At 50.3% G+C, this 70,617-nt stretch overlaps 1 protein-coding gene across 3 annotated transcripts; it reads left to right on the top strand.

Annotated features, from left to right (window-relative positions):
- The first annotated feature begins 14,954 nt into the window (after positions 1–14,954).
- On the top strand, positions 14,955–68,253 carry NR6A1 (nuclear receptor subfamily 6 group A member 1). Of its 3 annotated transcripts, none has more exons than XM_082208923.1 (13): positions 15,117–15,384; positions 23,055–23,096; positions 23,252–23,308; positions 29,566–29,796; positions 34,096–34,151; positions 37,008–37,165; positions 47,390–47,620; positions 48,048–48,302; positions 55,032–55,153; positions 56,539–56,691; positions 57,174–57,258; positions 63,980–64,033; positions 65,324–68,253. In XM_082208923.1, exons 1-12 carry the CDS (start codon positions 15,252–15,254, stop codon positions 64,002–64,004), a joined length of 1,548 nt encoding a protein of 515 aa, XP_082065049.1. In that variant the 5' UTR covers positions 15,117–15,251; the 3' UTR covers positions 64,005–64,033; positions 65,324–68,253. The 3 variants fall into 3 exon arrangements, with proteins under 3 accessions (XP_082065048.1, XP_082065049.1, XP_082065050.1); XM_082208924.1 differs by lacking the exon at positions 15,117–15,384 and adding an exon at positions 16,213–16,415; XM_082208922.1 differs by lacking the exons at positions 63,980–64,033; positions 65,324–68,253 and having other exon boundaries at positions 14,955–15,384; positions 57,174–57,314.
- The last annotated feature ends 2,364 nt before the right edge of the window (positions 68,254–70,617 follow it).

The following is a 70,617-nucleotide window of genomic DNA, read 5'->3' as shown; positions in this document are numbered from 1 at the left end:
CATACTTTTCTCCATGAGAGCTATATTCCGGAGCGAGTGTCACAAAGCGTCCAGATTCAGTGGCGTAGCGTGGGTTGTCAGCACCCGTGGATTTTAGCACTCGAGTCTCTTCCACTAGATTAGCGCGCGCCCCCCTCAGATGTTGTGCCCGGCCCCCCCTGCACTCCCCACGCTACGCCACTGTCCAGATTTATAGTTCCAGATCTCTGGGCTTGTGACAGTAGTTGAACTTGTTGCAAAACTCCCCCCCACACACACACCAAAAAAATACCAATTTCTCCATAAATTAATTTGGCTGTTTTGTACGTCTTATTTGGTAATAATTGTACCAAATTTTTCTCAATGCACTCTGGTGTAGCAGGAGCAGTGCTTTTTTTCTGGGGGGACGCAGGGGGACGCAGACCCCTAAACATTTTGTGAATCTTCGTACTTTTGTCCATTTACTGTATTTATTTTCCCCGATCTGAACTATAAAATGGTGGTTTTCTTGAGTTAAAATGAGAGTAGTCCTAAACATTTTTTTAGGGGGAGGAAAACACCGAGTTCTAGGACATATGCCTCCACCCTCCATTATTTCCTGTTATTATCTCAGAAGCAGTTATAAGGTTGAACACTATTTCTTTTCTTTTTTTCTTGGAAATTTTATTTACAACATAACATAAACCCCCCACTCCCCCAATACAGAAATCCACCCTCATTAAACGTAAACATAACATTCAATAAGCATAACATGCAACAATACAAACAATACAAATAAAATACTTTATCCTGTATCAGGCCTCCTTCTTTACTTCTTATAAGCTGTTTCCTTTATGAATAACTATTAAGATGTTTCTAATTATAACTTAAATATCCACAAAGTCTCCTGCTGACATTAATCGAAATGAGTCCAGGTATGTATTTTAGGGCACGGTTTTGTGAAGTATTCTCTGCATTTTCCCCATGCTTTTTGAAACTCTTGTCTAATGTGATCTCTAATTCCCTCTGTTAACCTAGCAGTTCAATATACAGTGGTACCTCAGGTTAAGTACTTAATTCGTTCCGGAGGTCTGTTCTTAACCTGAAATTGTTCTTAACCTGAAGCACCACTTTAGCTAATGGGGCCTCCCACTGCTGCACAATTTCTGTTCTCATCCTGAAGCAAAGTTCTTAACCTGAAGCACTATTTCTGGGTTAGCAGAGTCTGTAACCTGAAGCGTCTGTAACCTGAAGAGTCTGTAACCCAAGGTACAACTGTACTCTAACAGTTCGTCTTGCCATTCCTTTTTTGTTATCACAATTTCTTTTTTCCAGCTTTTAGCAATTAGGATCCTTGCCGCTCCTGTTTCTCGATCATTTTCTGTAATAGCATATTTTGGATCTAAACGTTTTCGATTCCAAGAGTATGTCGTATCCTAACATGGCAGTTGCTCTCTCCCCTTGGCTTTCAGATGGCCTTGAAAGAGGATAAGACAAGGCTTATCAGTGGCTACCAGACCTGATGTCTCTGCTGTGCTTCTGTGGTGCTTGCAAGACAGCAAGGCTTCTGAATACCATAGCTGTCAAGCGTCCCTTATTTGGCGGCACAGTCCCTTATCCCAGCGCCATGTCCCCTCACACGCAGGAGGAAAGAGGAGGACCCCAAACAAAGGTGCGTCCGTCCATATATTGACATTTCACCCCAGCATAGCTGTCAAGCGTCCCTTATTTGGCGGGACAGTCCCTTATCCCAGCGCCATGTCCCCTCACACGCAGGAGGAAAGAGGAGGACCCCAAACAAAGGTGTGTCCGTCCATATATTGACATTTCCCCCCAGCATAGCTGTCAAGCGTCCCTTATTTAGCGGGACAGTCCCTTATCCCAGCGCCATGTCCCGCTGCTGTCCCTTATTGATGGATGTCCCTTCAATTTCCCGGGTTTCAAAGGAAGCAGCTCCTCTCCCTCCCGGCCAGGGAGGAGGGAGGCTCCAACTGGGTTGCTTGGCTGCCCGGTCTGCCCCCCTCCAGCCTCCTCTCACCAGCCTCAGCCCCTGGGAGCCCACTGGGACTGGCGGTAGCCTTGGGCCCTTCCGCCGCCATCCTCCTTGCAACCGCCGAACTGGGCATCTCTGCCTGGGGCCTCCCCTCTGACCGTCACCGCCGCTCCTGCTCCCGCTATGCCATACTGCGGCTGTGCCGCCGAAGGACCCGAATGAGATGGGCGGCCTGGCATGGCCTGTGAATTGATGAGGAGCCTTGAGAGGAGAGCGAGGGCAACCATAGAGAAAGCAGTTCAGAGAGAGGAGGAGGAGGCGGAGGAGGAGGTGTGGGCAGGTGTTCCAGGGGCTACAAGGGAAGGACCGCAAGCGCTTCTCCCATAGATTTTGTAGTGGTGGACTAGCATAGATGGTCTGATCTGCAGGTTTACTTCAGGCGCTATTTACCCCCCCCTCCTCCTGCCCCGTCTGATGGAACTGAGAGCTGCAGATGGAGCACGAGAGAAAAGAGACTGAACTGCAGCAGCATCTTCGTAGCTCGGACTTTGTTTTGCGCGAAAAGCGGTTGCCGCTTGTAGCTACCGTATTTTTCGCTCTATAACACGCACCCGACCATAACACGCCCGTAGTTTTCAGAGGAGGAAAATCCGTAGGCATGCCACCCGTAGGCATTCCCTCCATAACACGCACAGACATTTCCCCTTACTTTCTAGGAAGGAAAAAGTGAGTGTTATGGTGCACAAAATACGGTGTTTAATTGCAGTGTTTCATCGGCTGGTGTCTTGAGCAGCAACCTCTGGAAACGAAGGGCTCAAAACCGGCGCTGCTCTCCCAAATTATCTGCTCCCTTTTAACTGGTTGAGTAAAATCCCTTATTTTGGCCGCTGCTCCCTTATTTTCAAGGCTGCTGGCCCCTTATTTTCAAATCTGTAAGTTGACAGCTATGCTGAATACCAGTTGCCGGAAGGAGTCACAGGAGGGGAGAGTCCTGTCTGTCGGTTTCCCACAAGCACCTCACTGGCCTCTGTGAGAACAGGACGCTGGGCTAGATGGGCCTTTGGCCTGATCCAGCAAACCCTTATGGGTCTTAAATGCAAGGCCAGGTAACGTCCATGCAAAGATCTTTAAGTAAGAAACTAGAAATAAAACTGCCAATATCATAATCCAGAGCCCCATTCGCAAACTGAGCAGAATGCAACCAGCGTGTGCGCATGTCGCGATTTACCGCTTCTGCACATGCGTGTGACGCGATTCACCACTTCTGTGTGTGACGTCATTTTGAGCGTCTGCACATGCGCAAGGGGCGAAACCTGGAAGAAACCCTTTCCGGTACTCCCGGGTCGCAACCTGGAAAGATTTAACCTGAAGCAGACGTAACAAGAGGTATGACTGTGCGATGTTCAGTTATGTTCAGTCTTCCATCGAAAAGGAAGGGTTTTGCAAAGGTTCAGAAAAAGAGTGAGAAGAAAAAGAAAGAAAGAAAGAAAAAGAAAAAGAAAAGAAAAGAAAAGAAAGAAGAAAAAGAGTGAGTAAAAATTGTCAACAGGATGGAGGAAGTCCCATAGGCGCCGACTCCATGGGGCCTGAGGGGGCCCGAGCCCCCTCAAAAATTCGTTTGGGGGGGCTCTGCCCCCCAATAATCTCGGGCGCCCCTCCAGCAGAGCGCCGCCGATGCTGATCGCGCGGCTCTGCTCCTCGGCTCAGCCTCCCTCTCGCCCTGACGTCACGGCGCCCATCTACGGTCTGTCCGCCCCCCTCCACCGACACCACCCCCAAACACACACACACACACACACACACACACACAACCTGCCCAGCGTGCTCCTAACGAGCGCCCACCTGCCAGCCTCAGTGTGGCTTCTCTGGTTCCTATTATGAATGTGATTTCTGCCTCTCTGTGTATAGAAGGCATCGACAAGGGTGTGTGCCCCCCTTTCTTTCTTTCTCTCTCCCTCTCCCCCCTTTCTCTCTCTCTCTCTCACACACACCACAGGGAAAGGCGAGTGCTGGGAGGTGGGCAGGGGGGGGAAGCGGGGGGTGAGGGGAGAGGTGGCAGCAGCAGCGGGGAGTAAGGGAGAATAGCGATATAAAATCAATTGCGGCTGGAGGGTGAGCGAGAGTTTCAGCTGGGCTGTAGGGCTGGCGGTGAGGGGGGGAGAGTGTGAATCTGTGGGGAAGGCGAGAAGGAAGGAGGGAGGGATAGGGGTGAGATTGAGAGAGGGGGAGGGGGGAGGGGTGGGGGAAGGAAGGAAGGAAGGAAGGAAGGAAGGAAGGAAGGGTTGGAGGAAAGGAAAGGAATGAATGAAACAGGAAGCAACGAGAAGAAGGAAGGATGGAAAGGGTTGGAGGAGAGGAAGGAAGGAAAAAGGAAGGGAGGGAGGGTGAGATTGAGGGAGGGGGTGGAAAAGGAAGGAAGGAAGGAAGGAAGGAAGGAAGGAAGGAAGGAAAGAGAGGGGGAAAGGAAGGAAATAAGAAGCAATGAGACGAAGGAAGGAAGGAAGGAAGGAAGGAAGGAAGGAAAATGAATGAAATAAGAAGCAATTAGACGAAGGAAGGAAGGAAAGAAAAAGCAGGGAAGGGTTGCAGGAAAGGAAAGAAAGGAATGAAATAGGAAGGGAGGAAGGAAGGAGCATCGAAGGGTTGGAGGAAAGGAAGAAAATGAATGAAATAAGAAGGAATGAGACGAAGGAAAGAAAGAAAGAAAGAAAGAAAGAAAGAAAGAGGGGAGCAGTGGAAAGAGGGAGGAAAAAAAAACAGGAAGGAAGGAAGGAAGGAAGGAAGGAGTACTTAGGCTATGTCTCTTGGGACAGGTTAGCTGAGCTCCTGAGCAAGCGCCCCGTGCCCTGCCTGCCCTCTTCGCCCCTCGGCCCCGTCTGCCTCCGCCCCCGACTGTATCAGGACCCCCGCCTCCTCCCCACCTGCTCCCTCGCCAGCCAGCCAGCCAGCCAGCTGCGCGCCCTAGCCGGAGAGCCCCGGCCGTCCCCGTCGTGCAATCGGCTGGATCTCCCTTCAGCAGGCCGTGCTCACAACTCGGCCCAGGGACCCCCCCAGCAGCGGATCTCCGGCCCAGCTGAAGAATCCGGCAACAAGCCCCCTCCTCCCCAATCGCTCCGCCGAAATACGCTCCAAAACCCCCCAGATAGGCTGCCGGCCGCCAAGTCTCGTGGCGCCCTGAGCGAGGGTCTCTCCCCAACACCGCCACCTCGAACTGCGTTCTCCCGGCTACCCGAGCGAACCAGCGGCAGGACCCCGGTATGGCCCCCCCCCCAATATTTTTTATAAGTCGGCGCCCCTGGGAACTCCCCTCTGTGGAAAGGTGTGGGGTGTTTTAATGTACAGTACAGTGGTACCTCAGGTTACATGCGCTTCAGGTTACAGACGCTTCAGGTTACAGACTCCGCTGACCCAGAAATAGTACCTCGGGTTAAGAACTTTGCTTCAGGATGAGAACAGAAATCGTGTGGCAGCGCAGCGGTCCCATTAGCTAAAGTGGAGCTTCAGGTTAAGAACAGTTTCAGGTTAACTACGGACCTCCGGAACGAATTAACTACTTGACCCGAGGTACCACTGTAAAGACAAATAAGAGGCTTTGTTTTCTTTTTAAAAAAAATGTTTAGGGGTACTCTCATTTTGACACAAGAAAACTAGCATTTTATAGTTCAAATCGGGTAAAATAAACACAGTAAATGGACAAAAGGGCAAAGATACACAAAAGGTTTAGGGGTATGCGTACCGTTGCGTCCCCCCGGAAAAAAAGCACAGATAAAAGGAAGGGAGGGACACAACAGCTGACGAAGGCTTTGGGTCTCAGAATAGCACCTGGTTGGCCACTAGGGGTCAGAGGACACTGTCCTGTATCACGCGGTTCTTCCGATGTTGGCTTCTGTGTTAAGTCATCCGCCTTCAGGTAGTAAGTTGCATAGGAGCCAAGTCCAGGGGCCATGGGTGCTTAAAGGTAAAGGGACCCCTGACCATCAGGTCCAGTCGTGGCCGACTCTGGGGTTGCGGCGCTCATCTCGCTTTATTGGCCTAGGGAGCCGGCGTACAGCTCCCGGGTCATTTGGCCAGCATGACTAAGCCACTTCTGGCAAACCAGAGCAGCGCACGGAAACGGCGTTTACCTTCTCTCTTTTTTTATTTATTAATGATATTTATTAAGGTTTCAAAGAAAAGAATTACCATACATGAATTAAAAGAAGAAAAAGATAGAGAAAAGTAAAAATAAAATAAAAAAATACAAATACAAAAAAAGATAAAAAACACTTGAAAAAAATACACCAGTTTTTCCATACCTTACATTCATTTCCTTGTTTCCCTGACCTCCTCACGCCTCCCTTTTTTGTATTCCAATTCAGTTAGTTACTTCAGCAATTTCTTTCCCTCTTTGTTTTTATCTTAGTCCTTTAACATAATATATTATAACTTTGGATTCTCACCTGTTAACAATCCATTTTTACATACGCCTTTATAACATTGCTGCTTAAACCACTTAACTTCATTCTGACATCATTCTAACATTCATTCATTTTGCAATATTTCTGTAAATAGTCTTTAATTTTTTTCCAGTCTTCTTCCACCGCCTCTTCTCCCTGGTCTCGGATTCTGCCAGTCATTTCCGCCAATTCCATGTAGTCCATCACTGCCATTTACCTTCTCCAATCCTCCCTGCCACCCCCCTTGCCCCTCTGCTGCCACGAGTCTCTTCCCCAGACGAAAGGGGGGCGGAGAGCCTTTCTGGGCTCTCTCAGCTCCGCTTGGCGTGAAGCATCTAAATCAGGAGGTTGTTGCAGGGGACTTCCCCGCTCAGGTGCTTGTGGTACAGGTACTCCTCCGCTTGCATGCTCAGGGAGCGGATGTCTGACAGCTGCATCAGAAGCTGGCGGAACTTGTCCGTGGCGTGCGGGTAGTTGCAGACGGTGTACTGCATCAGGGCTGCGTGAGCCTTCTCCTGGGCTTCCTTCACCACGCTGGAATTCTCCAAGTATTTCACATCTGCAGCGGGGGGGGGGGAATAAGGGGGGACATGCGTTGAGTGGGGGAACCTCTCTTGAAGGGAGGGACTTCCTCCTGGGCGCACAGGCATGGAAGGTGTCCCTTGCAGAGCTCGCACAAGCCACTGGCTGATATCTGCAAAACGGCTGAGGTTGATGGAGAGGCTCACAGGGGAAAAGAGAAAAGGGGACTTGATGTGACCTGAAGGAAGCATATACAATTGCATGTGGTGTGGAGAAAGCAGAGTTTCCCCCCCTCCCTCTCGCCTGATGACGCCAGAACTCGTAGACATCCAACCAAGCTAAATGTTGGGAGATTCAGGGCAGAGAAAAGGAAGTAGTTCTTCATGTAGCACAACATTAAACTATGGAACTCCCTCCCACAGGAGGCGGTAAAGGTAAAGGGAGCCCTGACCGTTAGGTCCAGTCGTGACCGACTCTGGGGTTGTGGCGCTCATCTCGCTTTATTGGCCAAGGGTGCTGGCGTACAGCTTCTGGGTCATGTGGCCAGCAGGACTAAGCCGTTTCTGGCGAACCAGAGCAGTGCACGGAAATGCCATTTACCTTCCCGCCGGAGTGGTACCTATTTATCTACTTGCACTTTGACGTGCTTTCAAACTGCTAGGTTGGCAGGAGCAGGGACTGAGCAACGGGAGCTCACCCCGTCATTGCGGGGATTTGAACCGCCGACCTTCTGATCGGCAAGTCCTAGGCTCTGTGGTTTAGACCACAGCTCCACCCACGTACCACTGTAGTGCTGTTGCTGCTGCTATGTAAAGCTAAGGCAGACAGAGTGGCTCCAGGACTCTAGTAAATTACTAGCTAAGACTGTGCCTCTGCGAAGAGTCAGCTAGCTGCTATGAGCACTCTGTGTATGCTCTTTGACTATGCTGTTTCTGAACAAGTCTATTTTCTTCAGTAAAGTTTTGTTATGTTTATGAAGAAGACTCTGTGCAGTTAATTTACCATTTAGCCCTGCTCTCTCCCCTTGCTTCTGTGGCTTCTGGAGAAAGCTACACCAGGGAAACTGAAAAGCAGAGCAGCCCTGGAGAGGGATCAAAGGTGACAGACAACTTGAAGAGAAAACACTAACAAAGTAAAACGGGAACAGAAGAGAAAACTGAAGCTGGTGGGGATTTTGTGTGTGTGTGTGTGTGTGTGTGTGTGGTTTTTTTAAGATGAGAAATGTTTCAACCTAGGAATGTTGTTTTCAAAGGATAAATACAGTCATACCTCAGGTTGAATACGCTTCAAGTTGAGTGTGTTCGAGTTGCGCTCTGCGGCAACCCAGAAGTAACAGAGCGCGTTACTTCTGGGTTTGGTCGCTTGCGCATGTGCATGCGCTCAAAATGATGTCGCGCGCATGCGCAGAAGCGACGAAAAGCGACACACACGCACGCAGACATGCCGTCGCTAGTTACGTTTGCTTCTAGATGCGAACAGGGCTCCGGAACGGATACCGTTCGTATCTAGAGGTACCACTGTAAGAAGAGGAGTTTGGATTTGATATCCCGCTTTATCACTACCCGAAGGAGTCTCAAAGCAGCTCACATTCTCCTTTCCCTTCCTCCCCCACAACAAACACTCTGTGAGGTGTGTGGGGCTGAGAGACTTCAGAGAAGTGTGACCGGCCCAAGGTCACCCAGCAGCTGCATGTGGAGGAGCGGAGACGCGAACCCGGTTCCCCAGATTACGAGACTACCGCTCTTAACCACTACACCACACTGGCTCACAGCTGTCTATGGAGGCACAGGTCAAATCCGTGTCCAGCGCAGCTGTTTACCAGCTCCATCTGGTACGCAGGCTGAGACCCTACCTGCCTGCAGACTGTCTTGCCAGAGTGGTACATGCTTTGGTTATCTCTTGCTTGGACTATTGCAATGCGCTCTACGTGGGGCTACCTTTGAAGGTGACCTGGAAACTGCAATTAATCCAGAATGTGGCAGCTAGACTGGTGACTGGGAGTGGCCGCCGAGACCACATGACACCGGTCTTGAAAGACCTACATTGGCTCCCAGTACGTTTCCGAGCACAATTCAAAGTGTTGGTGTTGACCTTGAAAGCCCTAAACGGCCTCGGTCCAGTAGACCTGAAGGAGCGTCTCCACCTCCATCGTTCTACCCGGATGCTGAGATCCAGCGCCGAGGGCCTTCTGGCAGTTCCCTCACTGCGAGAAGCCAAGTTACAGGGAACCAGGCAGAGGGCCTTCTCGGTGGTGGCACCCACCCTGTGGAACGCCCTCCCATCAGATGTCAAGGAAATAAACAACTACCAGACTTTTAGAAGACATCTGAAGGCAGCCCTGTTTAGGGAAGCTTTTAATGTTGAATAGGTTATTATATTTTAGTGTTTTGTTGGAAGCCGCCCAGAGTGGCTGGGGAAACACAGCCAGATGGGCGGGGTATATATAATAAATTATTATTATTATAAGAAGGTTGACAGCTATGGTTAGGACCATAGCTGTCAACTTTCTGATTTGAAAAGAAGGGATCAGCAGCCTCACCTGTCCTGGGGACAACAATCCGGGATAGCAGTGGGAAGCGGTGCTGGAAGAAGGGAATTTCCTGCAAAAAAAAAAAAAGGGGGGGAATGTTGACAGCTATGGCAAGGACCCCCTTGGGGAAGGAAGAAGTGCTATACCAGCTGCACTGGCTCCTGGTGGAGGACAGGAACGGGTTCAAGGTGCTGGTTTTAACCCTTGAAAGCCCTATATGGCCTAGGACCGTCCCATGGTCCTCAAACAAAAACATTTTGGAGGTCCTGAGCCACAGGAAGGCTAGGCTGGCCTCGACCAGAGCCATGGCCCCAATCTGGGGGAACGCTCCATCACAAGAGACTAGGGCCCTGCGGGACTTGACATCTTTCTGCAGGGCCTGCAAGACAGAGCTGTTCCACCAGGCCTTTGGCCGAGGCACAGCCTGACCCCCTCCTCTGGCAATCCCCACAGAACTCTAGCCCAGTGTTTTTCAACCACTGTTCCGTGGCACACTAGTGTGCCGCGAGATGCTGCCTGGTGTGCCGTGGGAAAAAGTGAAAAATTCGAAAGATTTTTTAAAAAATAAATGTCAAATTTTCGCCCACTAGGCGGGCGCCGGACTGTGTCCACCCTATTTTCCATCCGTCCTGGGTGGGGATCAGATCGGATCCCCATAGAGACTCCCCATAGAGAGCAGCGGGGCTGTGACATCTCCCTCTCCGCACACAGTGGTGGTGTGCCTCGTGATTTTTTTTCATGAAACAAGTGTGCCTTTGCCCAAAAAAGGTTGAAAAACACTGCTCTAGCTCAATGGTTGCCATTAATTTGAGTTTTGAATGATTTTAGAATGAATAGATTTTAGAATTTTCTATTATTTTACTGTTGTTAGCCACTCTGATCCCGGCTTCGGCTGGGGAGGACGGGATAGAAATAAAATTATATATATATATATACACACACACATATATATATATACACACATATATACATATACATATATCTATATCTATCTATCTATTTATCTATCTATCTATATATATATAGATATAGATATATATAGATATATAGATATAGATAGATAGATAGATACATATATATATACGAAAGCAAATATATATATACATATATACGGGTTTTGGTGTCTTCGGGTGTCTTCCCGTGTAAGAGTCGGGGTGTCTGGGCGACGTTTCGACGAGGTCTCACTCGTCATCTTCAGGCTGGTGCTTTCGGCTTCTTGTTACTGGAACAGAGCAGAATCTGGTGTTTGAGTTTCTATAAATACTGTTGAGGGGTGTGGTGTATAGCCTCCAACGTTCTGGGCAGAGAGGAAGTTCCTAGATTAGTGTGCCTTTTCTTCTTTTGTTCCTTAATTACTTGAGGGATATCTTGAGTGATTTCATGAGTGATATTCTGAATACCACTGGGTGGGTCATTAAGTGTAGATTAGTTGCTAAAGCTTTCGTGTCTTGACCTCTTGAGCTTGTGAAGAGTTTTTCTGAGAAGATGGCTGTGCTGCATTTAGTTGTGCTCTGGCTTGGCTTCGTGTATAGGGGCGAGCTGTGATTTTGTGCCTTGTGCCAGCCAGATCTGTGTAGGGATTGCAGGGGGGTGCAGCATCCGGAGGTGCCACTATAGTTTGGCTACTGGATGGAGTCTGTAATATGTCTGTGGAGAGGGTCTGGGTTTGGGTCTGGTGTGGTTGATTGGTGACGGCGTTCTGTGTGCCTCTGGTTCTGGTGTCGGTTTTTGTGGGGAGGGCTAATTTCCAGATGTCTGGCAGGCGGGACGTGTCGTCACGCTTGTTCATGTTGTGAGGGTGTTTCTCTATCTCGATGGCTTCCATGATTATTCTCTTGTGGTGATGTTCCATGTTAAAGAGCAATTTGGAATCTGTAAAATTAATTTCGTGTCCTGTTTCTTTCATGTGTTGGAAAAGAGAGGAAGTTTTTTCTTCTTTTTTGACGGCATTCTTGTGTTCTGCGATACGTGCATTTATTCGTCTGTTTGTTTGTCCAATGTACGTGGCTGGGCAGACTTTGCAGGGTATTTCATAGACCCCTTGGTTTTCCAGCTGGATTTTGTCTTTTGGGTTTCTGAGGATATTGGCTATTTTTTGGTTGGTGCAGAAGGCTGTTTTGATATTGTGTTTATGGAGGATTTTGCTAATTTTGTCTGTAGTGCCCTTGATATAAGGAAGGACCAAAATCGACCCAGATGAAGCCAATAAAATCAGACTTGAAGTCACCAACATCCTCTGCTCCAGCAAACCACCCAGAAGCAATTTACACAAAGAAGAACAGAAAGCACTCACCAACCTGAGGAAAGACAACAACATAATCATTCTCCCAGCAGACAAAGGCAACGCCACTGTTGTGATGAACACATCGGACTACCAAGCAAAACTATCAAATCTACTCCAAGACCCTACCTACCAACCTATAAAAACAGACCCCACCACCTATCTGGAAAAAACCACCAAATCCAAAATAAAAGCCTCTCCTATCAGTGAAGAAATCCAGCTAAGAATCATCCCCAGAGAAAAATCATCCAGATGCCCCAAACTCTACGGTCTCCCCAAGATACACAAAGAAGGAACACCACTCAGACCAATAGTCAGCTCCATAGGCTCACCTCTACAAAATCTCGCTAAATTTCTCGCTAAGCAACTTCAGCCCTATGCAGAATCCATCGCTTCACACGTTACTAACTCCTTCCAGTTCATAGAAACAATAAAGAAGCAATACCTACATCCCGATGACCTTCTTGTGAGCTTCGATGTTGTATCTCTCTTCACTCAAATACCCATTAATGAAGCCTTGACAGCCATCCAAAACAAATACAACCCCCCCAAATACATCCTGGACCTGACCAACCACTGCCTAACCAACACGTACTTCATCCACAATGGACAAAGATACAAACAGATAGAAGGAGCACCTATGGGATCACCCCTCTCACCGGTCATCGCAAATTTGTACATGGAACACTTTGAAACCAATGCTTTAGACAAGTCAGAACACAAACCCAAACTTTGGCTCAGATATGTTGACGACACCTTTGTAATTTGGCCACACGGGAAAGAAAAACTAGATAGCTTCCTCACACATCTCAACAGCCTACACCCCAAAATACAATTCACTATGGAAATAGAAGACAACAACCAACTCCCCTTTCTTGACGTCCTAATCTACAAAAAACCTGATGGCTCCCTAGGACACACTATCTACTGGAAAAAAACACACACCAACCGCTACTTACATGCACAATCACACCACCACCCTGCACAAATAAACTCCGTAGCCAAGACTCTCATCTCCAGAACCAAACGCCTGGCTGACAAAGACCACTTGACAACTGAGTTACAGAATCTCTCAAATGTGTTAATCGCTAATGGATACCAGAAAAACAGGGTTACGAAGCTAATCCAAAAAGAAACACCCCCCAAAAACCAAGACACAGAAGAAAACAATGGCATGGCCCTCCTTCCTTATATCAAGGGCACTACAGACAAAATTAGCAAAATCCTCCATAAACACAATATCAAAACAGCCTTCTGCACCAACCAAAAAATAGCCAATATCCTCAGAAACCCAAAAGACAAAATCCAGCTGGAAAACCAAGGGGTCTATGAAATACCCTGCAAAGTCTGCCCAGCCACGTACATTGGACAAACAAACAGACGAATAAATGCACGTATCGCAGAACACAAGAATGCCGTCAAAAAAGAAGAAAAAACTTCCTCTCTTTTCCAACACATGAAAGAAACAGGACACGAAATTAATTTTACAGATTCCAAATTGCTCTTTAACATGGAACATCACCACAAGAGAATAATCATGGAAGCCATCGAGATAGAGAAACACCCTCACAACATGAACAAGCGTGACGACACGTCCCGCCTGCCAGACATCTGGAAATTAGCCCTCCCCACAAAAACCGACACCAGAACCAGAGGCACACAGAACGCCGTCACCAATCAACCACACCAGACCCAAACCCAGACCCTCTCCACAGACATATTACAGACTCCATCCAGTAGCCAAACTATAGTGGCACCTCCGGATGCTGCACCCCCCTGCAATCCCTACACAGATCTGGCTGGCACAAGGCACAAAATCACAGCTCGCCCCTATACACGAAGCCAAGCCAGAGCACAACTAAATGCAGCACAGCCATCTTCTCAGAAAAACTCTTCACAAGCTCAAGAGGTCAAGACACGAAAGCTTTAGCAACTAATCTACACTTAATGACCCACCCAGTGGTATTCAGAATATCACTCATGAAATCACCCAAGATATCCCTCAAGTAATTAAGGAACAAAAGAAGAAAAGGCACACTAATCTAGGAACTTCCTCTCTGCCCAGAACGTTGGAGGCTATACACCACACCCCTCAACAGTATTTATAGGAACTCAAACACCAGACTCTGCTCTGTTCCAGTAACAAGAAGCCGAAAGCACCAGCCTGAAGATGACGAGTGAGACCTCGTCGAAACGTCGCACAGACACCCCGACTCTTACACGGGAAGACACCCGAAGACACCAAAACCTGCATTCCTGTACCCGTGAAAATCTACGAAAGCAAATACATATATACATATATATACATATATATATACATACATATATATATATACACACACACACACACACACACACACTATAAAAAAACAAACAAGGTCTCATGACGTTCCCAAGATCATAACAATCAACTCCCATCTGAATGGAGTCTGTTAATATTCATGAGGGGGCGGGGCTCCGAATATGTAAAGAGGGGGCGTGGCCTAGCGGAAAAGGCAGCCAATTTCGGGAGAGACCATTTTCTCCCAAGCGGGGGGGGGGTCGGAACTGCGAAACCGGGCCTAGCACCTTCGCCCGCTGCTGCCGCCGCCCTAAATTTCTCAAAAAACGGCGGTTCGGTTTCCCCCTCACGTTCTCCGCTGCCGACGCCCGTTTCGACAGCTGTTTAATCCCGAAGCGGCCCAGAAGTACGTGGAAGGGTCCGCGCGTGCGCAGAACGGCCCGCTCCGCCGGCCTGTCAGTTAAGCGACTGCGCGTGCGCCGTCGGGCCGTCTCCCGGTGTTTCTGCGCGTGCGCAGTCAGCCCGGCGAAGAGTTAATTTTGCGCGTGCGCAGCCAGTTCCTCTAGGAGGGCAGGCGAGGAGGTGGTTTTGCGCGTGCGCATTCTGCTCGGCAAAGAGTTGATTTTGCGCGTGCGCAGTCAGCCTAGAGATGTTAATTTTGCGCGTGCGCAGCTAGTCCCTGTAAGTAGGGCAGGCGAGATGATTTTGCGCGTGCGCAATCAGCCCGGCGATGTTTATTTTGCGCGTGCGCAGTGAGTTCCTCTGGGGGCAGGCGAGGAGGTGGTTTACGCGTGCGCATTCAGCCCGACGAGGAGTTGATTTTGCGCGTGCGCAGCCAGTCCCTCTAGGGGCAGGCGAGGTGATTTTGCGCGTGCGCAGTCACTCCATCTAGCAGGGTCGGAGGGGAGGTGATTCTGCGCGTGCGCCGATCCCCGGCGCGTGCGCATCGCCGCGTCCCTGGCCGGACAATGGGGTCGGTCGGGGCACGGAGGCGGAGCCGCGCGTGCGCCCTGGCGGGCCCCTCCTCCTCCGGCCAATCCGCGCCACCGGCACCACCTGGGGGGCGGGACGGCGCGTGCGCAGTGCGGAGCGGCGCGCTGGGACGGGGCGTGGGCGCTCGCGGTCCGTCAGTCAGGTCGAGTCGCTCGGTCCTGTCAGGTCGCTCGGGGAGCGGCGGCGATGGGCGCCGGGCGCGCCGGGGCGCCGCGGCTGCTGCTTCCGCCTCCGCCTCCCACGCCCGCCTGAGAGAGATGGACGACGAGCCGCCCCCGCCGCCCGGAGCCGCCTCCGGAGCAGGACGGAGGACGCCGGGGACCCCGAGGCCGCCCCCTCCGCCTCCTCCTCCGCCCCCGCCGCCGCCCCCGCCGCCCCCGCCACAGAACGGTAATCCTGAGGGGAGAAGGAAAAGGGGGCGTGGGGGGGAAGGGAGGGGGGTAAACAAAGGGGGGGAGAGAAGGGAATAAAGGGGGGAAATGGGAAGCAAGGGGAGGGGGTAGCAAAGGGAGGGGGGAAGGGGAAAATAACGGAAAAGGGGAAAAGAAAGGGATAAATAAATGGGCAAAGGAGGGGGGGGGAGAAAGAAAAGGAAATAAAGGGGTAAATGGGAAAAGCAAGGGGAGGGGGAAAGAAAAGGGGGGAAGGGGAAAACAACGGAAAAGGGGAAAGGAAAAAGGGAGAAATAAAGGGGCAAGGGGGGGGGAGGAGGAAAAGGGGAGAAAGGGGGGAAATGGGAAAAACAAGGGGGAAGAAGGAAAAGGGGGAGGGGGGAAGAAGGAAAGGGAAAAACAAGGGGGGAGGGGAAAGCAGGAGGAGGGGGAGAAAAGGGGGGAAGGGGAAAAGAGAAAAAGGGGAAATCAAGGGGAGGAAAAGGGAAGGGGGGGAAGGGAATAAACAAGTGGGGGAAAGGGGAAAAATAAGAAAAGAGAAAGAAAGAAAGAAAGAAAGAAGAAAGGGAATAACAGGGGATAAAGGAAATAAAGGGGAAAGAGAGAAAATAAAGGGGAAAGAGAGAAAATAAAGGGAAAATCAAGGGGAGGAAAAGGGGGAAGGAGGGGGAGAAAAAAGGGGGGAAGAAGAATGTGATAAACAAGGGCGATGAAATGAAAGGGGGAAATGAAAAATGAAGGAAAGGGGGGGAAGATAAAAGAGGGAAGGGAAAAACAAGGGGGGATATGAAAAAGGGGAAATGAAAAAATGGGGGGAAGCTTTCATTTCAAGGAAAAGGAAAAGGAAAAAAAGTGTTCCCCTTTGTTTCTATTCATCAGTGGTTACAGTATCATAACATTATCTTGTTATTGTAACATTGTAATAATATTTGGTTGTTATAACATAATATTATTATTTCATTGTGAATTGTTTTGTTTCTGCAGACCGCAAGCCAAGTGACAAGCGATGGGATGATATTGGGAAGGAGGGTATGGGAAGAATATTGTACAGTGGTACCTCGGGTTACAGACGCTTCAGGTTACAGACTCCGCTAACCCAGAAATAGTACCTCAGGTTAAGAACTTTACTTCAAGATGAGAACAGAAATTGCACAGCACCGGCACGGCAGCAGCGGGAGGTCCCATTAGCTAAAGTGGTGCTTCAGGTTAAGAACAGTTTCAGGTTAAGAACGGACCTCCGGAACGAATTAAGTACTTAACCCGAGGAAACACTGTATTAGAATATTGTAAAGGATTTGGCTGGCTCCCCCTCCCCGAAAAAAAGATTGGCGGGTGGACCTTCATTTATAACAGGAAATCATGGTAATATATAATATAAAAATATGTAAAGCAGAATATGGAAATGTATAGAATTAGAATATCCTAATAGATTTGGGGGCTGTGAGTGGAAGAAAGGGGGACCTTCGTTTATAACAAGAAATAATGGTAAAACAACAACAACAACAATAATACAGTGGTACCTCAGGTTACAGACACTTCAGGTTACATACGCTTCAGGTTACAGACTCTGCTAACCCAGAAATAGTGCTTCAGGTTAAGAACTTTGCTTCAGGATGAGAACAGAAATCGTGCTCCGGCGGCAGCAGGAGGCCCAATTAGCTAAAGTGGTGCTTCAGGTTAAGAACAGTTCAGGTTAAGAACGGACCTCCGGAACAAATTAAGTACTTAACCCGAGGTACCACTATAATAATAATACTTTATTATTTGTACCCCACCCATCTTGCTGGGTTTCCACAGCCACTCTGGGTAGCTTCCAACAAAGACCAAACATACACTAAAATGTCACACCATAAAATCTTCCCTGAACAATATAATATAATCATAATATAATATGGAGAAGTAGAATTTGGAAATGTATAGAATTAGAATATCTTAATAGATTTGCCCCCCCCCCAAAAAAAATTGGTCAGTGGGTGAAGAAAGGGGGCCATTATAGTTACAACATAAAATTAATATGTTATTATTTTGTCATGATCCACTTCCTTTCTATACCGCTATATAAAAATCTCAAATAATTGAAGTATCACAATATAATATAAAACTATCTTTTTGTATTATAATGTAATATAAAACTATGTTATTATTATATAATCTACAATAATAGATGCGGGAGGCAGTGGAAGACAGGAGGGCCTGGCGTGCTCTGTCCATGGGGTCACGAAGAGTCGGACACGACTAAACGACTAAACAACACAACAATAATAGATAGATAGTTTTGTATTATATAATCTATAATAATAGATATTTTTATATTTCAATTTAATCAATATGTAAACTGTATGCTCAAGAATATCGTAACTGCATAGATATGGCTCCCCCCTTTATCATTAATAACAATACATAATTACAACACCCTAATTTTATTATTTTATTCCCGTTCGTTTCTAGACTGCTCTGTCTTTTTTTAATTAAAAATCTCAAGGTGGTTTACGGTGCATGGAAATGTTGACACTGCAGGAAGGTGTCAGTGTTCCTATAAAATTTATAATTAATTATACAGAGAATGAGAATATCATAATAATAGATCTGGCTCCTGCATCAAGCAGCTCCATGTATAATTGTCATTTTATAAAATAAGCCTACATTTGTATATCCTCCATCCTTTCTCTTATGAAAATCGGGATGTCCTGTTCAATAATAATAACAATAATAATTATAATAATAAGTTTTATAAAATAAGTTTACTGCCACAGACCCTCCAACCGTTCTCTGATGAAAATTGGGATGGCCTGTCCTTTTATAGGACCAGACCCAGCAAAGGGGGGCACTTGGAGGGTCTTCCTTATGCCCCCTTCTTTCTTTACCCATATTTATATTTATGGGTAAAGAAATACACACACACAAAAACACCCACACCCACATATATATACACACACACATGCTTGAAATCCACCGCGCATCCCCCTATTTCCTCTTCCTTCACTCCCCCCCCATATATATGTGTGTGTGTGTACATATATAGATATCTGTGTGTGTGTGTGTAAATTCACTTGAAATCTACCGCATCTCCCCCTATTTTCTCTTCCTTCACTCTTCCCACCAATACATGTGTGTGTGTATATATACAGCCATACCTTGGGTTAAATATGCTTCGAGTTGAGCGCGTTCGAGTTGCGCTCCTTGGCAACCCGGAAGTAACGGAGCGCATTACGTCCGGGTTTCGCTGCTTGCGCATGCGCAGACACTCAAAATGACATCACACGCATGCGCAGAAGCGGCGAAAAGCGACGCGTGCGTGTGCAGACGTGGCCGTCGTTACATTTACCTCTAGATGTGAACAGGGCTCCGCAACGGATCCCGTTCGTATCTAGAGGTACCACTGTGTGTACACACACACACACACACACACATGTCTTTCTCTGTGTGTATCAATTCACTCGAAATCTACCGCATCTCCCCCTATTTTCCTTCAGTCTTCCCGACCCCAAATATATGTGTGTGTGTGTGTGTGTGTGTGTGTCTAAATCCACTTGAAATCTATCCCCTTCTCCCCCATTTTCTCAGCCTTCACTCTTTCCCCCCAAATATATATATATATATTTATGTGTGTGTGTGTGTGTATATATATATATATATATATGCAGGTTTTGGTGTCTTCGGGTGTCTTCCCGTGTAAGAGTCGGGGTGTCTGTGTGACGTTTCGACGAGGTCTCACTCGTCATCTTCAGGCTGGTGCTTTCGGCTTCTTGTTACTGGACAAGAAGCCGAAAGCACCAGCCTGAAGATGACGAGTGAGACCTCGTCGAAACGTCGCCCAGACACCCCGACTCTTACACGGGAAGACACCCGAAGACACCAAAACCTGCATTCCTGTACCCGTGAAAATCTACGAAAGCATATATATATATATATATATATATATATATATATATATATATATATATATATGTATGTATGTATGTATATGTGTGTGTGTATAAATTCACTTGAAATCGACCCCATCTCCCCCTATTTTCTCTTCCTTCACTCTTTCCCCCCCAAAAAACCGGCTGGCATTCCCCCCTTCCCAGGATGCCCCCCCTGACCATTCTCTTTTCTTTTCCTCCCCCCCATAAATCATGCAGGGCGTCTTTGGACGGGGGGCCAATTCCACTATAAATGGTTCATTTTCCTCCCTTTGAAGGATCCTTCCTTCCTCCTCGGCCGCTTCCTTATTCCCCCCCCCGATCAATAATCCCCCCCCCTGAAGTTTCAGGGCCCGCCTTGAATATTTTACAACCCTCCGGATCAATCGAAAGAGCCCCATGCAAATGCAAAGATGGCCTTTTATATTGCGGTGGGAAAACCCAAAGCAAATAATACCCCCCCCCATTGCAACCCCTTTATTCTCCTTTTTCTTCCTTCTATCCGGCTTCCCCCCCTCTGTCCGAAGGTCATTCGAAGGTCCTTCTTAATAATAATATTATTTTTTTTACTTATAGCCCACCCTCCCCAGCTGAAGCCCGGCTCACAGCGACTGAGAACAATAAAACAACATGAGATGGGCTTGGGATTTAAATTTGTAAGGATAGGAATTAAGATGTCTAAAGCCACATTAGAAAGAAGGAAAGATGTTAAGTGATCAAGATAATTTGAGAAGATTGATTTTGGAAAACTGTTAAAATGATATATATAAAACTGTTAAAGTGATATATAATGAAATTCAACCAGGGGGGTTTGAGGAAGTCACTTAACAATGTTATCAAGATTGGTTTAATTACAAATAGGATGTATGTTGGTTTCAAAAAATTTTGGACAATTAAAAATTTTTTTTGAAAGAAACCCCCAAAACAATAAAATAACGCATCGTTCTAAAATCTGTTCATTCTAAAATCAGTTCAAAATCAAATTAATGGCAAACATTGGGCTAGAGTTCGGTGAGGTATTAAAGGATGGGGTCAGGCTGTGCCTTGGCCAAATGTCGCAATTGCACCCAAACCAGATTTTTTGGGTTTGCAGCCCTCTTATCCCTTAGGAAGCGGGCAGCTGCAAAACTGGTCCCCCCCTCCATGCAAGAGCAATGCAATCAGAATTGCTGCAAAAAAAAAAGCCCCATTGCAAACCAGGCTGATCCTCCAAATTTTTTGCAAAAAAATAAAAAGAGAACGGTGCTGGAGATTCTATCCCTTTGCAAATCAACATATAATAATAATAATAACAATAACAGCAACAATAACTCATTTCTCTTCCTTCTATCCCGCTTCTCCCCCCCCCCACTTCCAAAGGTCATTCGAAGGTCCTTGAGTCTCAATTGCACCCAAACCAGATTTTTGGGTTTGCAGCCCTCTTATTATTCCCTTAGGAAGCGGGCGGCTGCAAAACTGGTCCACCCCTCTGTGCCAGGAGCAAAGCAACGGAGACACGTTTGCAATCGAAATTGTTGCAAACCCCCCCATTGCAAACCATTTCAAGTTGAATGACTGAAAGAAAGGAACTTTTCAGTGGTATTCTAATTTTTCAAGTTTCACCTGTATTCCAAATTAGTCATGAAATTATTCTGTCCCTTTGCAAATTGACGTTTGCAGACCTTGAGACACAAGCAATCGGAATTGTTGCAAAAAAACCCCAAAACCCCATTGCAAACCAGGCTCCAAATTTACGTGCTTTTTGCAAAAAAGAGAGAGAGAGAGAGAGAGAGAGAGAGAGAGAAACAGCGATGGAGATGCAGCCGCCATTGAAATTATTCTTTTTTAAAAAAAAAACAAACATTTTTGTTAAGTTTTCCATTTTAACAGTCCAATCTAATCACATGAAGTATTCCAAATTAGACCTGAAATTATTCTATCTCTTTGCAAATTGACATTCAATAATAATAATAATAATAATATTTGTTATGTGTACCCTGCCCTCCCCAGCCAAGAGCGGGTTCAGGGCGGCTAACGCCTGATAGAAAAACCAGTTGGTTGAAATGCAACTTAAAAACAAGATTAAAATACAACATTAAAACATCAAAACATTCAAATATGGCCTCGTTTCAATGGAAACTCAAAAACAAGTACTGTAGAAATTATTTTTTTTAAAAAATTCATTTTTGTTCAGTTTTTCATTTTCACAATCCAATCACATTAAGTATTCCAAGTTATACATGAAATTATTCAATCCCTTTGCAAATCGACTTTTGCAGACCTTGAGTGGTGCCCCCCCAACGCAACTCCCGAGTAGGGCCAGGGGAGGCCGGGCGGCTTGCGTTTCCGGCTGAATTTCACCCAATTTGTGTGTGTGTGGGGGGAATTTCCGTTGCAACTTGACTGTCTCCACTCACTCGAACCCGGGACCCTGTGGTCATCTGGGGTCTCTCCTTTGGTCTCTGCTAGTGGTCCAGACCGGGGGCGGGGGGAGACAGGAGACAGGAGAATGAAGCTGTTGTTGCGGCAACAGGAGAACAAGACTTTTTTATTGTTGTGGCAATACTGAGCCTTTTCTTTTTCCTCCTCTTCTTCCTCTTCCTCCTCCTCCTCTTCTTCCTCTTCTTCTTGCAGCAACGCGAGAACAAATATTTTCTTTTACTGTTGTGGCAACACAAGAAGAAGACTTTTCTGTTGTTGTGGCAACACCAAGCCTTTTCTCGTCCTCCTCCTATTCTTTTTCTTCCTCCTTCTTCTCTTCCTCTTCCTCTAACACAAGAAGAAGACTTTTCTTTTATTGTGGTTGTTGTTTTGCTGTTGTTATTTTACTTTCATTGCTTAAATTATTATTCCTGTTCTTGAATTTAAATACAGTTGTACATCGGGTCACATACGCTTCAGGTTACATACGCTTCAGGTTACAGCCTCCGCTAACCCAAAAATAGTGTTTCAGGTTAAGAACTTTGCATCAGGACGAGAACAGAAATCGTGCTCCAGTGGCGCGGCAGCAGTGGGAGGCCCCATTAGCTAAAGTGGTGCTTCAGGTTAAGAACAGTTTCAGGTTAAGAACGGACCTCCAGAACGAATTAAGTACTTAACCCGAGGTACCACTGTACTGCCATATAGCAGGAGTTCTCAGGGCGCTTCACAGAACAAAACAAAAAACAAACAAACCACAAAATACACAAAATATAAACAGCAACCCCCCCCCCAAACCCTCACATTTTAAAAGGGCATGGGATGTGGGATGTTTTATATTGTCAACACGCCTGTGATTTTCGGTAAGGGCGGTAAGGAATTTTAATTAATCGTCATCATTGGGGCTTTTACCCCCCCCCCCCAGAAAAAGAGGTGAGGGGTATTTTACGGGAAGTCGGCAAATGTCGGAAGCGGGAAAGAATAATTGGGGATGCAACTTGGACAACGGGGGGAGGGGATAATGGTAATAATGGTAATAATAATAATAATAATAATAATAATAATAATAATAATAATAATAATAATAATAATAAATTTAAGCAGCGGTCTTCTCAGTAGGGCCTTCTCAGTGGTGGCTCCCGCCCTGCGGAACTCCCTCCCACCAGATGTCCAAGAGAAAAACAACTACCAGACTTTTAGAAGACATTTGAAGCCAGCCCTGTTTAGGGAAGCTTTGAATGTCTGACGGACTATTGTATTTTAATCTTTTTTTGGAAGCTGCCCAGATGGACAGAGTATAAATTATTATTATTATTATCCTTGCTTATAGCACCAACCCATGACGCATCTCTTTCCTGCCCCCCAGGTTTCTACCGGGAGCCACCTACTGAACATGACCCGCCTTCCAGTAAGTACGGACACGTCTAATTTTAGGGAAAATGTTTAGGGAAGCCTTTAATGTTTGATGCATTACTGCGTTTTAATATTGTGTATAAATATATTGTTGTTATTATTATTATTATTGGAACAGCATTTCAAACCCTGCCTCCTTTCTCTCCTTAGCTACGGATGTTGAACCAATGAACTCCCCTTCCTCTGTGCTTCCATTGAACGCCAGCAGTGAGTATATTCCTTTTTCTCTCTTGCCCAGGAGAACCAGGGATTTCCACACACAAGCATACATATACACACGTGTGTGTGTGTGTGTGTGTGTGTGTGTACAGTGGTACCTTGGGTTACATACGCTTCAGGTTACAGACGCTTCAGGTTACAGACTCCGCTAACCCAGAAATATTACCTCGGGTTAAGAACTTTGCTTCAGGATGAGAACAGAAATCGTGCTCCGGCGGCGTGGCAGCAGCAGGAGGCCCCATTAGCTAAAGTGGTGCTTCAGGTTAAGTACGGACCTCCAGAACGAATTAAGTACTTAACCCGAGGTACCACTGTATATGTGTGTGTGTGTGTGTATATATCTATATCTGTGTTTGCCTGTGTGTGTGCATATATGTGTGTGTGTGTGTGTATGTGTATACACACACACACGCACACCGTATTTTTCGCCCCATAGGACGCACCGGCCCATAGGACGCATCAAGTTTTTTTTGGGGGGAAATAAAGAAAAAAAATTTTATTTCCCGCCCAGGCGCTTGCGGGGCTGGCAGTGGGGAGAAGCGCTCTTCTCCCCGCCTTCAGACCAGGTCCGGGGACAGTGGGAAGACGCGCTGCACCTCCCCACTGTCCCTGGAGCTTGCGGGGCTGGCGGCGGGGTCTCCCCGCCGTTGGCCTCCAAACCACTTTGGGAGATAGCGGGATGGCGGCGTTCCGCCTCCCTCTGTCCCCCGACCTTGTGGGGCTGGCGCTGGGACTCTCCTGAAGCCTGGAGAGCGAGAGGGGTCGGTGCGCACGTTCTGCCGTCCACTCCGACGTTTCTCCCATGAAAATAGGGACGTTCTGCCATCCCCTCCGACGTTTCTCCCATGAAAATAGGGATGTTCTACCATCCTCTCGGACGTTTCTCCCATGAAAATAGGGACGTTCTGCCATCCCCTCCGACGTTTCCCCCATGAAAATAGGGACGTTCTACGATCCCCTCTGACTTTTCTCCCATGAAAATAGGGATGTTCTGCCATCCTCTCCGACGTTTCTCCCATGAATATTCAGACACTGTCCACTCCGACGTTTCTCCCATGAAAATAGGGATGTTCTGCCATCCCCTCCGACGTTTCTCCCATGAATATTCAGACACTGTCCACTCCGACGTTTCTCCCATGAAAATAGGGACGTTCTGCCATCCCCTCCGACGTTTCCCCCATGAAAATAGGGACGTTCTACCATCTCTGACTTTTCTCCCGTGAAAATTGGGACGTTCTGCAATCCTAGCCGACCTTTCTCCCATGAATATTCAGACACTGTCCCTTCCGACGTTTCTCCCATAAAAAAGGGACGTTCTGCCATCCCCTCCGACGTTTCTCCCATGAATATTCAGACACTGTCCTCTCCGACTTTTCTCCCATGAAAATAGGGACGTTCTGCCATCCCTTCCGATGTTTCTCCCGTGAAAATAGGGACGTTCTGCCATCCCTTTCGACGTTTCTCCCATGAAAATAGGGACGTTCTGCCATCTCGTTCGACGTTTCTCCCATGAAAATAGGGACGTTCTGCCATCTCGTTCAACGTTTCTCCCATGAAAATAGGGACGTTCTGCCATCCCTTCCGATGTTTCTCCCGTGAAAATAGGGATGTTCTGCCATCCCCTCCGACGTTTCTCCCATGAAAATAGGGACGTTCTGCCATCCGTTCCAAAGTTTCTCCCGTGAAAATAGGGATGTTCTGCCATCCCTTCTGACGTTTCCCCCATGAAAATAGGGACGTTCTGCCATCCTTTCCAACGTTTCTCCCATGAAAATAGGGACGTTCTGCCATCCCTTCCGACGTTTCCCCCATGAAAATAGGGACGTTCTGCCATCCCTTCCGATGTTTCTCCCGTGAAAATAGGGACGTTCTGCCATCCCTTTCGACGTTTCTCCCATGAAAATAGGGACGTTCTGCCATCTCGTTCGACGTTTCTCCCATGAAAATAGGGACGTTCTGCCATCTCGTTCAACGTTTCTCCCATGAAAATAGGGACGTTCTGCCATCCCTTCCGATGTTTCTCCCGTGAAAATAGGGATGTTCTGCCATCCCCTCCGACGTTTCTCCCATGAAAATAGGGACGTTCTGCCATCCGTTCCAAAGTTTCTCCCGTGAAAATAGGGATGTTCTGCCATCCCTTCTGACGTTTCCCCCATGAAAATAGGGACGTTCTGCCATCCTTTCCAACGTTTCTCCCATGAAAATAGGGACGTTCTGCCATCCCTTCCGACGTTTCCCCCATGAAAATAGGGACGTTCTGCCATCCCTTCCGATGTTTCTCCCGTGAAAATAGGGACGTTCTGCCATCCCTTTCGACGTTTCTCCCATGAAAATAGGGACGTTCTGCCATCTCGTTCGACGTTTCTCCCATGAAAATAGGGACGTTCTGCCATCTCGTTCAACGTTTCTCCCATGAAAATAGGGACGTTCTGCCATCCCTTCCGATGTTTCTCCCGTGAAAATAGGGATGTTCTGCCATCCCCTCCGACGTTTCTCCCATGAAAATAGGGACGTTCTGCCATCCTTTCCAACGTTTCTCCCGTGAAAATAGGGATGTTCTGCCATCCCTTCTGACGTTTCCCCCATGAAAATAGGGACGTTCTGCCATCCTTTCCAACGTTTCTCCCATGAAAATAGGGACGTTCTGCCATCCCTTCCGACGTTTCCCCCATGAAAATAGGGACGTTCTGCCATCCCTTCCGACGTTTCTCCCGTGAAAATAGGGACGTTCTGCCATCCCCTCCGACCTTTCCCCCATGAAATTAGGGATGTTCTGGCATCCCTTCCGACGTTTCTCCCATAAAATAGGGACGTTCTGCCATCCCCTCCGAGGTTTCTCCCATGAAAATAGGGACGTTCTGCCATCCTCTCCGACGTTTCACCCATGAAAATAGGGACGTTCTGCCATCCCTTCCGACGTTTCTCCCATAAAATAGGTACGTTCTGCCATCCCTTCCGATATTTCTCCCATGAAAATAGGGAGGTTCTACCATCCCCTCTGACTTTTCTCCCGTGAAAATTGGGACGTTCTGCCATCCTAGCCGACCTTTCTCCCATGAATATTCAGACAATGTCCACTCCGACGTTTCTTCCATGAAAATAGGGACGTTCTGCCATCCCTTCCGACGTTTCTCCCATGAAAATAAGGACGTTCTGCCATCCCTTCCGATGTTTCTCCCATGAAAATAGGGACGTTCTGCCATCCCCTCTGACGTTTCTCCCATGAAAATAGGGACGTTCTGCCATCCTCTCCGACGTTTCCCCCATGAAATTAGGGACGTTCTGGCATCCCTTCCGACGTTTCCCCCATTAAAATAGGGACGTTCTGCCATCCTCTCCGACGTTTCCTCCACGAAAATAGTGGTGTCCTCCATCTCCTTCGACATTTCTCCGCTGGGACTATGGACGTTCAACCATGGGGTAAAATCCTTAGAAAAGCTTATCAACTTTGGGGTAAAATCCTAAAAGAAGCTTAACAGCTTGGGGTAAAATCCTCAAAAAACGTCAACAACCATGGGGTAAAATCCTAGAAAAAAGCCCAACAACTTTGGGGCAAAATGGTAAATAAAGCTCCTCAATCCTAAAAAAGGGCCCTCACACATGTTCCCGTCATCAAATCTGGCCCTCTTGCAACAAAGTTTGGGGACCCCTGTTCTGGGACATTTCTCCCCTAAAAAATGCACATCATCCCCTCCGACGTTTCTCTCATGAAAATACAGACACTGTCCCATCCGACGTTTCTCCCATGAAAATAGGGATGTTTTCCATCCGCTCTGACACTTCTCCTATTAAAATACAGATACCACCCCTTCCGACGTTTCTCCCATGAATATAGATCCCACCCTACCCTCCAACATTTCCCCCGTGAAAATTGGGACGTGCTCCATTCCTTCCGACATTTCTCCCATTGCAAAATGGATGCTCAATGATGGGGTAAAATCCTAAGCAAAGCTCAACAACTTTCCTGCTTGGCAGGGGGTTGGACTCGATGGCCCTTGTGGTCTCTTCCAACTCTATGATTCTATGATTCTAACTTTGGGGCAAAATGGTAAAAAAAATTCCACAATGTCAATCCTTACAAAAAGGCCCTCACACATGTTCCCATAATCAAATCTGGCCCTCTTGCAAGCAATAAAATACAGTTTTCCCCTAACCCCACCTCCCCAAAACCAGCCCCAACTACGTCCAGGTAATTTACATTAGTATTATAATCAAATGAAAAATTATTTCTACAGTTGCTGGTTTAAAAAAATCTCATTCCACCTGCTTCCGTGTGTCTTAGGTAGTTTAAATGCATGTTCTTTCTTTGATGCATATGTAATAAAGGAGGACCACGTTATGTAAAAGGTACGTAATTTCTCATGTTGTTTTCTTTTACCTATCCTTTCTGTTAACTTTCCCATCAACATTAATTCCGTAAATTAAAATTAAGGTTCAAGTTTAATGTCCTCCATTGTCCAGCAGCGGCAAGACATACGGGAGTTCTAAGATGCACAATGAAGCCTTTTGTCTCTAAGATTTTGTGCTTCATCTGCAAATACAGAAAGCAATGCTATTTTGGGATCTTGATTGGTCAGTTGAGACAGAATTGGTTCCATTTCCTGGGCAGGATCTTTAGGAAAGGAAAGGGAGCCATTTCTGCTGTTTCTGGACATAATTTTTTTATTTATTTATAAAAAAATGCTTTTTATTAAGTTTTCATTTCAAATACACCAACACCAACAAAATACATAGATATTTCAAATATTTTTAATTTGTCCAGACATAATCTAATCAGCCGGTCGTGTGTCGCGGGGAAGAAAACTGCCTCCATCTGCAGAAAATTCAGCAATGGAGACCTGGGCAAGGGCAGCGATCGACCCCACATTCGCTCCATAAGACGCACAGACATTTCCCCCTTTTAGGAGGAAAAAACCAAATCATAACACACCTATCTGTGCTGCAATAGTGAAGGCGAAAGCGACAGCTCGTCATATTAAACCTTATTTCCCCCCCTCCTCCTCCTGTAGGAAATAAATATATCCCAGCCGTATTGCGAGCGAGCGATACGAAACTTTGTGCCGTATGGTGGTGGTGGTGGTGATGATGATGATAATAATAATAATAATAATACTTATTTATGATTTGTACCCTGCCCATCTGGCTGGCTTTCCCCAGCCGCTCTGGGCGGCTTCCAACAAACACCAAAATTACACGAAAATGTCATGCATGAAAAACATCCCTGAACAGGGCTGCCTTCAGATGTCTTCTAAATGTTGTTTATTTCTTTAACATCTGATGAGAGGGCGCCACCACCGAGAAGGCCCTCTGCCTGGTTCCCTGTAGCTTTGCTTCTCCAGCTACGACTATTCTCCACACACTAACTGTGTGCTGCAATAGCAAAGGCTAAAGCAAAAACTCACCATATTAAATCTTTTCTCCCCTCCACCTCCTGTTGGAAATAGATATATTCCAGCCGTGTTGCAAGCGATTGATAGGAAACTTGGTGCCGTGCGATTCCAGCTATGACCTTTGGGGGGGGGGAGAAAAACATTCAACAATGGAGGCCTGGGCAAGGGGTCGGGGGCCGGAAAGGGAGCCAGCGACGGACCCCACATTTGCTCCGTAAGACGCACAGACCTCTCCCCTTCCTTTTTAGGAGGAAAAAGTGTCTTACGGAGTGAAAAATATGGTAGTTGCTTTCGAAGGCACTACTGGACCGTTTGCCTCCCCCTGCCCTGAACCGAATCTCCCTGCCCATTTCGAACCTGCGCCTGGGTCCCCTGGACCGCCTCTCCCGGTCTGCCCCACAGAGGACCTCAAGGTCCATAAATGGCAACACCCTAGAGGTCCCGGGCCCTAAGGAAGTCTGATTAGCCTCTATTTCTGCAAGGTTCTTACAAGCAATTTGTCCTCAAATATGATGCTCGACTGCCCCTCAGTGGCCAAATGTGGATTTGCAGCATGTCCTAATCCTGCTCTGTCTCCCTGAGCTGTTCACACTGTGCTGTGCTCCTGTGATGAGGCTGCATTTTAACGTTGTGTTTTAATCTTGTTTTTTAAGTTGCATTTCAATCAACTTGTTTTTTTATTGGTTGTTAGCTGCCCTGAGCCCGGTCTTGGTTGGGGAGAGCGGGGTAGAAATAAAATTTATTATTATTGTTACTATTATTGTTATTAAAACTGCCCCATGTCCCCTTTGTTTCTCTGCGTCCTTGTCCCCGCGTCTCACCCGCTGCTGTTTCCTCTCTCCCCCCCCCTTGCAGGCGACCGGGCAGAGCAGCGTACCTGCCTGATTTGCGGCGACCGCGCCACTGGCCTCCACTACGGCATCATCTCCTGCGAGGGCTGCAAGGGCTTTTTCAAGCGCAGCATCTGCAACAAGAGGGTCTACCGGTGCAGCCGCGACAAGAACTGCGTCATGTCCCGCAAGCAGCGCAACCGCTGCCAGTACTGCCGCCTGCTCAAGTGCCTGCAGATGGGCATGAATCGCAAAGGTACCTTGGGCGTTATTGCCGGGGGCTGGGCTGGGGTCGGAGGTGGTAATAATAATAATAATAAGATCTTATTTACGGTATTTTTCGCTAAAAAGTAAGGGGAAATGTCTGTGCGCCTTATGGTCCCTGGAGCCGAATTGACCGCGGGCGAATCTTTTGGAAAGAGTGAAGTGGGTGTTGAAACAAAGCCACCAATCGGAAGCGAGATAAGGGACACTAGCAATAAAGGAGGCTGCCTGGGAAGGGGGGGGGGAGGTAAAGACAGCAAAAGTGCAAGGAGAGGATACAGGAAGACTAAATCAATGAGGAAAGAAATTAGGCGAAAAGGAGGAGCAAAAAACTGCTCTAGCTAAGGAAAAGACTCTAAGGCAAACGAGGGGAGAAGGGAGTATTGAATGGAAGCAGCTGGTCGGTGGGATCAGGAGAGAGATAAGGGACTAGCGATAAAGGAGGCCGCCTGGGAGGGGGGGAGATGAAAGCCCATGGACCCTCAGGATTTTTACATTGGGTCACCCCAAATTTACCATCAGATCACATCGCAAGTCCATGGCTACAGCCTACACCAAAAATATCACACATCCACTATTTCCTGCGGCTGCAATGGTGCAAAAATGTGGATCCATAAGCACGGATCCACATGGATCCTCAGGATTTTTGCATTGGGCTACCCCAAACACCGTCAAATCACATGTCTGTGGCCACAGCATGAACCACCAAAATCATACATGCGCTGTTTCATTCAGATTTTTTTCCCTTGTTTTCCTCCTCTAAAAACTAGGTGCGCCTTATGGAACGAAAAAACCGGTTTATCCTACCGTCCCCAGCCAAAGCCGGGCTCAGAGCGGCTAACAACAGTAAAGCCATACAGCGTTCTAAAATCATTCTAAACTCAAATTAAAGGCAACCTTTGGGCTAGAGTTCTGTGAGGATTGCCAAAGGAGGGGGTCAGGCTGTGCCTCGGCCAAAGGCCTGGTGGAACAGCTCTGTCTTGCAGGCCCTGCAGAAAGATGTCAAGTCCCGCAGGGCCCTAGTCTCTTGTGATGGAGCGTTCCCCCAGATTGGGGCCATGGCTCTGGTCGAGGCCAGCCTAGCCTTCCTGTGGCTCAGGACCTCCAAAATGTTTTTGTTTGAGGACCATGGGACATACCAGGAGAGGCGGCCCTAGGCCATATAGGGCTTTCAAGGGTTAAAACCAGCACCTTGAACCCGTTCCTGTCCTCCACCAGGAGCCAGTGCAGCTGGTATAGCACTGGGTGAATGTGATCCCGCGACGAGGAACCCATAAGGATTCTTGCCGCGGCAGTCTGCACCCGCTGGAGTTTCTGGGACAGTCTCAGGGGCAGCCCCACGTAGAGCGAGTTGCAATAATCCAGTCTGGAGGCGACCGTCGCATGGAGGTAGCTCAGCGCACGTCCTCCGAGTTTCCTAATCGAGCCCTCAGTGGAGGACTCTCCCCAGGGCCTTTGGGGAGCCCCTTGCTCTTGTGTCCGAAAATATATGATAATAATAATAATTTATTACAGATATCCCGCCCATCTGGCTGGGCTTCCCCAGCCACTCTGTGCAGCTTCCAACAAAAGATTAAAATACCGTAACCTATCAAATGTTCAAAGCTTCCCTAAACAGGGCTGCCTTCAGATGTCTTCTCAAAGTCTGGTAGTTGTTGTTCTCTTGGACATCTGGTGGGAGGGCATTCCACAGGGAGGGCACCACCACCGAGAAGGCCCTCTGCCTGGTTCCCTGTAACTTGGCTTCTCACAGCGAGGGAGCAGCCAGAAGGCCCTCAGTGCTGGACGTCCAGGCAGAACGATTGGGGTGGAGACGCTCCTTCCGATACACTTGACCCAGGCCCCAAATTAAGAAATCTGTATTTTTCAGGTCACCAAAGCTGCCAAGCTCTTCCTTGGGGCGATTTCAAAGTTGTTAAGGCTTCTTTTGGTGGGGCAGCGGCCCTCAAAAGTTGCCGACGGAAACTGCATAGGAGACTAAACCCCCTTTTTTTTTTGCTCAAAAAATTCAGGAGAGAACACCATGCTTAACGGGACTGCCCCTCCTGGTCTGCCCTGCAGAGGACCCTAAGGTCCATGAATAAGAATAGCTTAAAGGTCGCAGGCCCTAAGGAAGCCAGATTATCCTCCACCAGTGCCAGGGCCTTTTTAGTGGTGGCTCTGACCTGGTGGAACACTCTGTCCCACGAGACTAGGTAGGGCCTGTAAGACAGAGCTATTACACCTGGCCTTCAGTTTGAATTAGCCTGATCCTTCTATGAAGAAACCCTTTCTGAGACCCCACATTTAAATTCTTCCCTGGTCTTGCTGGCCCCAGTAGGACCAACTTGGCCGGTTAGCCGTGGCGATCATTTGATGTCTATGGACTGAGATTCCCCCCCCCCAAAAAAAAATGACCCCCGAATTTTTGAATTTTCTTGATATTGATGCTGCATTTATGTTGTATTATATGCTGTTTTTAAGTCACATTTTAAGTCACAGTGTTTTGTATTTGTTGTTAGCCGCCCTGAGCCTGTTTTTTAAACTGGGAAGGGTGGGGTATAAATAAAATTTTATTATTATTTATTATGCACGGGAAAACACGGTATATATTTGCTGTGTTTGACGCCGTCATGTTGCTTCCTTTTTTCCTTCTCCCTCCTTTCCCAACCTTATTTCCTGACACTGATCCTTTGGTTTTATCTGGTCAGGCTGGAGTGTGAAGTGGATTTTTAACGTCTGCCGAGGGGGTTCTGTTGTTGAGAATTTAGAGGAAGGAAGGAAGATTCCCCAGAAACTCTTTTAGCAGGGGTCTTCCTAGGTCCTAAGAAGAAAAAAAAAAGGTTCCCCCAGACCCTTTTAGCAGGTTTTTCCAGGTCCAAAGAAATAAAGATAGTGGCATCTACGCACATTTTTTTTTAAAAAAAGCTCTGAAACGTTTTGAAAAAGAAGTTGAGTTTTGTATAGCTCCCTGTCTAGCTCTAGTGATTAAAACATTAATGTGTTAACATTGCATTTCAATCTTGTTTTTTCAGTTGCATTTCAATCCACTTGCTTTGATTATTGGTTGTTATCCGCCCTGAGCCCGGCCTTGGCTGGGGAGGGCGGGGTATAAATAAAATGTTTTATTATCATTATTATTATTAGTGCCCCCTTTGTATATTGTGCTTTAAAACCCTTGCCTTGCAGCCGAGTCCTGGATGTGAACCCAGAGGCCCTTGCTCCTTTCGCAGGGAGTGGCGTGGAAGCGAAACCCACGCGTTGTTTCGTCGCCGCAGTCCCCCCCCCTCGCAAAAAAGGGGCAGGGGATCGGGAGCCGCGTGCGAAAGGCTGCGAAGCAGATTGTCTCCCCTCCCGGGGTGCCGGGCTTTTTTGGGCGGGGTCGTTTGCCGCTGCGGCTGAGACCGAAGGGCTGTGCTGGCCAGGGCCGAAGGGCGAGGGGCGCAGGATTGGGGGGCAGCGCCGGCTGGGGAGAGAGCAGCCGCAGTCCTAGAGCGCAACCACTAGGGGGAGCCTGCCTGGATCACTGGCCCACAGGCAGAGGCCAAACCGCCCCCACTTTCTCTCCTGAGGATCTGTTGGCCGGATCGCCCAAAACCTGAGAGTTATGGGCACCATTCTTTCGCTCCAATTCTCTCCCGAGGATCCGTTGGCCGGATCCCCAGAATCCGAGAGTCACGGGCACCATTCTTCCGTTCCGCTTTCTCTCCCGAGTATCCGTTGGCCGGATCCCCCGGAATCTGAGAGTTATGGGCATCATTCTTTCGCTCCGATTTCTCTCGAATTTCAGGTGATCCGGCCAACAGATCCTCGGGAGAGAAACCGGCGTGAAAGAATGGTGCCCATAACTCTTGGATTTCGGAATTCTGAAATTTACAGGCACCACTCTTTTCCTCCGCTTTCTCTTCCAAGGATCCGTTGGCCGGATCAACTGAAATCTGGGAATTATGGGCCCTGTTCCAGGGAGACGATTCTTGCCTGCCGGCCCGCCTTTCCTCTCCTGCTTCAGCCCAGCTTCTTGGCCTTTCCCTTCGGCGCCTCTGAGCGTCATTTCAACTTCTTTACAATTAAAAATATATATAAATTTATTTTCCGTTTTTGTCGCGGTCACGGACTTCCAATGCTAATGCGTATTAGGCTTCCCTCCCCCCCCCCTTTGTGGTTCCTTATCCATTTAAATCAGGCACCCCCAACCTTCAGTTTCTGGGTGGCCCACCCCGCCCGCCCCTCCCGGGCAACGGGCGGGGTGAGGCCGGGGTGCCCGTGGGCCAGTCCCTAACCATCTGCTCTCGCTGCCTTCTTGTTTTTCAAGCAATTCGCGAAGATGGCATGCCCGGAGGCAGGAACAAGAGCATCGGACCTGTCCAGGTGAGCGGCCGTTGGGTTTCTCTCAAGTAGGCACCCCCCAAAACCTTCGGCCCTCCCGATGTTCGCGTGCTGCCAAATAGAGCAGCTCTTTCCAAGGATTATCGGGGCAAAAGGAACGAGGAGGCAGAAGGGGAAGCGAAGCAGTTTTATTAACAAAACCTACCCAACAGGGGCTACCCAATCTTCCCTTCAGCTGCCCAGAGCCCCCAGGTAGAGCAGCAGGAGAGAGACCCCAGCCCTCGGGTCTCCCACCATCGGGTCCTTTGATTTGGGTAGAAGCCCCTCCCACCTTTCGGCTTTTATAGCCTGCCTTGATGTCATCCAGGGCATCCGGCGTCAATCAGGGTCCGCCCCGGACCCCAAGACGGAATTAACGACGAACGGCCGATCTTTTCCCAAAGTCGTCTGTTCCCGGGCACCCAGTACAGGCGTGTGAACGGAACCGGGCAAGGGATAAGAATGTCCAGAAGAGGTGGAAGACCCTCACCTGAAGGACTGGGTTCTTCTGTGCCAGCTGCAGGGAGACTCTCAGCCGCTCTGTCTTGATTCCATCTCAGGGTCCTGGGCTAATCAGAAGTCACACCAGGTGCCCTTGATGACGCCCAGGAAGAAAAGCAAATCCGTAGTCAAGAGGAACAAAAACTAATCCATTCAAAAGTACGCCTTCTGACAAGGATTGCAAACTCGAACGGAGATTGCAAACTCAAACTCATAAAGTCGCGGATATCTTCATTTCAATCATTGACCAGAAGTCGGAAGTCAATTACAGATTAGAAACCAGGGCAATGTTCTTATCCCTTGCCCGGTTCCATTCATGGGCTTGTCCTGGGTGCCCGGGAGCCATTGTCTTTGGGAGAAGATCGGTTGTTCATCCTTAATTCCATCTTCCATTTATTTGTTAATAAAACTGTTTTGGTTCCTCTTCCACCTCCTCCTCCCTTTTGTCCTGATCTCCTTGGGAAAAACTGCTGTATTTGGCAGCACAGTTTGGGACTACAATTCCCATCCTCCCTTGCCGCTGCTCCCGTTAGCTAGGGATTCTGGGAGTTGTAGGCCCCAACATTGGGAGGGCCACAGGAGAGCACCAAGCCTTCCCCGGTTGGCACATTTTCTCGCCGCCTCCCCCCGTTTTTGTGTGCGCTTGGGTCGGGGAGGGCTCCCTTTTCCAGAACGCTGCTGGCGGCCAGACCTTGGGCCGCGTCGGCGCTCCTGCCTCCTGGTCCTGCCGCCCTTGCCCGCCCCAGCCAGCCCCCCGGGAGCTGCTCCTCCCAAAGCCAGCACCAGCCCTTTGGTCCATGCCGAGCCCTCCGGAAAGCGGGCTGCGCCACAGTTTCCGAAGCCGCCCGGGGAACGTCCGCTTGGCGGGTGGGGTGACTTGCCCGGAGAGGTCTTGCGAAACTCCGGGCAGTTTAGGTCCTGGCCAAGAGAAGGCGCCCAAAGGCTGATGCCAGGCTGTGGTGTTTTTCAGGGGTGGGGGCCGCGGCGGCAATGTGCAACGGCAGCTTTGGGGAGTCTCTGGCCTCGCCCTCCGGCAAGCTGTGCCGCGGATTCTCCCCACAAGGCACGGCTGGAGAATCCAGGTAATGGGGGTCCCCAGAGAGGTGGTCCGGCTGCCCCCTTTTTCCTGGGTAACGTCTGAGCTGATGGGGGCCTGCAATTTTTGGAGCGATCAGGGGAGAGAATTCATTTCCATGGAAGGGATTCAAATCTCTGTTCTGTGTTTTTAGCCGCACGCTAGCAGAAAAGCATCGTTTAAAAGTCTGTAAGAAATGTTATTTGTAGATAAGCGGCCCCCAAAACAGCCAGTTCCCAGCAGAAAAAACTATACAGTGGACGCTCGGGTTGTGAATGTGATCCGTTCTCAACCTGCAGCGTCTGCGCGGGTTGCGATTCGGCACTTCTGTGCATGCGCAAAGTGCGATTTAGCACTTCCGCACCTGCGCGACTGCCGAAACCCGGAAGTAACTCGTTCCAGTACTTCCAGGTTCTGGCGGTCTGCAACCCGAAAAAACGCAACCTGAAGCGGCTGTAACAGTATGGCTGTATATTTGTAGATAAGCAGCCCCCCAAAAAGCCAGTTCCTGGCAGAAAATACTCGTGCGATTACCCTTGGGACATTGTACGGTTGTTGCAGCAAAACTCTCTCTCTCTCTCTCTCCCTCTCTCCCTCTCTCCCTATATATACACACCCCGTATTTTTTGCTCTGCAAGACTCACTTTTTCCCTCCTAAAAAGTAAATGTGTGTGCGTCTTATGGAGCGAATGCAGGCTGCGCAGCTATCCCAGAAGCCAGAACAGCAAGAGGGATTGCTGCTTTCACTGCACAGCGATCCCTCTTGCTATTCTGGCTTCTGAGGTTCAGAATATTTTGTTCTTGTTTTCCTCCTCCAAAAACCAGGTGCTATATATATATATATATCGTTTTGCTGCAAGAGCCTTACAGTGTCTGAAGGACGTTGCTAAGGCCCTTGCAAGGCCGTTGCTAGAATAAAAACCCGCTTGAGCCGGCAGGTGTAAGAGCAGGAGGAGCTTTCTGGGAGGGACGTTGCTAAGGCCCTTGCAAGGCCGTTGCTGGAATAAACACCCACTTGAGCTGACTGGTGAAGGAGCGGGAGGAGCCTTCTGGCAAAGGGTGTCATCGGCTGAGCGCTGAGCACACCTCGCTCCACAGGGTAGCAGCTCAAAGGCTGGCAGGGAGCTGGCGTGGCACAGCAGGGAGGGTCCCGCCCTGAGAACTGAGAACCCCTTCTCCCCTTGCTGGCTTGCTGGCCGCGGAGGGGCCGCTCGACCCTTGGAGGGGGCGGCTTGAGTAAGGGCCGGGGCGTGTGCGTGTCCCTCCTATCCTTCTCCCCGCAGATCTCTGAGGAGGAGATCGAGAGGATCATGTCTGGGCAGGAATTCGAAGGCGAGGCCAACATCTCGTGGAGCAACAACGGAGACAGCGACAACAGCTCCCCTGGAAATGGGGTCTCGGAGAGCAACCAGCCCTCGCCCGTCTCAACGCCATCGTCAAGGTAGGATGCTGGGGGGGGGGGTGCGCGGGGAAAGGTTCTCGGGCCGGACGAGAGCGGGAGTCGGGGGGGGGTTAGGAGGCAGTTCTCCCACTCGGGCCCGGTAGCCTACCGGGGTGAAATCGGCACGTTGATTATTAACATTATTTATTAAATTTATGTACCCGGGGGTCTCGATTACCGTCTTCAGGGTGGGGGTGGGGTGGGGGAAGATGCTCAGACCGGTCTCCAGTGGGTTTTGGGGGGGCTATTGGGTCGTTGTTATTTTGATTAGGTATTTTGTGGTTTTATATAGATTATTGTTAATAATAATAATAAAGTGGGGGTTTGGGGGGTTTTCATGTTGATTATATGTTTTTATGCTGATTACATGGGGCTGCCCAGAGTGGCTGGGGAAATAAAAAATTATGGCGATAACGTTTTGGGTTTAAAATATTTAAACCCACTAATAAATATAATAAAAATTATATAATAATAAATAATAATTTTTTATTTATGCCCCAGCCAAGACCGGGTTCAGGGCGGCTAACACTGAATATAAATGCAGTTTTATATTTCGATTTTGTTTCGTGAACCGTATAGGGCACTGCCTGCCAGATGCCCTCCAGCTGCTGTCTGGACTACAACTCCCATCATCCCTCGCTCGCAGAACCAGTGGGTCAGGGATGGTGGGAACTGTAGTCCCCAAACAGCTGGAGGGCCAAGGGATCAGGCATGGCCCAAGCTGGCCCTCCAGCTCTTTTCTGGACTACAACTCCTATCATCCCTAGCGGTCAGGGAAGATGGGAATTGTAGACTCCAAACTGCTGGAGGGCCACGTTTGACTCCCATCATCCCTAGCTCCCAGGACCAGTGGTCAGGGAAGATGGGAATTGTAGTCCCCAAACAGCTAGAGGGCCACGTTTGACTCCCATCATCCCTAGCTCCCAGGAGCAGTGGTCAGGGAAGATGGGAATTGTAGTCCCCAAACAGCCGGAAGGCCACGTTTGACTCCCATCATCCCTAGCTCCCAGGAGCAGTGGTCAGGGAAGATGGGAATTGTAGTCCCCAAACAGCCGGAAGGCCACGTTTGACTCCCATCATCCCTAGCTCCCAGGAGCAGTGGTCAGGGAAGATGGGAATTGTAGTCCCCAAACAGCTAAAGGGCCACGTTTGACTCCCATCAAATATCTTTAATACAGTCAATGACCAGCAAGCAATTTATAAAATAAAATATGACAATCTAAGTACTATTGTACTACGGATAACAGTGGAGATATGGCCAAATCACAAGATTGGTACTTATGTTTATGACCAGGTTTCGCCTTTTAAGGTTTTAAGGATTCAATTCAAATGTCACTACTGTTTATTATCGTTCCTTCGATGTTTGCAATTTGAACTCCGTTGCTGTCATCATGGCTCGTCTTATTCTTGTTTCAATGCAACAGTGCTTCGCCACAGGCCTGTTGATTTTGGGATCTTTGTCAGCTAAGAGGTGTCTGCAGTGGCGTAGTGTGGGGGGTGCCAGGGGTGCCGGCCGCACCGGGCGCAACATTGGGGGGGTGGCGTTTGGCCGGCCCTTCGCAAGACAAAAGTCCATAGGGAAATCTCTGGGACAGCGGGGAAGCGCAGTGCGTCTTCCCCACTGTCCTCGGAGCATCCTTCCGAAGCCTGGTGGTGGGGCAGAGAGACCTCCTCCCCGCACCAGCCTTCGGATGGCTGTCCTGAAGACTTGTGGTGGGAGCAGTGGCGTAGCGTGGGGGGTGCAGGGGGGGCCTGCCACACCTGGCGCAACATCTGGGGGGGGCGCGGCAGAGACTCGAGTGCTAAAATCCACGGGTTAGGGGGCGCAAATTACTTGCCTTGCCCCGGGTGCTGAGAACCCACGCTACGCCACTGGGTGTCTGATATAGGTGTGGTCTGTGCAGCGATGTCTTTTCCTCAGAATCGGCACGATCAGCTCTTTTCTTGAGTCTCGGTATAATGGGCAATATAAGATGACATGCCCAACGGTTTCTATTTCGTTGCTGTTACAGGGGCATAATCGTCGTTTGATCGATATTTTGTTGTATCCTCCCTCTAGAAGAGCTGAAGGGAGAGCGTTAAAGCCGGCCCTGGTTTGACTCCCATCATCCCTAGCTCCCAGGAGCAGTGGTCAGGGAAGATGGGAATTGTAGTCCCCAAACAGCTAGAGGGCCATGTTTGACTCCCATCATCCCTAGCTCCGAGGAGCAGTGGTCAGCGAAGATGGGAATTGTAGTCCCCAAAAACCTATAGGGCCAAATTTGACTCCCATCATCCCTAGCTCCCAGGAGCAGTGGTCAGGGAAGATGGGAATTGTAGTCCCCAAACAGCTAGAGGGCCACGTTTGACTCCCATCATCCCTAGCTCCCAGGAGCAGTGGTCAGGGAAGATGGGAATTGTAGTCCCCAAACAGCTATAGGGCCATGTTTGACTCCCATCATCCCTAGCTCCCAGGAGCAGTGGTCAGGGAAGATGGGAATTGTAGTCCCCAAACAGCTATAGGGCCATGTTTGACTCCCATCATCCCTAGTTCCCAGGAGAAGTGGTCAGGGAAGATGGGAATTGTAGTCCCCAAACAGCTAGAGGTCCACGTTTGACTCCCATCATCCCTAGCTCCCAGGAGCAGTGGTCAGGGAAGATGGGAATTGTAGTCCCCAAACAGCTAGAGGGCCACGTTTGACTCCCATCATCCCTAGCTCCCAGGAGCAGTGGTCAGGGAAGATGGGAATTGTAGTCCCCAAACAGTTAGAGGGCCACGTTTGACTCCCATCATCCCTAGCTCCCAGGAGCAGTGGTCAGGGAAGATGGGAATTGTAGTCCCCAAACAGCTAGAGGGCCACGTTTGACTCCCATCATCCCTAGCTCCCAGGAGCAGTGGTCAGGGAAGATGGGAATTGTAGTCCCCAAACAGCTAGAGGGCCACGTTTGACTCCCATCATCCCTAGCTCCCAGGACCAGTGGTCAGGGAAGATGGGAATTGTAGTCCCCAAACAGCTAGAGGGCCACGTTTGACTCCCATCATCCCTAGCTCCCAGGAGCAGTGGTCAGGGAAGATGGGAATTGTAGTCCCCAAACAGCCGGAAGGCCACGTTTGACTCCCATCATCCCTAGCTCCCAGGAGCAGTGGTCAGGGAAGATGGGAATTGTAGTCCCCAAACAGCCGGAAGGCCACGTTTGACTCCCATCATCCCTAGCTCCCAGGAGCAGTGGTCAGGGAAGATGGGAATTGTAGTCCCCAAACAGCTAAAGGGCCACGTTTGACTCCCATCATCCCTAGCTCCCAGGAGCAGTGGTCAGGGAAGATGGGAATTGTAGTCCCCAAACAGCTAGAGGGCCACGTTTGACTCCCATCATCCCTGGCTCCCAGGAGCAGTGGTCAGGGAAGATGGGAATTGTACTCCCCAAACAGCTAGAGGGCCACGTTTGACTCCCATCATCCCTAGCTCCCAGGAGCAGTGGTCAGGGAAGATGGGAATTGTAGTCCCCAAACAGCTAGAGGGCCATGTTTGACTCCCATCATCCCTAGCTCCGAGGAGCAGTGGTCAGCGAAGATGGGAATTGTAGTCCCCAAAAACGTATAGGGCCAAATTTGACTCCCATCATCCCTAGCTCCCAGGAGCAGTGGTCAGGGAAGATGGGAATTGTAGTCCCCAAACAGCTAGAGGGCCACGTTTGACTCCCATCATCCCTAGCTCCCAGGAGCAGTGGTCAGGGAAGATGGGAATTGTAGTCCCCAAACAGCTATAGGGCCATGTTTGACTCCCATCATCCCTAGCTCCCAGGAGCAGTGGTCAGGGAAGATGGGAATTGTAGTCCCCAAACAGCTATAGGGCCATGTTTGACTCCCATCATCCCTAGTTCCCAGGAGAAGTGGTCAGGGAAGATGGGAATTGTAGTCCCCAAACAGCTAGAGGTCCACGTTTGACTCCCATCATCCCTAGCTCCCAGGAGCAGTGGTCAGGGAAGATGGGAATTGTAGTCCCCAAACAGCTAGAGGGCCACGTTTGACTCCCATCATCCCTAGCTCCCAGGAGCAGTGGTCAGGGAAGATGGGAATTGTAGTCCCCAAACAGTTAGAGGGCCACGTTTGACTCCCATCATCCCTAGCTCCCAGGAGCAGTGGTCAGGGAAGATGGGAATTGTAGTCCCCAAACAGCTAGAGGGCCACGTTTGACTCCCATCATCCCTAGCTCCCAGGAGCAGTGGTCAGGGAAGATGGGAATTGTAGTCCCCAAACAGCTAGAGGGCCACGTTTGACTCCCATCATCCCTAGCTCCCAGGAGCAGTGGTCAGGGAAGATGGGAATTGTAGTCCCCAAACAGCTAGAGGGCCACGTTTGACTCCCATCATCCCTAGCTCCCAGGAGCAGTGGTCAGGGAAGATGGGAATTGTAGTCCCCAAACAGCCGGAAGGCCACGTTTGACTCCCATCATCCCTAGCTCCCAGGAGCAGTGGTCAGGGAAGATGGGAATTGTAGTCCCCAAACAGCCGGAAGGCCACGTTTGACTCCCATCATCCCTAGCTCCCAGGAGCAGTGGTCAGGGAAGATGGGAATTGTAGTCCCCAAACAGCTAAAGGGCCACGTTTGACTCCCATCATCCCTAGCTCCCAGGAGCAGTGGTCAGGGAAGATGGGAATTGTAGTCCCCAAACAGCTAGAGGGCCACGTTTGACTCCCATCATCCCTGGCTCCCAAGAGCAGTGGTCAGGGAAGATGGGAATTGTAGTCCCCAAACAGCTAGAGGGCCACGTTTGACTCCCATCATCCCTAGCTCCCAGGAGTAGTGGTCAGGGAAGATGGGAATTGTAGTCCCCAAACAGCTAGAGGGCCACGTTTGACTCCCATCATCCCTAGCTCCCAGGAGCAGTGGTCAGGGAAGATGGGAATTGTAGTCCCCAAACAGCCGGAAGGCCACGTTTCACTCCCACCATCCCTGGCTCCCAGGAGCAGTGGTTGGGGAAGATGGGAATTGTAGTCCGCAAACAGCTAGAGGGCCACGTTTCACTCCCACCATCCCTAGCTCCCAGAAGCAGTGGTCAGGGAAGATGGGAATTGTAGTCCCCAAACAGCTATAGGGCCATGTTTGACTCCCATCATCCCTAGCTCCCAGGAGCAGTGGTCAGGGAAGATGGGAATTGTAGTCCCCAAACAGCTATAGGGCCATGTTTGACTCCCATCATCCCTAGCTCCGAGGAGCAGTGGTCAGGGAAGATGGGAATTGTAGTCCCCAAACAGCTATAGGGCCATGTTTGACTCCCATCATCCCTAGCTCCCAGGAGCAGTGGTCAGGGAAGATGGGAATTGTAGTCCCCAAACAGCTATAGGGCCATGTTTGACTCCCATCATCCCTAGTTCCCAGGAGAAGTGGTCAGGGAAGATGGGAATTGTAGTCCCCAAACAGCTAGAGGTCCACGTTTGACTCCCATCATCCCTAGCTCCCAGGAGCGGTGGTCAGGGAAGATGGGAATTGTAGTCCCCAAACAGCCGGAAGGCCACGTTGGACTCCCATCATCCCTAGCTCCCTGGAGCTGGTGTCAGGGATGATGGGAATTGTAGTCCCCAAACATCTAGAGAGCCACGTTTGACTCCCATCATCCCTACCTCACAGGAGCAGTGGTCAGGGAAGATGGGAATTGTAGTCCGCAAACAGCTAGAGGGCCACGTTTGACTCCCATCATCCCTAGCTCCCAGGAGCAGTGGTCAGGGAAGATGGGAATTGTAGTCCCCAAACAGCTAGAGGGCCACGTTTGACTCCCATCATCCCTAGCTCCCAGGAGCAGTGGTCAGGGAAGATGGGAATTGTAGTCCCCAAACAGTGGTCCCCAAGCAGTGGTCAGGGAAGATGGGAATTGTAGTCCCCAAACAGCTGGGAGGCCACGTTTGACTCCCATCATCCCTAGCTCCCAGGAGCAGTGGTCAGGGAAGATGGGAATTGTAGTCCCCAAACGTCTAGAGGGCCACGTTTGACTCCCCTCCTCCCTAGCTCCCAGGAGTAGTGGTCAGGGAAGATGGGAATTGTAGTCCCCAAACAGTTAGAGGGCCACGTTTGACTCCCATCATCCCAAGCTCCCAGGAGTAGTGGTCAGGGAAGATGGGAATTGTAGTCCCCAAACAGTTAGAGGGCCACGTTTGACTCCCATCATCCCTAGCTCCCAGGAGCAGTGGTCAGGGAAGATGGGAATTGTAGTCCCCAAACAGCTAGAGGGCCACGTTTGACTCCCATCATCCCTAGCTCCCAGGAGCAGTGGTCAGGGAAGATGGGAATTGTAGTCCCCAAATAGCTAGAGGGCCATGTTTGACTCCCATGATCCCTAGCTCCCATGAGCAGTGGTCAGGGAAGATGGGAATTGTAGTCCCCAAACCGCTAGAGGGCCACGTTTGACTCCCATCATCCCTAGCTCCCAGGAGCAGTAGTCAGGGAAGATGGGAATTGTAGTCCCCAAACAGCAGGAAGGCCACGTTTGACTCCCATCACCCATACGTTCCCAGGAGCACTGGTCAGGGAAGATGGGAATTGTAGTCCCCAAACAGCTAGAGGGCCACGTTTGACTCCCATCATCCCTAGCTCCCAGGAGCAGTGGTCAGGGAAGATGGGAATTGTAGTCCCCAAACAGCTAGAGGGCCATGTTTGACTCCCATCATCCCTGGCTCCCAGGAGCAGTGGTCAGGGAAGATGGGAATTGTAGTCCCCAAACAGCTAGAGGGCCACGTTTGACTCCCATCATCCCTAGCTCCCAGGAGCAGTGGTCAGGGAAGATGGGAATTGTAGTCCCCAAACAGCTAGAGGGCCACGTTTGACTCCCATCATCCCTAGCTCCCAGGAGCAGTGCTCAGGGAAGATGGGAATTGTAGTCCCCAAACAGCTAGAGGACGACGTTTGACTCCCATCATCCCTAGCTCCCAGGAGCAGTGGTCAGGGAAGATGGGAATTGTAGTCCCCAAACAGCTAGAGGGCCACGTTTGACTCCCATCATCCCTAGCTCCCAGGAGCAGTGGTCAGGGAAGATGGGAATTGTAGTCCCCAAACAGCTAGAGAGCCACGTTTGACTCCCGTCATCCCTAGCTCCCAGGAGCAGTGGTCAGGGAAGATGGGAATTGTAGTCCCCAAACAGCTAGAGGGCCACGTTTGACTCCCATCATCCCTAGCTCCCAGGAGCAGTGCTCAGGGAAGATGGGAATTGTAGTCCCCAAACAGCTAGAGGGCCACGTTTGACTCCCATCATCCCTAGCTCCCAGGAGCAGTGGTCAGGGAAGATGGGAATTGTAGTCCCCAAACAGCTAGAGGGCGACGTTTGACTCCCATCATCCCTAGCTCCCAGGAGCAGTGGTCAGGGAAGATGGGAATTGTAGTCCCCAAACAGCTAGAGGGCGACGTTTGACTCCCATCATCCCTAGCTCGTAGGACAAGTGGTCAGGGATGATGGGAATTGTAGTCCCCAAACAGCTATAGGGCCACATTTGACTCCCATCATCCCTAGCTCGTAGGACAAGTGGTCAGGGATGATGGGAATTGTAGTCCCCAAACAGCTATAGGGCCACATTTGACCCCCATCATCCCTAGCTCCCAGGAGTAGTGGTCAGGGAAGATGGGAATTGTAGTCCCCAAACAGTTAGAGGGCCACGTTTGACTCCCATCATCCCTAGCTCCCAGGAGTAGTGGTCAGGGAAGATGGGAATTGTAGTCCCCAAACAGCTAGAGGGCCACGTTTGACTCCCCTCATCCCTAGCTCCCAGGAGCAGTGGTCAGGGAAGATGGGAATTGTAGTCCCCAAACAGCTAGAGGGCCATGTTTGACTCCCATCATCCCTAGCTCCCAGGAGCAGTGCTCAGCGAAGATGGGAATTGTAGTCCCCAAAAACCTATAGGGCCAAATTTGACTCCCATCATCCCTAGCTCCCAGGAGCAGTTGTCAGGGAAGATGGGAATTGTAGTCCCCAAACAGCTAGAGAGCCATGTTTGACTCCCATCATCCCTAGCTCGTAGGACAATTGGTCAGGGAAGATGGGAATTGTAGTCCCTAAACAGCTAGAGGGCCACCTTTGACTCCCATCATCCCTAGCTCGTAGGACAAGTGGTCAGGGAAGATGGGAATTGTAGTCCCTAAACAGCTAGAGGGCCACATTTGACTCCCATCATTCCTGGCTCCCAGGAGCAGTGGTCAGCGAAGATGGGAATTGTAGTCCCCAAACAGCTAGAGGGCCACGTTTGACTCCCATCATCCCTAGCTCCCTGAAGCAGTGCTCAGGGAAGATGGGAATTGTAGTCCCCAAACAGCTAGAGGGCCACGTTTCACTCCCATCGTCCCTAGTTCCCAGGAGAAGTGGTCAGGGAAGATGGGAATTGTAGTCCCCAAACAGCTAGAGGGCCACGTTTGACTCCCATCATCCCTAGTTCCCAGGAGAAGTGGTCAGGGAAGATGGGAATTGTAGTCCCCAAACAGCTGGAAGGCCATGTTTGACTCCCCTCATCCCTAGCTCCCAGGAACAGTGCTCAGGGAAGATGGGAATTGTAGTCCCCAAACAGCTAGAGGGCGACGTTTGACTCCCATCATCCCTAGCTCCCAGGAGCAGTGGTCAGGGAAGATGGGAATTGTAGTCCCCAAACAGCTAGAGGGCCACGTTTGACTCCCATCATCCCTAGCTCCCAGAAGCAGTGGTCAGGGAAGATGGGAATTGTAGTCCCCAAACAGCTAGAGGGCCACGTTTGACTCCCATCATCCCTAGCTCCCAGAAGCAGTGGTCAGGGAAGATGGGAATTGTAGTCCCCAAACAGCTAGAGGGCCACGTTTGACTCCCATCATCCCTAGCTCCCAGGAGCAGTGGTCAGGGAAGATGGGAATTGTAGTCCCCAAACAGCTAGAGGGCCACGTTTGACTCCCATCATCCCTAGTTCCCAGGAGAAGTGGTCAGGGAAGATGGGAATTGTAGTCCCCAAACAGCTAGGGGGCCACGTTTGACTCCCATCATCCCTAGCTCCCTGAAGCAGTGCTCAGGGAAGATGGGAATTGTAGTCCCCAAACAGCTAGAGGGCCACGTTTCACTCCCATCATCCCTAGTTCCCAGGAGAAGTGGTCAGGGAAGATGGGAATTGTAGTCCCCAAACAGCTAGAGGGCCACGTTTGACTCCCATCATCCCTAGTTCCCAGGAGAAGTGGTCAGGGAAGATGGGAATTGTAGTCCCCAAACAGCTGGAAGGCCATGTTTGACTCCCCTCATCCCTAGCTCCCAGGAACAGTGCTCAGGGAAGATGGGAATTGTAGTCCCCAAACAGCTAGAGGGCGACGTTTGACTCCCATCATCCCTAGCTCCCAGGAGCAGTGGTCAGGGAAGATGGGAATTGTAGTCCCCAAACAGCTAGAGGGCCACGTTTGACTCCCATCATCCCTAGCTCCCAGAAGCAGTGGTCAGGGAAGATGGGAATTGTAGTCCCCAAACAGCTAGAGGGCCACGTTTGACTCCCATCATCCCTAGCTCCCAGAAGCAGTGGTCAGGGAAGATGGGAATTGTTGTCCCCAAACACCTAGAGGGCCACGTTTGACTCCCATAATCCCTAGCTCCCAGGACAGGGATGATGGGAATTGTAGTCTCAAAACATCCTGAAGTATGGCTGTCGTTGGTATAGGGCAGGGGTCTGCAACCCGCGTCTCCAGAGCCGCATGTGGCTCTTTTACACCTTTGCCGCGGCTCCGGGGCGGATACTAGCGAGGGGAGGAGGCACATTGTGCGTCCCGACACTCCCCACTGTGGCGGGCGCTGTACTGGCTGTGACGTCGCATGGGGGTGGTGCGTGCGTTAGTTATGCACCGTCCCGGCGTCACCTTCCCGCCCGTCCGCCCACCCGCTACATGGTAAGGGGCATGTACGCTGGTCACTGTTTTGAAGGGGAGTGAAGAACGCACACACACAAAAAGGTAACTTGTTAATTTAACGTTTATTTCTATGAGGAGGAGTGATTCTGAGGGGTCAAACAAAGAAATAATAAAAAAGTGACAAAAATGTTATTTTTATAATGACGAGTTTTGCGGTCCCCAGTTTTTTTTCCCTTCGGAAACGGGTCCAAGTGACTCTTTTTGTCTTAAAGGTTGCAGACCCCTGGTATAGGGTGATATATTGATTCAATCAAACAATGAATCATGGCATGGAATGGTGGAAGCTCTGGACCCCCCCTTCCATTTCCTGCGCCCCCCCTTCCCCTGCCTCTTAACCCCCGCCTTGCCTTTTCCAGCAGATCTGTTGAGCTGAATGGATTTGCTGCACTCAGGGATCCATACCTGGGGGGCCCGGGGCCCGCCCCCTACCAATACCTCCCGCACCTTCAGAGCTGCCCGGCGCACTCGGCCCTGCTGCCCCCGCCCCCCCGGAGCCTCGACCCCCAGGCTCCCGCTCTCCTCATCAGCCAGCTGGTCTCGGCCGAGGACATGGGACCCCTCGGCACCCCCATGCTCATCGAAGACGGGTGAGTGGCGCACCCCCTTTCTGCCCACTGTTGGCCCCCCCAGAGCAGCACAGTGGGGAGCCTTGTCACACCGGGGTGGGGGGTGGGGGTGGAGAAAGCCGCTTCTGGCAAACCAGAGCAGCGCACGGAAATGCTGTTTACCTTCCCTCCGGAGCGGGACCTATTGATCCACTTGCACTTTTGATGTGCTTTCAATCTGCTAAGTTGGCAGGAGCAGGGACTGAGTGACGGGCGCTTGCCCCTTGACGGGGATTCGAACCGACCACCCTAGGCTCAGTGATTTAACCCACAGCATCACCCGCGTCCTTTAAAAAATGCAGAGCAGACCCGTGAAAAAGAAACCCACGGAGGGGTGGTATTAAACGGTGGGCTTGTGGGCCCATAACCGGCCCTCGCTTTGGGCCCCTGACCGCTCTCCCTCCCGCAGGTACAAAGTGACCCAGTCGGAGCTCTTTGCGCTGCTCTGCCGCCTGGCCGATGAGCTCCTTTTCCGCCAGATCGCCTGGGTCAAGAAGTTGCCCTTCTTTGGCGAGCTGTCCATCAAGGACTACACCTGTCTCCTGGGCTCCACCTGGCAGGAGCTGGCCCTCCTCTCCTCGCTGACCATCTATGGCCACCAGATTTTCGGAGACCTGGCTGACGTCACCGCCAAGTACTCCCCGTCCGACGAGGAGCTGCACAGGTGAGGCTGATGGGGGGCGGGAAAGATATTCACGGAACTGAGAAATGGCACAGAAACATTACCTTTACAGAACGTTACGTTACGGAAGCACCTCTTACATCTCACTTCTTAGAAGCTAAACGTAAGGCAGTGGGTTTCAGATGGTTGATCATTTGTAAACCTCAGACTCCTGAGATAAATGCAGATATTTTGAGAAAGAAATTGCTACGGAAAGAAATGTTTTGGATTTTTATATTTGGTTCCTTGATTCCGTCAGGTCTCAATTCTTATATCGACTTTCGTTCCTTCTTGTAATAATTTCTTACAACTCTATTTAATATTATTCTGGTTATTCTTTACAAATCTTAGCAGTCCCACCCTTTGTTTGAACTAGATGGTCTGTCCCTTTAAAAATTCTTTTGCCTTACAGTATAAAAACCTGTGATTGGAAACTCCCTGTACCAGTCTTTAACATCAGCAGTCAGGAGCTTTTCAGCCCTGTTTTTGAGTTTCTTTGAAACTTAAACAGCTTATCTCGTATTCCTTTGTAAGTTTTTCCTAAAACCTTTTTGTAAAGGCTATACTAGAATTTTTATAGCTGACTCCTCAATTTCTTATTACTACTGCTTGGCTCTCTTAAATAGGGCTACCGTATTTTTCACTCTATAAGACGCTCCGAAGGCTTTGGGTTCCCTCTGCTGAAGCCAGGAGAGCAAGACTCTCCTTGGCTTCAGCGAAAGCAACTCCAGCTGCGCTCCAAAGGCTTCAGGGATAGCTGCCCAAAATTCTGAAGTATTATAATCCTGGCTCGACCCCCCAGGTAAAGCAAAACACAGTAATAAAGGATTGAGGACTCAAAAAGTACAGTTTCTGATACTGAATTTACAAAAAAGCTAAATGGCATTTTTTAAGCAAAGCCCAGCTTGAAGAAAGCAAAGTACGGTAATAAAGGTTAATTCTCGTGCTGCTTTTAAAAAAAAGGTTTAAAAACCGAAATGGCACAAATTCTAAAGAAAGGAATATAAGATAAAGCCGTTTTAGATTTTAAACAGACTCAAGAACTGGGCTGAAACGCTCCCATGGTCTAGATGTTACTGCTGATGTTAAAGACTAATACTGGGTGTTTCCAATTACAGGTTTATATAATATAGGGTGAAATTTTTTTTAAAGAGACAGGCCGTCTTGTTCAAACAATGGGTGGGATTGGTAAAAGTTTTTTTTTTTGGGGGGGAAATAACAAAAATGATATTGAACGGAGTTGTAGAAAATTATAGGTTCAAAAATACAAGAATAGTTTTGACTCGGTGCTGGCATTCGAGTGATAAAGGAACTAAAGGTGGACAACAATTAAGGATTTATTATGTTTTCAGAACGGGTTGGAAAATTGATATAGGAAGGTTTATTGTTTGGTGGACATACGGTTGTGAGATAAAATATACGCAAAGGGACTTGACGGGAAGTCAAAGTTGAAGAAAGGGTTTTGTAAGATAAAAGGTGGGGAATATTTCCTTTCATTATTATCATTTTGTGTGTGTGTGTCCATATGTGTGTACTTTCGTATGGAAGGTTTGGGAGGAAATAAGATGGTAGGTAACAAGTAACTAGTTCAATATTGATGTACGTCATTTTTATTTCTTAAATTATATTTAGTGGTGGTATGGTTGTCTTGTTTTTGGTAACAGAAAACCACTCAATAGAAATAATTTTTTTAAAAAAGAAAAAATTATAAAAACTCAGTCTAAGCATTGAGACCTGCCCTGTCTCGTTTCCGGTCCGGCGTTGCATCAGGACGCCGCTCGGGAAAGTCTCGCCAGCCCCCCGTGTTGCAAAATGGACGAGCCATTTATAGGCAGAAATTGCAAATGGCAAACTCTCTAAATCTTCTTCACCAATGTAAGAATCTTTGGCGATCGGCCTTCTTTATGGTCCTGCTCTCACTTCCATTCATCACTACTGGGAAAACCATGGCTTTAACTATACGGACCTTTGCTGGCAAGGTGATGTCTCTGCTTTTTAAGATGCTGTCTAGCTTTGTCATTGCTTTTCTCCCAAGAAGCAGGCGTCTTTTAATTTTGTGACTGCTGTCACCATCTGCAGTGATCAGGGAGCCCAAGAAAGTCAAATCTCTCACTGCCTCCATTTCTTCCTCTTCTATTTGCCAGGAGGTGATGGGACCAGTGGCCATGATCTTCGTTTTTTTGATGTTGAGCTTCAGACCATATTTTGCGCTCTCCTCTTTCACCCTCATTAAAGGGTCCTTTAATCCCTCCTCGCTTTCTGCCATCAAAGTTGTGTCATCTGCATATCTGAGGTTGTTGATATTTCTTCCGGCTTGGGCTTCATCCAGTCCAGCCTTTGCGTGATGAATTCTGTATATAATTTAAATAAGCACGTAGACAAATGTACAGCCTGATTGTACTCCTTTTCCAATTTTTTCATTTTTTAAAAATCATTTTTATTAAGTTTCCCATTTTAACCATCCAATCAAATCACGTTGTTGTTGTTGTTGAGTCGTGTCCGCCTCTTCGTGACCCCCTGGACCAGAGCACGCCAGGCACTCCTGTCTTCCACTGGCTCCCGCAGTTTGGTCAAACTCATGCTGGTAGCTTCAAGAACACTGTCCCACCATCTCGTGGCTTCTGAATACCAGATGCAGGAAACCACAGGAGAGGAGACCTGCTCTTGTGCAAGGATCCTGCTTGCTGGTTTCCCACAAGCATCTAGTCAGCCACTGTGAGAACAGGACTAGATAGCACATTGGCCTGATCCAGCTAATGGCTCTTCCTACCTTCATAAGCTTCATCTGCCTGGATGAACAAGGACTGACCTTGCCAGCCTTATATTTTGCAGATGAGCATCAGGCTGGTAAAGGCTATGCGAGAAAAACAAACTGTATCGGACAATCAGTTCTTCTTCTTGCATTATGGTGTTCCCTAAACAAACCTTCACTTCAAAGCCGCTCTGTTGTGTTCCTCTCTAAACACCGGCTGGAGGGATTGGGGCTTAATCTGTTTGGCCTTCCCAGGTGACAGCAGGGCTCAGCTGACATGGAAACCATGATCCAAGGTGCCTGAAGCAGCTCAGCCAAAAAGCAAGGGGTAGGAGGGTGAGAGAGACAGGTGTGAAAGTGTAGGTCCCGCCCTGTGGAACGCCTTCTCATCAGATGTCAAGGAAATAAGCAGCTATCTTATTTTTTTTTTATTATTATTTTTAAAGGTAAAGGGACCCCTGACTATTAGGTCCAACTCTGGGGTTACAGCGCTCATCTCGCTCTATGAGCCTAGGGAGCTGGCGTTTGTCCGCAGACAGTTTTTCCAGGTCATGTGGCCAGCATGACTAAGCCGTTTCTGGCGAACCAGAGCAGTGCACGGAAACACCGTTTACCTTCCTGCCAGAGCGGTACCTATTTATCTACTTGCACTTTGACGTGCTTTCGAACTGCTAGGTTGGCAGGAGCAGGGACCGAGCAACGGGAGCTCACCCCATCGCGGGGATTCGAACCACCGACCTTCTGATCGGCGAGTCCTAGGCTTTGTGGTTTAGACCACAGCGCCACCCGCGTCCCAATATATGTGGGCACCCACAATAATATAATTGTGGGGGCTGGGCACCCACAAAGTCAATGAGAAAGCAGTTCCCCTCCGCCCTCCGCAGCCACTGAGATAGGCAACAAAGACGTGTGACATCACACACACCCGCCTGCGTTCACCCAAAATCCAGAGGGCAAGTTGGCTCCCCTGCTAAGTTGTGAACCAATACAGTGGTACCTTGGGTTAAGAACTTAATTCGTTCCGGAGGTCCGTTCTTAACCTGAAACTGTTCTTAACCTGAAGCACCACTTTAGCTAATGGGGCCTCCTGCTGCCGCCGCCGTGCGATTTCTGTTCTCATCCTGAAACAAAGTTCTTAACCCGAGGTACTATTTCTGAGTTAGCGGAGGCTGTAACCTGAAGCATCTGTAACCAGAGGTATCACTGTGTATTAGCTATGTGATTTTACTCTTCCCTTCAACCAGGAAAATGCATGATCAGTAAGAAGACAGTCCCTGCCACCAGACTCTTAATCTAAATGACACGACACGAAAGGAAAAGAGACTGGGTAGAAAGAGGGGGAAGGAAAACCCAGTCACTGGTTCTGAGTTGCAAAGTTCTTGTGTCAGGGAGAAAGCAAGCTTGCTGCAGCAGCTGCTGCTTCTCTGGCCAGCCGGGGGGGGGGGCAGGGGGTCTCCCCCATGCCATGATGCTATTTCCAGGAGGCAAAGGGAACAGCCTCCCAGTGTCCCTTAGACTCCTGGCCAATAGAAAGGTTCATCAGGAGGAGGGGCTGCGGCTCAGTGGTCAAGCACCTCCACTGAATGCAGAAGGCCCCTTGGCCCCCCCAGGTAGGGAATGGCCCCCAGCTGAAACCTGCTGTCAACCTGCTTGCCAGAGCTCAAGGCTTAAGGGAAAAAAAGATAACAGGCCAAAGAAGGGGTGAGGGACACATACAGCCATCATTTAAATGTTCCGTTTTGCAGACTGGAGCTACAGCTGGTCTTTCCTATTTGTTGTTTTTTAGTCCTTTAGTTGTGTCTGACTCTTTGTGACCCCCTGGACCAGAGCACGCCAGGCACTCCTGTCTTCCACTGCCTCCCGCACTTTGGTCAAACTCATGCTGGTAGCTTCGAGAACACTGTCCAACCATCTCGTCCTCCGCCGTCCCCTTCTCCTTGTGCCCTCCATCTTTCCCAACATCAGGGTCTTTTCCAGGGAGTCTTCTCTTCTCGTGAGGTGGCCAAAGTCTTGGAGCCTCAGTTTCAGGATCTGTCGTTCCAGTGAGCACTCAGGGCTGATTTCCTTCAGAATGGAGAGGTTGGATCTTCTTGCAGTCCATGGGACTCTCAAGAGTCTCCTCCAGCACCAGAATTCAAAAGCATCCATTCTTTGGTGATCAGCTTTCTTGATGGTCCAGCTCTTACTACTGGGAAATCACATTAAATGTTCCAGATTATACAAATACGTGTCCATTAGTCCAAATATTCTGCCTAAATTGTAAAAAAAATTGGTTCAAGTTTGGTTTGGGGCTACTCCTTTCCCAATTTTGAATGAATTGGTTGTTCCGTGTCCAGTCTAGGGCGAGGCCAAAGAGGATCAAAACCGGGGGCCCTCTTGCCTGTGCAGCTGCGATGCTCCCCCCTTTCTATACGCACATGCTGCTGTGTCCGTGCGAAGGCAGCAGGGGGCTCTTGTTCCCCTGCCTTGCGGACAAGCGGGCTTCGTTAGGACCCCATGCCCCTGTCTCCTGCTGCTGCTGCTTCCTCCCCAGCCTCCTTGCGAGTCAGTTCCCAGCTTCACCCAAAGAGCGTGAATCCGAGCTGGGTTAAGCGTCTCTCCCCGCCCAGACCTGGGGACCTCGGAGCCGAGCTGGTGGAATTTCTCGATGGGGATAGTTCCTCGCAGGGGCCACCTTTGCAGCTCAACGGCTAACAGATAGGGGTTGAATCCTGACAAGACAGAAGTACTGTTTTGGGGGGACTGGAGGCGGGCAGGTGTGCAGGACTCCCTGGTCCTGAATGGGGTCACTGTGCCCCTGAAGGACCAGGTGTGCAGCCTGGGAGTCATCCATGAAGGCGCAGGTCAATTCTGTGTCCAGGTCAACTGTTTATCAGCTCCATCTGGTATGCAGGCTGAGACCTTACCTGCCCAGAGTGGTGCATGCTCTAGTTATCTCTTGCTTGGACTACTGCAATTCGCTCTTATGTGGGGCTACCTTTGAAGGTGACTCGGAAACTACAACTAATCCAGAATGTGGCAGCTAGACTGGTGACTGGGAGCGGCCGCCGAGACCACATAACACTGGTCTTGAAAGACCTACACTGGCTCCCAGTACGTTTCCGAGCACAATTCAAAGGGTTGGTGCTGACCTTTAAAGCCCTAAACAGCCTTGGTCCAGTATATCTGAAGGAGTATCTCCACCCCCATCGTTCAGCCGAACACTAAGGTCCAGCTCTGAGGGCTTTCTGGTAGTTCCCTCCCTGCACTCTCATCAGATGTCCAAGAGAAAAATAACTGCCAAACTTTTAGAAGACATTTGAAGGCAGCCCTGTTTAGGGAAGCTTTTAACGTTTAATAGGTTATTGTATTTTAGTGTTTTGTTGGAAGCCGCCGAGAGTGGCTGGGGAAACCAAGCCAGATGGGCGGAGTATAAATAATAAATTATTATTATATTATTATTATTCAAATCAATCTTGATTACGTTCCGAGACCCGACAAATTGTTACAAAGCGATGCACAGTTCAGACAGCCTGCCTCCAGGTTAAACGAGCATTTTGTTCAAAAGAATAGGGATCCTTGGTTCTCGCAACCACCGATAAGAACTTTGCCACTGCTGATGTCCTAGCGTCTGTCCGGTCTTCCAAGAGGAACCTGGCATAGTGAGCTCCTGATTTTCCCGGGAAAAGCTACCAGCAAGGGGAATATCAGTTCAGCCCTGGTTTGCTCATATTTTGCATAGCGCAGCAAAATACGTTTTATACGTGTGATTGAGATCGCAAGTCACTATGTGCATGATCCCATAATCTTTGCTTTAACGTCTTTAGGGCGCCTTCATAACCCTGATGATGATGATGATGATTTATTTGTTGAATTTAATACCGCCCTATACCTGGAGGTCTCAGGGCAGTTCTGGAACGGCATCTAGGACAGTTCCTGGAGGGCTTGCCTGATGCCAAACTCCCTCCCTCCCTCCCTCCCTGCCCGCCTCCCCTCTACAGGTTCAGCGAAGAAGGGATGGAGGTGATGGAACGGCTTATCTACCTGTACCGCAAGTTTGGCCAGCTCAAGGTCTGCAAGGAGGAATACGCCTGCATGAAAGCCATAAATTTCCTCAACCAAGGTGAGCCTCCGCAGGAGACGCCCTCTCTCTTTTTTTATTTGCATTTTCTAAAAAAAAAGGAATAGTGCGTTATATTATTATTATTATTATTATTATTATTATGGTGGTACTTCAGGTTACATACGCTTCAGGTTACAGACATTCAGGTTACAGACTCTGCTAACCCAAAAATAGTGCTTCAGGTTAAGAACTTTGCTTCAAGATGAGAACAGAAATTGTCCTCCGGCGGCGCGGTGGCAGCAGGAGGCCCCATTAGCTAAAGTGGCGCTTCAGGTTAAGAACAGTTTCAGGTTAAGAATAGACCTCTGGAATGAATTAAGTATTTAACCCGAGGTACCACTGTATTATTATTATTATTATTATTATTATTATTATTATTATTATTATCAACTGAATTTATATACCGCCTTACACCCAGCGGTCTAAGGGCAGTTCACAGAAAACTCCCTTCGCTCCCTCTGCCCCACTTCCAACTTCCTACCAGGTGAGCCCCGTAGAGTGCAGTGGGGCTTACCTGTGGGTAAGTGTGTGTATGATTTGAGGCATGCCCTCCCCTTAGTCCACTTTGCCTGTGCAGAAGGGATCTGCTTCATCCCATATTTTGGGGTCCCAGGCGGAACAACAGACCCACATGGACCGTCTCCCTCCTGAACCTTACGGAAGGGCAGGTGTGCGTGTGAGAGTGGGGAGGGGCCACTTCTGTGCTCAGCCCTCAGCTGAGAGTGGATTCGGGACCTCACTTGGGCCTGGGGAATCCGAGTTCGAATCCCTTTCTGAAAGGTAAAGGGACCCCTGACTGTTAGGTCCAGTCAAGGACAACTCTGGGGCTGCCGTGCTCATCTCGCTTTATTGGCCGAGGGAGCCGGCGTACAGCAGACAGGCGGCGTTTCAGCAGCCGCACTGTGGGAAGGGCTGCCTGCCTGGGCCCAGCGAAGTGGCTGCCAGTTGGGTTCCTCCTCTTTGCCTCCAGCTTGCGAGTGGAGCCCCGGGTTTCCTTTGTGGTGGATTCAGAATACAAGACCCGCATAGCAACTTTGCTTGGCCCCTCCCAAGGTCTCTCTTCCCCCTTTAGCTGGGCTCCAGATCCCATCATCTGCCGGCCACACTGGCTGGTGCTCAGGGGAGTCAGGTGTCCGGCAGCGTTGAAGGTCCCAGGCTCCTCCGGTCCAGACTGTCTGCGATTTGGTCTCAGCTCCTGGAGGAGCTGCCCCATGGCCCAACCCACAGGAGTTGCTCTGGGGACTTGCTTCTGTGGCCTTCCTCTCCTTCTCGGCCCCTGTACCTTTTATCAGCATCGTGGCAGTTGGCGGGAGGGCGGCGAGTGGGGACAGGGCGGGGCGGTTGTTCCTGCCCCACTCGTCACAAGCGTGGTTTCTTCTGCTCAGATATCCGAGGCCTGACAAACACCTCCCAGCTGGAGCAGCTGAACAAGAGGTGTTGGTACGTCTGCCAGGATTTCATGGAGTTCAAGTACCCGCATCAGCCGAACCGGTTCCCAGATCTGATGATGTGTTTGCCGGAGATCCGATACATTGCAGGTGAGGCTCTCTCAGGGGTCGTTCTGGCTCCCCTGCCTCGTGAAGCTTGGAGGGAGAAGCTTCTCTCCGGCTGCACTGCCAGCGTGTGGGAGCCTCCTTCCCACCTTCGGAAGTGCAGTCCAGGGCAGCTCCAAGGGAGGCAGGGAGGTTGCTGAAACAAACTAATGGCTCACCTAGCCCCCCATCCTGGAGGCCGTGGGGCCAGCCAGATGCCCACCATGGGAACCCAGAAGCAGGAGTGCAGGAGCCCTCTCCCCCTGGGGGCAGAGGTGGAGCCCAGCCACCCTGAAGGCAGCAGTGCTCCTGAATGCCAGCTGCTGGGAGCCGCAGGGGGAGAGAGTGTCGCGGGTTTGCCTTTGGGGCGTCCGCTTGGCCCCTGGGAGAGCAGCCTGCTGGACTCTGGTCGGCCCCGTGAGCCTCACCTCTTTCATGCCGCCTTCGACACGGGGCAGCTAACCAAGATTGTGTTCTTGTCTTGACAGGGAAAATGGTGAACGTCCCGTTGGAGCAGCTGCCTCTCCTCTTTAAGGCTGTTCTGCACTCCTGCAAGGCCAGCGTGAGCAAAGAGTGAGCAGCCGCCTCTTCCCCCCTCCCTCAGGAGTAGGATTAGGAGGAGGAGGAGGAGGAGGAGGAGGAGGAGGAGGAGGAGAAGGAGGAGGAGGAGGAGGAGAAGGAGGCGGCACATGCAATGGATGGAATGGCTGCAGCTGGGCAGTGGGTAGCCTTGCTGCTGCGGCAGGAATCTTTGTGGGGTTGGTTGCTTGGTTTCCTCTATTTTCCTTGTTCTTTTTACTATTTTCCTATGATATTTATTTCACGACAAAGTTGAATGTATGATCTTCAACCCCGTGCACAGCATTCCGTCCGAATGCAGCCATTGAGTCCTCTCACAGTTTACAGAATGTGAAGATGTTCGTTAACAGTGTTTTTTAGGGTTAGACCTCTCTTTTTTTAACCAGGGCTGGGAGGCTGGGGCCGATGACTTAAGACTACCTCAAGGAGAAGGCGCTGGGCTCCTCTCTTTCTGTGGGACCTACACCCAAAGTGTTTGTTCTGTTGGGGCAGTCGGCCGATCCTCGGAGGCCGGGATCTGCTCTCCCCTAGAGAAGTGCCAAGTGCTGTGGCTGCCCCCCCCCTCCTCTTCTCAATTGGCTGCCCACAGAGCACCTCAAACACACACCCCCCCCACCTGCTTGAGGTCCCTCTTGGCACTCCAGACCCAGCAGACATTAACCCCTCACTGTACCACAGAAACGCCCCAAGGGTTGCAAGGATGATGGCTGGGTCTCAGCAGGTGAGATGGCAGCCCCTTCCTCGCAGTTTTGAGGGGTCTGCTCTAGACTTTCCCTCGCCCTGCCCCCCACCTGTGAAAGAACGCTGGGACAAGCAGGGAGGCAGCTCTGTGGCCTTCAAAGGGGAAATGAGTTTCCGGGTTCCCTCTGGACACCCCTTCAAACTGTCCTTCTTAGCCCTTGGAAAGGGGCCCTCGCCGCAAGACTCTCCAGGTCGTGATGGGTCTTGGCGTGGTGGGAGGCTCTCTCCCCTATTCACACTCAGTGGGCTCCCCAGTTCCCAGAGCCCCCCCTCCTCCTCCACCCATGTCACACTCCTCCTTGGCTCCATGCTTAACAGATGCTCACAGCAAGAGAGGCTTCTCTGTGAGTGTCTTCCTCTAAGGCCTTCAGGCGGGGGGTGGGAGCCCCACACACTGGCTAAAGGCCGCAGTTGGCAGACACAAGGAGAGGCTGGAAAGGACTGGCCTCAATTAGCCCATCTCACCTGTTCAGCCCATCTGATAAGCACACGCAGAGGCAGCCCCAGTGTTGCTGCCACTGCCAGTGCCCCCCAACCTTGCTTTTTGCTGCACCCCACTGCACCCTGTTTACATTTGGAGGCTTGGCATATTTCTAGGGGAGATCCTGATACGGGTTGGCCTGGCAAGCGCAAGTGGGAAAGGCGACTGCAGACCGAGCATCAGGGAAACTCACAGGCCCCTCCCCACTGCCAGCCCCGCCTAGAGCTCCTTTGGACCACTGGCATTTGCCTTGTGGGTGGGGGGGGGAATGTCACCCACAGGGCTCTTTTTGCTTGACTTCCCCACACTCAACGCTGCTCTTGCTGATTCCAGCAAGGTGAAACGGGTACCTGGCCCTGCTGTGGCCAGCGCTCTGTGGCTTTTTGTGCGTCACAGACCGGTGTCACTGCCCTTTTGCTTTTCCCATTGGTCCAAGTAGCATTTGTGACCCCCCCCCTCCCCGCCACTTTGGAAAGCCTTCTGCTTTGACACGATATACCTCAAGGGGTGGGGGGGGGCGTGCAAGTGCTGCGATCCCTATCTGCCCTTCTGTCTGTCTGCCTGTATGTTGTCTGTGTCGCAAAACTAGAAAGTGCTGCCTGCCAGGACATTGGTGTTATTTTTGTGTTTTGTGTTTTGTTTTGTTTTGTTTGGGGGGGGAGAGCTGTCCACAATACCTCTGATTGACCCATTCATTACCTTCTGGTTTGCTCCTTTTACGTAGCAGGGATTCTATACATTGCACAAGACTGCGGAGTCTAGCCCATCACTCGACATTTCATAGAAACCTCACAGATCCGTGGCCGTGGGATTTTTCAGGACCTCTCTGCTCTCCCCACCCCCCCTCCTGCATATTTCAAAGGTGACTTGACTCAGGAAGGAGAGAGGCATTGCAGCCTGTGCAGGAGGGGGGGTGGCTGTGTGAGAGGACGCTCCGCTGGCCATTGTGTAAGCCCCCCCCCATTTTGCCTCCGCATTCACAGCATCCCTCCGTTGACACACAAAAGCCTCTGTCTCTGGGAGCAGGGAGAGCCAGGCTGAACTCAGGCGCAAGCCAAAGGCTAATGCAGTGAGCCAGAAGGTAACTCATTGGGCTGTCGTTAATGCCTCCCGCAACCAAGCCCGCTGACGGCTTGTTTGGTTTTGAAACAGGGTAAAGTGAATGTAATGCTTTGCGGACTCAGGTATTATGTGAAGAAAATAGGAACTGTAGCTTAGAGACGTAGGGACCGTAGGTCACTCATTTAGATGGATTTGTGAATTTGGTTTGAAGGACACTGTACAAAGGTTGGAATTCTCTTTCTGTGCCATCTTTTGTTCAATGGTCATTTTGCAAAAACAAAAGGGGGAACTGTATAATAACGTGCTTAATGCTGTGTGGGAGAGGAGGGGGAGAGGAGAGCTCTGCTATTTCTGGTTTCTCCCCTGCTGGGGCCCAGCAGCCCACCTGCCACAGGGGGATCCCTGCTGCAGTTTCTCTGGGCTTTTTTCTTTAGCATGATTGATTGGTTGAGTTTATTTGTTTGCTGCTTTTCTGCAGTGAACTGAGCCCAAAGCGGCCTACAGTATACCAAATATACTGAAATAAAGAGCATGTCAGTAAAAACCCCAAAATGACAATAGTCCCAGCAATTTTGCAAATGCAGAATAAATTTAATATTACACCCCCCCTCAAAAATACCTAGGCTTATTAAGTACACAAATACAAAACCGAAATGGAAGTTTACTGGCAATAAAGTTTCTTACTGCTCTTCCAAGAAGCCTGGCTTAATGCAGTTTGGAGGTGAGGGGCAGAAGGCATTCAGCTGGCTCCCACAACCTTACTCCAGAGGAGGCTGGCAGCAGCAAAAGCCGAATGTCAGGGAGGGCAGTGATGGCAGGTCTCTCCCCCGGCTTCCTGGAAGTAGCAGTTGCTGGTGCAGGTCTTCCTGCAGGTTTCCAGCCTATTGCCACTCATTTTGAAAGAGAGAGGCTATTAAGTCCCTCCCCCCTCCTGTACCTGAGCACCCCAAGAAAAGCCACCAGGGCCACAGCACAAGCTTCTTGGGCCCATTGTGACCCCCAAAGGCCTCCTCCTCTCCCCCTTCTTCCCCCAGCCGAGCAGGGAGGCTTGGAATTCCCCTTTTGCCATTCAGTGGCAGTCCTTCAAACCAACCTTTCATTTTGTTTTTGTTTTGTTGCTGTTTATAAACTTGAACTACTTTTTACCTTTTTTAAAAAAATTATTTCTAAATAGGAAAACAACCAAAAAAAGGGGTGGGGTGGAGGGGGACCCATCAACGCCCCCTCCCACCCCCCACCCATCACTGCGCTGCCTCCGCCTGCTCCGCCAGCTCTGCAGCTGTGGGTCTGGGGAGACCACGGTGGCAGTGGCCTCGCCCTCTTCCTCAGGCTTTGACGTGGCAGGAGACGAAGAGGGTGGGGGTGGCAGCTGAAGTCTGACGCGGATATTTTTGTATCTCAGGTGATCCCAGCCCAAAGCGATGCTCCACCTTGCGGCAGCAACCTGAGGGGCTTCCTCTGGGTTCTCTGTGCGCCCTTTGCGCCGCACGCAGAAGCTCAGGGATATGTATTTAAACTGAACCCAGGGAAACCCCCCTGCTGCCCCTGCCCCAGCAGGAGGGGGCTCTCTTTGCCCAGGCCTGCTTGGGGCCTTGCGCCCCCCCCCCGGCATTGCCTGGGGAAGGAGCCCCTGTCTGGACTTGAACCTGCCCCCCCACTTGGGGCACCCATTGACCTCAACTGAGCCGCCTTTGCGATAGATGCATTCTTTCTTTCTTTCTTTCTTTCTTTCTTAAGTATGAAAATGTTTTGTACTAGTTTGTTGATAACATTATTGACTCAGTTTCCATAACAAAACTACCTCTTGTGTGACATCCTGTTTATCATCTCAAAGGGATTGTGTGGGGGGAAAGAAACAAAAAGAAAAGAAATCCCTCCCTCAACTTTGGAAAAAACCTAAAATAACCCTGTTTCCTCTTTGTACATGTTTCTGAGTGGAGGTGCAACAGGGTTGGGGTTTTTTTTTTGGGGGGGGAGATGCTGCTTTGTCAACTTCTCCAGAGATTCTCCATTCCTCATTGCTGCTGCTGGAGAATTATTTGCCCCCTCCCTCCCCCCTTGGGGCTGCGTCAGAAGGAGGTGGCAGGCTGCATGGGGGGTGAATGAAGGGAAGGGGCGCCTGGAATCTTGGGCAGAGTTGTTAGAGAAGAGGCCGTGCGGTGTCCCCAGACGCAAGACCCCCCTGCCCTCTGCAGCAGCACGTGGAGAGGGGGTGCTCTTGCCAGCCTGAGCCCCACCCTACGCGCACCCACGGCTCCTGCCACCTCCTTCTGCCCCCCCTGCTGACTTTTAGACCTGCATCTCCATGCCCCCCCCCGCCATGGGCGTCCTGGGACTCTCCCAGCCGGAGGGAGGAAGGGAGGGGCAGCAATGCCTTGACCAAGCAGCCTGCAGCGCGTCCCCCCTACAATCCCGTGTGATAAATCAGGGAAGCAGGGTGTCACTGCAACATAACAAATAGTGAATGTTTAGCTGTTATGTTTCAACATGCCTGGAGCTGGAGCATCTGCACTGCTGGGAAGCCACTCGCCCGGTGGTGCCTCCTGCCTCAGGAGGTGTTGACAACAACAACAGTGTTCTGACCGGGTGTAGTTTTGGCCGTGGGGCCGGCGCCCCTCGCTTTTGCCCAGCAGCCTCGGCTCCAAAGTTCTGCTCTGTGACTTGACTACCTGTGGAAATGTGACCAATAAGTGTTAAACGCATGTTTAGCAAGTGTTAGATCTTTGAACTAATAAATGTGAAATGGTTCTGCACTGCTTGACTCTTGAGTGTCCTTTCTTTTGCTTGCTTGCTTGCTTCCGTGTCCCACAGGTGCCCCCTCCACACACGTGCGCGCACACACACACCTCTACCTGGCAGTCAGTGTGTTAGGGGAGGGGGTGCTTGGAGCAGGGGGTCTCTGCAGGCCGTGAGGCTGAAGGAGCTTTCGCCAGTGCCGGCAGGACGCATCTCTGGCAAGCTGGAAGCTGCCTTTGGCCCTGATGGTGCCCTCACAGCGGAGCACAGCAGGGCCAGGGGAGGCCAGAGAAAGGGAAGCATGCCTTCCACCCAGCCCTTTGGACGGGGCTGGCTCCCCTTTCTCCTGGTTATCCAGATCTCAGCCCAGGCTTTGATGGGGAGGTGTTAGGAATGAGCAGCAGGTGAAAGGAGCAGGTTCTTTTAGCCCCTCTTGCCTTAATATCTGCAAAGCACCCTCTTTTACAAAAAATCCAATATGCAAACAAACCTGACTGCAAAAGCAGCCTTGACCAGAGCACTGCAGAGGGAAAGGAGAGATCAGTTAAAGATATCTTGTGTTTGATGAGAGAGCGGCAAGTCGTGAGGAGGGACTTGGTATTTTTAGATTTCTGTACATCTTGGAGTGCACACATCAGGGCCCATTCAGCTGGGAACAGGCAGTACACTCACAAAGCCATTGTGCACCTCTCTGTGTGCGTCTGCCTGCCACACTGCGATGGCAGTGGCCACGTCACCAAAGTGAGCAGCTGCTGCTCTCCCCCCCCCCCACTGTGTCCGTGGGCTGCGCTGCCTCCGTGCCTTTCCCTGATGCTTGGCGCTTCTGGATTGGCCTAGTTAATGGACCACATAAATGCATTTGGGTTCCCTTTATTCCTTTCAAAGCAGCCAGAGTATGAAAATCCCTGCTTGTTGCCAGCTGGGCCTGTGGCCCTTCCCAGGAATTAAATGTGCCTTTGTTTTGCTAACACTCCAGGCCCCACATTCCCTCCTCGGCAGAATGTCTTTCCACCCTGCTCTTTGGAATTAAGTTTAGCCTCAGCACATAGAAAGCTGCCATTGGCACCGTCTGTGCTGACTTGTGGCAGGCAAGGCAGTTAAGCAGCTGCCTCTCTCTGTCCTGCCTGCAGAGGCTTCTGACTCAAGGTGAGCAACACACTCCCCTCCTGTGGCTTCCAGCAGTCAGAGGCATCACTGCCTCCAGCTGGTGGTAGAGCAGAGCCGTTCTCCCTAGGAGCCCTCCATAGCCCCCTCCTCCTCTGTGAATTTTTCTGTTCTTCCTTAAAGCTGCCCCAAGCTGATGGCCACTGCCTCCCTCCTCCTGTAGGAACAAACTCCATAATTCCCATACAGGTCTGTGGTCCCAAGTCAGACTTCCATGGCTGCACAGCGCAAGGTTCTGTTTACATGCTCCCTCCCAGAAGACCAGCCAGCAGTCTCCAGGCCAGTCCCAGGCCTCCAGGATGAGGGCGGTTGTGCTGTGAAGCCACAGCCTGTTCTCCCCAGAGAGCCTTGAGGAGCCGTCATGGGTCTGATCCAGGGGCAGTAGTGACAGGAGGCTGCTGCTGGTGGCTTGACATTTGCTTCTTCAGGCTTTTCTGCTGCCCCCACCCCAGCAAAAGCCAAGCTGTGCAGAGGGGGGAGGACTTGGGGGTGCGCAAGAGGTGTTAACACTCTTTGGCTTGCTCTCTTTAGGTCCCAGAGCGGCTCTTGGATGTAGAAACCTGTTCTTGACTCCTCCAGGAAATGGTAATTCAGCAATGCCGGATCTGCCCCCCAGCAGACGGATCTTTCAGAAATTGTTCCCCTGACAACAAAAGGTCCCCATCAGAGCCATCGCCATGGAGATACAAGACCCGCGTCTCCTTTCTCCAGTGTGTGTGGCTGGCCCCCACTCGGTGGAGGCACCCCAAGTGTAGCGCACACTTGGCAACCCTGTTGGCAGAGGCTCCTAGTCTGTCCTCCCCCCTTTCCCTCCCTCCCAGGAGCCCCCTTGCTGTATAAAATGTCCCCTCTGAAGACCCGAGGTGCTGGTGTCCTGGACCACCTCAGCAAAGTTCTGAATTGAAGCAGGTAGAATCCAGATGGCATAAAACTGGAATTGGGGCCAGTGGCTTTTGAGCCTTTAAGCAAAGCTTGCCTTTCGCCCAGCTTCTGTCTATTGTGATGTTTGGACAGCAGCTGGACCCAAGAGACCATGTTCTGCTTGCGTAATGTGGGTGAAAAGGAGGCTGCTCCCCCCGCCCCCCCGGTAGGCAAGGAGCCATGTGGCTTTTGTATTTCCAGGGGGTCCTTCCTTGACCCGTGTGCTTACGTGTAGAGGAATGCTGTGGTTTTGCTTGCAATAAGCATACCTCCTACCAGCTGCAGTGACTTTGAGGACATCTGAGGTTTCCCCCCTTGAGAATGGTTTCTTTCCCGCCTTCTCGGTTGTCTTGGGCTACAAGTCCCATCAACTGGGGCTGGTGGGAGTTTTAGCCCAAAGCACCTGAGCTACAGATTCGGGAAAACTGAGTGAGATAGCTAGGAATCCCACCACCTTCAAATCCCTCTTCAAAACTCACCTGTGCAGCAGCACCTTTGTTAGGTGAGAAAGGCTTTGGGAGGAGATGCCTTGCAAGACATCTCTGGGAGAAGAAAAGGAGCAGACCCCATGGCGGCTTGGTGGTGTTTTGTGTGCCTCATTCAGGCAACTCTTAAACTTAAGCTGGTGCCAAGCGTCTTGCTCTGCTTTAGGCCACGTCAGTGAGGTTGAGAGGCAGGTAGTGTGGCCAGGTGAGCCCAGGACCTCCAGACACGCTTCCCAGGCGTTGCTACCCCAGCAAAGACACCTGGGAAGCAGCAGTGCAGGTCCCCGGTCTCCAGGGGGCGCTTAGATCCCACCAGTTTGATTTCACCCACAGAGATGCACTTCCGCGTCTCTTGAGACAGATTGGAGCCAACAGGTAGCAGTCTAGTTTGCCTCAGGCATTTTGCAGAACCCAAGCCCTCCCCCTGCTTTTTTCAGGAATTATTAATATTCCGCTTTTCTGCTTGCAGCTGACAAGCTGTAGAGCTCTGTCCTGGCCCCACCCACCGTGATGTCTGCTGGAAACCCACAAGCGTGATTCAAGAACAGACTTTTCCCCTCCTGTGGTTTCCAGAAACTGAGATTCAAGAACGTCACTGCCTCTAGCTGTGGAGCCAGACCAGAGCCATCGCAGGAAGTAGCCACCAGTAGTTCGCCTCGCCTCTTAAAGTCATTGTGTCACAGTGCTGTAGCTGCTTTAAAAACATAGCAAGCCTTCGGATGCTGCTCCTTTGTCCTCAAGTCCTCAAGTAACTCAGATGGACTGTGGGTTTCTCCCAGATCCGCTCCCTGCATTGGAATTCAGGTGGGTGCCTTTGGAGGAAGTCGGGATCGGAGGAAGACGGACAACCTGTTCTTTTCTTGTTACCTTGCCTTCTTGAGCCCAGCCATGAAAAGGGTATATTCACTGTGCCTTGGGTGGGGTGGGAGTGTACATGTGTCTGGATGTGAGTAACGGGGGGTGGGGGGCTATCTTTAACTAATCTGAGGGTCTTTTGGGGATCTGTACTACCTCTGTGAGCTGCCCCTCCCTGATCTTTGGACCCACAGAAGTGGAGGAGGCACCAACTTCTCTTAATTGCCACGTTTCCCTCGCTTGCTCATCTGGCCAGTGACAGCAGCTGTTGTGCGGAGGGCCCTGGCATGATGGTTTACTGCCGAAGGCCGCGTGGCCTGTGATTCGGCCGGGGAGGATGGCAGCGAACAAATCACACTGTCACCAGCGTCAGCCTCATTAACCTGATCTTTGGTGGATCACCAAATGTCAACATTGCCTGGAACATCCATTATCGGGCCCAAGGACTCGGCGCAAGGCATTTTGTCAGGCGTTCCTGTCACTGGCTCTGACCTTCACAGAGGGAAAGGCAGCCTGGGCTGTGTGTGTGTGTGTGTGTGTGTGTGGAGGGGGCTGTTTGCCCACCAGCCTGCCCCCACAACCCTCACACAGACCGGCCATATTTGTTCACATTCAGGCCCTATTTCCAGTTAGTGCCTCGCGCCACGTTGGCTGGATTGAAACGACAAGTGCAGGCTGCAGTTGCACACAGCGCCACCAGCCATTGTTCCTCACCAGCTTAACGGCCTCAGCACTGGCCGTGGGAGGAGAGGGAGGCAAGATGAGGGACGGACAAGCCCCACAGGGCCAACTTTCCTGAAGTGGCTCCTGACACCAGTTGTGTGTGCCCAGATCAAGATCCAAAAGGAGGTTCTCCACCAGGGGGTGCCAACTTGAATAAAAGGTTGGTGGCGGCAGGTAAGCCCTGCCCCACATAATAGATCACAAGGCACGATGCACACGCATTGCTTAAATGACAACGCCCATCAGCTGTCAGGGGAAGCAATGTTTCTGAATGCCAGCTGCTGAAAACGGCAGGAGGGAGGAGGACTCTCGTGCCCGGGTCCCCTGTGTGGAATTCCCATAACGGGCATCTGGTCAGGCCCTGTGAGAACGGGAGGCTGGACCCAGTGGGCTTCATCCAGCAGGCTCTCCTGATGTTCTTAGGTTGACCCATAAGCCCCATGAGGGGTTTGAGACCCCACGCCCTTCAGACTGCAGCTTCCCTCCCTCCTAATGTTTTTTTTTTTGGGGGGGGGGCTGGTAGCTGTGGAAGCACTTGTGAAAGCTGTTTGAGGACCAAATTCCACAGGGACAGCACCAACGTCACGTACGAGCCAAAGCGTTTTACATCCCAGAGGGAATCTACACATACACGGCTCTATGCCAGTGGTTTTCAACCAGTGCGTCGTGGCCCCCTGGGGTGCCTTGAAGGATGGTCAGGAGTGCCACGGGCAGCCCTGGCCTCTGTCCCTCTTCCCTTCCTTCCCTCCCTTCTCTGATGCCCTCTTGCCTCCCCAAGGCTTGCACAGCTGTTTGTTGCAGCAGCCCTGGCTACAAGCTCCCCAGGCGAATGGTGTACCTTTGGCTGGCCAGGGGGTGCTTCCCCAGCCCCTGTGGGGCAGTGTGAGGAGGCATCTCTCTTTGGGGCGGGGGGGGGGCAGCACAGAGACCAGGGACAGCAGCTGCCCAGAGGACTCCCGGGGAGAGGAGAGGAGGCTGAGGGAACACATGCGCTCCCACTCTCTGGCAACCAATAATAATAATAATAATAATAATAATAATAATAATAATAATTATTATTATTATTAATACCCCGCCCATCTGGCTAGGTTTCCCTAACCACTCTGGGCAGCTCCCAACAGAATATTAAAAACACGATAAAACATCAAAACACGTTAAAACATCATATACAGTGTCAGACCTAATTCTGGGAACACCTTCCAACCTCTGCTTTAAAATCCCAAGGGAGTCCATTCCACTGCTGAACAGCTCTTGCCATCCTAGCCTTAGCCAGTCCCAAGACGGTTGCCAATGGCCGATTACCAGCTATGCCTGGAAAATTCCAGATGTATGGCAACCGTAGATCCAGCACTGGAACAGCAGAGAACAAGTTTGCTCCATTTTCCACGGGATAGCCTTTCAGATAGTGGAAGATTCTTATCCTGTCACTTCTCGGTCTCCTCTAGGCTAAACATGCCCAGCTCCCTCAACTGTTCCTCATCAGGCTTGGTTTCCAGGACCTTGATCATCTCAGCTGCCCTCCTTTGCACACATTCCTGCTTGTCAACATCCTTCTTAAACCCGACATTTTGAAACCCTTGACTGAGAGCAGCTGCCCAAGCTGTTAGGCTGCCTGCTACCCTTTGGCCCGTAAGGGGAGAGAATTCAGCCCGAAACTTTATACATCATGGTGGTTAATCTGTGGCTTTCCAGATTCTGCTGGACTCCCATCTCCCATTGGTCCTGCTGGTTGGAGCTCCCTGAGGGACCTCGGGTTTCTCATTCCTGGCCTAGATGCAGAGCACATGCTTTGCTACGAAATCCTGGCCCTTCCCAGGCTCAGGCACTCCTGGGCTGCGCTGCTGGAACTGATGGGAATTGTAGTCCCAAACCAGCTGGAGGATTCCTGGTTCCTGAAGGCTCCTATTGTGAGATGTCACACCATGCTGGAGTTATTAATGTTGGAACTGCATCAGTTGCAGCAGCAAAGAGGACAGGGTCACATAATCAGCTGGAGAGGTTACATCTCACCATATGGATACTACAGATAACCAACCTCCCATGAAGTTTCGTGCCCATCTTTGGGTGGGGAACCCCTGTCCCTCCATGTGTTCTTGGACTCCCCCAGCTCCCAGCAGCCGCCACGACCAATGGTCAGCTCTGGTGAAAGTTGAGAGTCCAGAACTATCTGGAGGAACCAGATTTCCCACTCCTAGAAAGAAGAACATAAAAGGAGCTCTTCTGGATCAGGCCCGTGTCCGTCTAGTCATGCACCCTGTTTTCACAATGGCCAAATAGACGCCCCAGTGGGAAACCCATGAGCAGAATTCAACCACAAGAGCCCTCTCCCCTCCTGCTTTTTCCAGCAACTGGTATTTGGGGGGAAATTGCCGTCTCCGTCGATAGTCCTCTCCTCCACCGTGAATTTGTGCAGTCCTCTTTTATAACCATCAAGGTTAGTTGGCATCCCTGCCTCCAGTGGGAGTGAGTTCCATAGTCCAACTATGCACTTTGTCAATAAATCTCTCCCCCACTAGAGATAAGTTCACAATTCGCAGTACTGCTGCATAAAAAGATGGGAACGCAAGAGGCCGTTGATCTGGCTGCAGGCAGCGTTGCGCCAGGAGAGGCTGAGCCCCGGCTGAGCTCAGCTATGCAGCCCACAGGCCCCCGAGAGGAAGACCACCAGCACCAATCGGCCCCAGGGCCCAAGTAGTGGAGGGACCTCCTGGCCCCCGTTTGTGAGGCCTGGAGTGCTTCGCGCAGCTCCTGCCCTATCGCTGGGAGGTCTTGCAGTCAGGGACCCAGGCTTTGGCAGGCAAGGGTTTTGCAGCCGCTCTCATAGGCCACACCTGCAGCCAGCGCATTCCAGGAACGTGGCAGGGGGAAGAGGCACAGCAAGGCCTCAGATAACCAAGAGAGGATGGGGACTGGCCATATTTATCTCTCCCCTGGGACATTGCGGAATATCAAGGATAGGAAGAAATGAGGAGATCCTGGCAGTTTCTCCTCAATGCTCACTGGAGCCTTGTGGCGGCTGCTGAGCTGCTTTTGAGCTCAGCTGAGGGATTCTCAGTGCATTGGGGCATGTGCAGAGCGTCCTCTCCTCCCACTTCTGAGGGCCCACTTGCAGCTCCGCAGTAGAGCTTTGCGTGCATTAACTACTGTTCAGTCCTTTCAAGCACAACTGGCACTTTCATTCCTTTGGGTGATGGGCGGAAGCATCCCTCGTTGCTCAGGCTTTGGGTCGTTAACTGGTGTCTTAATGGGGTGGGGTGGGGGGAGATTTATTGTCTGTTTTGTGGGGTTTTGTGTATGCGTCTGTTTTGTGTGTGTGTGATTCCTTCCCCTTTTAACAGTAATTGTTGTGTGAAAACTTTCAGGAATTTTGTTGTGCTGTGTTATCATCGTCCCCGTCCCCACTGCCCATATATTTGGTGTTATTGAATGTCAAGCTGTTTTATATTTTTTTATGGATTTGTAAAGAGCTTTGGAGCATTTTCTTGTTGAAAGCAATGGATAAATAAATAAATATTTTTAACCCTAGAGGTTGCAACCTTCGGCCCTTGGCCCAGTTTCAAAAGAGAGGGACACTTGGCGTACCAAGTCAGACCGCTGGTCCATCTGCTTTCTCATTGCTTTCTGCCCTGACTGACATCAATGGCTCCCCAGGGTTTCAGAGAGTGGGCCTCCTCCAAATCCGCCTGGAGGTGATGAGGATTGACCCTGACATCTTCTGCATGCACAACCGGTGCTCTCTCACTGAGCCTATCAGCTCACAGCCCTGGCAAGAGACACCTGCCACTCCTCTAACATCCCACTCAGGGAGGGTCAAAGAGAGCAGGCAGAAATAGGGGTGGCCCCACCCACTTTTATATGGCCCCACCCACTTTTATATGGCCCCACCCACTGCCGGAATGCAGTCCCCTCCCATTTTGCATAAGCAGCTTCCTTACGGTAGAAGGGCAGCTTTTCAGGCAGGCTGAAGAGTCCGAACAGACAAGAGAAAACGCTTTCCCCTGCAGCCCAGCGTTAAACCACGGATTTTTCTCCCCAGGGGGCATTGTTGGTCACCAACTTGGAGGGCTTTCAAAGAGGATGGGGCAAATTCATGGCTGATAATGCTGTCAATGGCTGCGCCCCTAACCCTAACCCCCAGATGTTGCGCCTGGTGCGGCCGGCCCCCCCTGCACCCCCCACGCTACG

This window comes from Podarcis vaucheri (assembly GCF_965113315.1).
Source record: "Podarcis vaucheri genome assembly, chromosome: Z".
Lineage (NCBI taxonomy): Eukaryota > Metazoa > Chordata > Lepidosauria > Squamata > Lacertidae > Podarcis > Podarcis vaucheri.
This window is presented reverse-complemented; position numbering and strand designations above follow the sequence as displayed.

What these genes read in the sequence shown, in the direction of transcription:
- NR6A1 (XM_082208922.1), top strand. Translation starts at nt 14,970, where the DNA reads ATGGGGTCGGTCGGGGCACGGAGGCGGAGCCGCGCGTGCGCCCTGGCG. An exon ending in GCCGCCCCCGCCACAGAACG is followed by an intron (nt 15,385 to 23,054) that starts GTAATCCTGAGG and finishes CCTGCCCCCCAG; the next exon opens with GTTTCTACCGGGAGCCACCT. An exon ending in AGAGCATCGGACCTGTCCAG is followed by an intron (nt 34,152 to 37,007) that starts GTGAGCGGCCGT and finishes TTCTCCCCGCAG; the next exon opens with ATCTCTGAGGAGGAGATCGA.